This window comes from Lissotriton vulgaris, chromosome 5 (genome assembly GCF_964263255.1).
Source record: "Lissotriton vulgaris chromosome 5, aLisVul1.2, whole genome shotgun sequence".
Classification (NCBI taxonomy): Eukaryota; Metazoa; Chordata; class Amphibia; order Caudata; family Salamandridae; genus Lissotriton; species Lissotriton vulgaris.
Window position 1 is genome coordinate 1,655,802,343 of NC_141693.1, and position 72,089 is coordinate 1,655,874,431.

Here is a 72,089-nt window from a genome sequence, read left to right on the forward strand (position 1 = left end):
GAGCCCTCTTAGGCCAGCACCTTCTGCCTTGATCTACTATTATTTTTGTTTTACTTCATTTCACAGGCTAAGAACAACGGTAACATTTTTCAAAGAGTTGAATCTGATCCTTGTACCCAAACACTTGCTCCATTAACTTTTGATTTTGTCCTGTTTAATTGTAATCCGAAGACGGCGGTTGTAGCTTAGTGCTTTTGGTGCTATTTAGACTTTATAAATTCATACTTTCAGGTCTCCCAGTTAGAGTTTTGCCATTCTGGTGTCATTTTTATTGGTGGCATTTTCTATAGCGCAAACTAGTCCTAAAGTTATCCGAGCACCCTACATGAGCACCAGTTAAGTTACAGATGGACACATTAATTTATGTTAGGCACAGGGAGATTAAGCAACTTGCCCAGAATCACAGAATGTTGAGCGTCCCTGCCGAGATTTAAAACCGGTTCCTCAGGATGTGAGGTTGACCACCTAGCTGTTAGGCCACATTTTCTCATTCATTTAATGAAATGCACTCCATTCTTCTAAATCTGTTTGCCATTTTTCTTGTGTTGTATTCTCACTTATTTACTTTTTGAGTACTGCAAACACACTTTACACATTGCCTCTACGTAAATACTGACAGCTTTGTTTTAAGCTTTGTGCCTGCCTAATCGGGGCAACCCGCAAATATTCTGGGAGTCCGGTTTGAGGGAATTTTTTCCTTTTCTACCCAGATTAGGAAGTTGGTGGGGACCAGCTTTGGGCTACTCAAAAGTCTTAGGAAATTTGTCCTGCTTCTCCCCAGATCAGCTAAGGAAACAGTGATTCGGGCCCTGATATTTTCTCGGCTCGCCTGGGCTACCTTCTTTGGAAACTGCAGAATGTTCAGAATGCTGCGGCATGACTGGTGTTTAACAGACCAATGAGAAGCAGTGTTCAGCAGCAACTGCGTCTTCTCCACTGGCTGCCAGTGGCCAATCGAGTCAAATTTAAAGCATTGACTCTGGTCCATCATGCTCCGCTTGCCCTTGGCCCATCCTCCCTCCACAAGAGGTATTTGTTTTACACCCCCGCCAGACACCTTCGATCTTCTTCTCAGTTCTTGGCCCATATCCCTCGCATCTGGCTTTCAAGAGTGGGAGGCAGCTCACTTGCCGTCAGAGTGGCAATGGCCTGGAACTCACTTCTACTGGGTCCCCGCAGTATTCAGGACTTCTGCCTATTCAAGAAAAAACTGAAGACTCACCTTTTTGACTAACTCACCCCCACTCCCCTGTATTTACTCTTTCTCTCTTTGGGCTCGAGCCGGGACACTCCGAGGAGTATCAGCACGTGGTATAAAATTAAATAACATAACATGACATAACAGCTACCAGAGGTTAAGCACCTTTTTATTTAATGACTTTGTGATTCACCCTGACAAGGACTGCAATAATTATTTGATGTGGGTTTTCACCCCTCTCCACAATTACCCAAATCGCTTACATTTACCAACTGAATACCTGTACCCTGGTTAGGACCCAGCAGTTTTCAGTGAAACTTTGCTCAACCCAGCCCTAGCAGTAGAACAAGCAGTAGGAAATTCTCCAGAGAAATGTGCACCACATTTGAGTAATACCAACATTTTAAAGCCAAAAATTAACACAATAAATTCACAAACAGTGCCGCGAAAGTATCAGTTTGTGATGTCTACGGTCTTAAGCACCATATCAGGCTGACTGTGATGCACCCCAAGTGGGTCACACCTATCCAACTTTGAACATTGGATTTAGCCTAATGTTTTAGTGCTCAATGTCTTCAATTGTGGTAAGGTTCAAACCTTAAGCCAGCAATGGTCCTCTGAAGTCAGATATGTTGTCATTGATTTCCCTTTTAACCTGGTTTAACTTGCAAAAGCTAATAGTGGGACAAGGCTTTACTTCATAGCAGCTGAGGATGTTTTTGACACTGCCATGGGGGATCCCTGCACTTCAGGGACTAAAGGGGTCATTATGATGGCGGAAGGAGCGCCAGCGCTGGGCCGGCGGTGGCGGTACTTCCACCATCACTGAGAATTTTACCCACCGCCATATTAGGATGACAGTGGGCATCGCGGCGGATGCCAACTATGTGTGCCGCTAATCGATTGCCTGATGGACGAAAAAGGGCCACTATTATGGTAGCGGTGCCTAGCAGGCACCGTCTGCCATAATAGGATGTGTCCTGGAAGAGGCCTTTCCATGGCGGCAATGCCATGGAATGGAGCAGGGTGATCCTGAAAATCCCATAACCGGGCCCTAGAACACTGAAATTCCCCCTCAGAAGCAAGCCAGCTGACTAAAATTTATTAGGGAGGTATCAGAATCGTTTGTGAATAATCTCTATGTTGACAGCGGCCAAGATATTAGTGCATGTTTAGATGATGCCTCCTGGGACGAAGAGGGTTTTATGCTTTTAACACGCTAAATGGGCAGATTGATGAGAAACTTAGGAACTTACTGAGGGGAAACGATTTGGGCGGGGAAAAATAGTTTGATGAAAAATGCTCAAAAGCCCATACACATTTGCTAATAGCTCTAAAACAAAATCCTAAGCATTGGATTGAATTCAACAGGTGAGGAAAGCATACAAACTTGCTGTGGCAGTTCGTAAACAAGCATACAAAGGTCAGACCAGAAATTATCTTTTACAGACAAGGGTGCTAAATAAAAGTGTCGAATTTTGAGGAATAGTGAACTGGCCAATATTTGCGGGGTTGGGGAATAGCGTGATTGATTTCACTATCGCACCAGAAACATGGGTCATGCATTTCCAGAGCTTCTATGGGAGTGTATCTGTAATTGGACAAAATCTTGACTCTGCACGTGATAGAGATCGTATTATGACATTCATGTAAAAGGAGGTTGCAGATGCTATTGCAATGAAGTCTAGAAACAAAGCACCGGGCCTGGATAGGGTTCCTGCAGACTTATATAAAGAGGACCCTTCAACTGGGGCAAATATACTCACACAGGTGTTTAATGCTGCTTGTAAAAAAGGTCTCCTTCCCTCTTAGTCTAGATCTATCATTATTCCAGTCTTCAAGAAGGGGTCATGAGCAGAACCCAAACGTTATCGACCCATTTCGCTCATAGATTCAGTGGTGAAAATTTTGGGTAGGGTGGTCCTCTCAAAACTTAAAGACTTGTTGGAGCAGAATTTTTTTATTTCAAATCTACAATATGGTTTCAGGCCAAGGGAAGGGACCCTTGATAAATTCTTTAATTTACAGATGATCATTGGCAAATATACAGTAGCTAAGAGGGACAGATTATATATGGCCTCCATGGATCTTATGTCAGCATTTGACCGAGTGAATAGATCTAAACTTTGGGCTCTGCTTATCAAGATGTGATTTGATAAAAATTTAGTTGATTTAAATGAGCTTTATTTGGACTTCTCTGCGTCAGTGAGGTGTAACTTAGGTGGCAGCTTGTCTGCAGCAGTAAAATTACAAAGAGGGGGGAGACAATAATGTATTTTAGCTCTTCTTTTAATCACTTTTACTAACTGTTTTGGTCAAATTCTATATGCTGTTTGCAAGGATATTCCCAGAGGAGGCTCACAACTAATTCCCAGACTTTTATATGTAGATGACCTGGTCTACAACACTTGCTTTACTCTTTTATTGTTTTTATGGAGGTGTTAGACTTGAGTACGAATCTTACTAAATCACATACTATGGTGGTGGGGTCAAAGAAGTCGTGGGCACCCCAAAAGAGGGTCAAAAAGAATACATTAGCAAGAGTCCCTGCAGTGATATTTGATTTTGTGAAGAGGCTGGGGGCCAATCCGGTGCAAGCGCTGATCAAGGTATACCAAGTAAAATGTATCCCCATGGCAAAGTATGGGTGTGACGTGTATAGTTGTAGGGGCAACACCGCCTTGCAAATAGAATACATTTCTGAGAAGAATTGTAGCCGTTCCCCAGGCAGTCCCCTCATATATAGTCCATGAAGAACTTGGAATGGTTTACATCTCTGACCGTCGAGCTCTAGCACCCTTGATAAGATGGGGTTGGATATTGTCCAACACTGATCTAGAGCTTAATCAGGCAATGATTAATGAGTGTCTGTCCTTGGAGGGTGCACTCCAAATCCAAGGACTCAGTTATGTAAAAAATGAAATCAGAAAACTGTGATGCCCTGAGTTATCTGAGAACCCCAAAAGTATTGTTAAGAAAGATCTGATAGGGGTTAAAAGGCTGTTTCTCACATATATGGCAGCAGAAAGAGAGACAAGAGATTTTATTAAGATTTCAGTAAGGCATACCTTTTTTTAAGAACCTGTTCAACGGTGGAGCCCTACCTACTCATGTTTACAATTCCCCATCATCGTTTTTTATTGACAATGTTTAGGTGAAAACTTTTACATTGTTTGCTGGCCGTACCGCAAGACCACTATAAAGTGGAGGAGTTGGACCCTTTTTCTTGTGATACCTCCTCCTTGCAAAACACAATGCACTGTTTAATGTGTTGCAATCATTATCATGCATTACGGCATTGTTTTATTGTCCCTTAGTCAAAAGAGAAACAATTTCAGCAAGTCTGACCAGCACTAGTATATGTTCAAATGCTTCCGACCTGGTGGGTCGGTTTTAATGTGGCAATGTTTAGTCGGTGCTTTTAGAAATAGGAAAAAGCTATTTGGTTTAAAATGGTAGAACTAATTAAAGCTGATTATGAGGAGCATTAAAGACGAATGTATTTTAGATTTTAATAACATTTATTCTTTTTACAGGAAGTTTTTATGCTCTGCTTTCTGAAATTTTTGAAAGAATTCTCACTGCATTTACTGTAAAACATTTGTACTCGTTTTGTGTGTGCTTTCATGGTTTTAAGTAACTGAATAAAGTTTTCTTGACTTGACACTGCCTTTTTGTTAGACCTCTCAGCCTTAAGGTGGTCTTCCCGCAAACTTTTTGCCATCCTCCTCCATTTTATCTGACCTCATTTTCACTGACCTTAGAACTCCACACACTTTTCCACTGCTAGTCAGTGCTAAAGAGCATGCACAAACTCCTTAAAACATGGTAACATTTACTGTTCGCCAACTGCCAAATTTAATTTACTTGTAAGACTCTAGTAAAGTGGAACTGCATGTGCACCGGGCCTACAAATGAAATGCTACTACTAGGCCTGCAGTACGGGCTGGACTGTTCCCATGAGCCACACGGTCAAGATTGATTTGCATATGGCCATGTCTGAACAGGGGTGGAGTGGTGAGCAAAGTAACGATGGATTAAACCCAGATCTGTGACTGGGGGTGAATGTTTTACCACTGTGCAACATTTCGTCCATCACCTTGTGTGTTTTGCTGTTCGCCATATGTGGGAAGGGTATGCCCATACGGGGTCCCATGCTCACTACGCCTCCAGAGTCAATCTATCCTGGCTGATATTCAGAAACCGGTACTAGGATGCTTGATTCTGGTCCAGGGAAGATAAGGTTTGGCAGTTCAGGCTGGACTGTTCCCTTGAGGCACAGGGTCAAGACTGATTTGCATATGGCCATGTCCGAACAGGTGTGGCGTGGTGAGCAAAATAACGATGGATTAAACCCATATCTGTGACTGGGGGTGAATGTTTTGCCAATGTGTAACATTACGTCCACAACCTTGTGTGTTTTGCTGTTCACCCTATGTAGGAAGGGTATGCCCAGACGTGGGTCCCGTGCTTACTATGCCACTGGAGTCAAGCTATCCTGGCTGATGATGGCTGATAGCCAGAAACCGGTCCTAGGATGCTTGCTTCTTGTCCAGGGAAGACATGGCTTGGCAGTTCGGGCTGGACTGTTCCCACGAGACGCAGGGTCATGACTGTTTTGCTTATGGCCATGTCTGAACTGGGGTGGTGTGGTGAGCAAAATAACAATGGATGAAACCCAGATCTGTGACTGGGGGGTGAATGTTTTACCAATGTGCAACATTCCGTCCATCACCTTGTGTGTTTTGGTGTTAACTATGATCGCCTGTTCCCCTGGAATAAAACCTGACACCCTTAGCCAGGCTAAGGTAGTTCCACCAGCTTTTCCTCATTGGCTGTGGATGATATTACCTTGGTCGATTGTCTTGTCCTTAAACTTGAATCTCCAGCTGTATCACTCATTTGTGTTCTGGACTACTGGCCCCCTCAGCATATGCCCAATTTTCCTTCTAGGTTTGGTGACATGCTCTCCCAATTGGTTATCAACAACTCCAAAGTTCTAATTCTGGGAGATTTTAACTATTGGCCCTCCGATGATAAAGAGAGTGCGTGTTCACTGGCCTTTTCTGATCGTTTGACTGTTCCCAACATATCAAATCGGCTACCCAATGTAAAAGGCCATACACTGTACCAGATATGGACTGTTAACCTAGACATCTCCATTCCCTGTATTCTCCCCTGTCTTTGGTTGGAACATTTTATCATTACTTTTTCTTTCACCATTGGGTCAAACTTCACTCAGACACTTGAGGGCAACCTCTCAGCCAGGAATTGGAATAAAGCTGATCTTAGTGAATTTGTATCCTTGCTCAAAGCCTCTCCCCCCCCTGACGGTGACTCTCTAGACGCCTAGGCCTTTGGCCTAAATCGCTGGCTTGATTCAGCATGTGACATTGTAGCCCCTCTCAAACAGATTAGACTCAAACGTCCTCACAACGCACAAAGATGGTTCTCTGAAAAACTTAAAGACAAGAAGCTCAGACTTGAACAGGCTGAGCGGTGTTGGCGTCGTGACTATGCCGCTGACAAAAAGTCAGCATTCACGTCCCAGCTCAAAGAGTACAAATCAGCCAACCTGCAAGCAAAAACTGTCTATTTCTCAAAGAAGATTGTTGATTCAGCCTCTAAAGCCAAATACATCTTCTCTATTGTTGAGGAGTTATCACATCCAGACAGGGTAACCATTAAACCCCTCCCTTCCTAGGAGCTCTGCGACTCCCTAAATCAGTTTTTTATGGATAAAATAACAAAAATTAAACATAGCATCTGCCTCCCTGACACTCATGACCCCCCCTCTCCTGCTGTAACCCTATGCTACCCCCAACCCACAAGTGATGACCCAGATTCCCCCGATCACAGAGGATGAGTTTTTGACTCATTTAAATGAAGTGGCTTCTGGTTCCCCCACCGATTGCTGTCCCCCTCATGTTCTGCGCGAGGCCTTCTCCACCTGCCCTTCTCCCCCTTTGACACTCTTGAATAATTCCCTTAAACTGGGCTTGGTTCCCAGCTCTTTTAAAATCGCAGAGGTGGTACCTATCCTCAAAAAACCTAATGCAGACCCCTCAGTTATGAGTAACTTTCACCCTATCTCTTTACTCCCCTATCTTAGTAAAATCATTGAGTCCCATGTCACCAACTCCCTGAGCCTCTTTATTGAACGCTCATAGTTCCTCGATTCCCAACAGGCGGGCTTTAGACCCGCCCACTCCACTGAATCGGTCAGTCTCTCAGTGATGGAGGAGCTGCGGAGGGGAGTCGACTCCAACATCAGTCAGGCCTTGGTACTCCTGGATTTGTTGGCCGCCTTTGACACGGTCGACCATAAGATTCTGATCAACCGTGTCAGGGAGGCCTGCATCCAGGGATCGGCCCTTAATTGGGTTCGCTCCTTTTTGAGCAACCGTTACCAGGCCGTTCGTCTCTCCCAGTTCTCCGCGGAGAAAGTTGGGATGACATGTCGTGTCCCACAGGGCTCTTCTCTCTCCCCCCTCCTTTTTAATTTATACCTGACCCCTCTTATTCAGTTTCTTCGAAACAGCAAGGTCACCGCATTCAATTATGCGGACGACATTCAGCTGATTTTTGATATTAACCCCTCTGAACAATCTGCTTATAAATTTCAGTCTACTTTATGTCACATCAGTGACTGGATGGGGGCAAATTTCCTCAAACTTAACCCCGATAAGACCAAACTGGTTCTTATCGGGGGTGCCTCTAACCCCTGGAGGCCTAATTTTTGGCCAACAAGTTTGGGCCTTCCCCCCCTCCCTACAAACTCTGCAAAAAGTCTTGGGGTGATCATCAGTAACGATCTCTCGATGAAGCCCCAGATCAATGCAGTAGTCTCTTCTAGTTTTTTTCATTTACGCAAACTTAGAAAAATTGCGTGCTTCCTTACCACCTGTGCCCTCACCTTGACCCTTTTGGCGTTGGTCATCTCTAGAATTGATTACGCCAATTCTCTTTACGCCGGCATTCCCTCTTACCAATTATACCGCCTTCAGCTGGTTCAAAATCAAGATGCACGGCTAATTTTTCATCAGCCCAGACACCAACATGTGCGCCCCCTACTGAAGACCCTTCACTGGCTTCCGGTAGCAGAACGCTATTTTAAATTAGGTTGTATCATTTTCAAAGCCCTAGCTGGCCTTGGTCCTCTTTTCATTTCTTCTCTTCTTCATCATTATGCTCCCTCCTGCAATCTTCGTTCTTCTCATCTTGCCCCACTCAATACCCCTGTTTTCAAGCACAAGAAACATGGTGGGCTCAGATTTTCCTTCCTGGCCCCTTCCTTCTGGAATGCACTCCCTTTAGAATTTAGGCTTACTGTCTCTTACCCCCACTTCAGGTCCCTTCTCAAAACTCATCTGTTCCGTAAAGCATACAACTAAGTCCCCCTCCGATCTGTCTTTACACGTTCACAGCGCCAAGAAACCGTCAGGTGGTAATCGCGCTTTACAAATACTTTTACATAACATAACACCATTATCTGCCAACTTGCTGAGTCTGCCGCATCTAGCTCAGATTTTAAGCAGGTTTTGGCTATGTTTTCCCCCTCTTCTTCTAGGGATGCTATCCTTTTGCGATATTGTTTGGGTGGATGCTTCATCAGCGCAGCCATTTCATCCCATTGCTGTTACGCAGATCTATTGAGCAAGGCATTTGAATTGGCTATTCACCATTGAGTTGCTGCTCTCCTTTTAAATGTTCTCCCCACCATTTTCATGTTTTTACTTTCTTTGTTCAGGGGTGGTCCTGATGCTCGTGGTACTCTAACCCTCTTTCTGGCTGGTGCAGCAATAATGGAGTCTGCTGGTATGATACCCTGTATATATATAGAGGGTCTTTTGATTAGTGCTTGTACTTTAGCCCTTGTTGTTACTGCCCTGCTAGCTGCAGGTTTGTTAAAAGCCTCTTTTCCCTGATTCAGAATGCATGGTAGCATTAGTAGGTACTGGCTCCTACTCTGGGAAGGTAATGTTGTGTTAATAAACTTGTTAAGCGCACAAATACCTAGAGGTGTCAAGGCTCTAGCTCTGAGAGTATAAGCATGGATCAGCATAAAGATTAGACACGCAGCCATTTTTTCAGTGCCTTTCTAAAAGCCCTCCACCTAGGCCCGCTCTCTCCCCGCAGCATCGATGTGCCGTCTCTTGCCTCCAGACCCGACCTCATCCTTGGGAGGTTTAAGGTTGATGCCCGCTCCTGCGCCTGCTGCCTGCTCTAACTGGGAGGAGACTGCCTACAACCACCGTAATCTTTCTCAGACTTTTTTCCCCCGTTGTGCCACTGTTATTGTGCCCATCTGTGTCTTGCACTAATTCCACCACTGTTTTTATTTTCTCAGGCCTGCCTGTTCCTTTCACCTTTTGCCACTGCAGCCCCTCGCCCCTGAATTCCCACCCGGAATTCCCCCGTTTCGAGTCTCTCCTCACTCCCACCTCCCCTACTTAATGGCGGCCACTGCTCGGTCGAGCACAGCGGGCGCACCACTGGCGCGCCAAAGGCAAACCTGTCTGCGCCCGTCCGTGACCCAAACACGGCCAGCACCAGGAACCCTGGAACTAGCACTACCCATCGCTACGACACCACCACCCTCCTCTGACTCCACCCTAGAAGACTTTGAGAATGCCAACAGGCCTCACCGAACACAATCCACGGCCAGTTCTCCAGCTCCACTGCCGCCAGACCCCCACCGCCACCCCGGCCTCCAACACTACTGACGCCAGTACCGGCGACACACTAAAATGCACCCTCCTCAATGTACGCTCCATGCACAAACACGCGATGAAAATCTGGAACCAACTCGACTCTCTCTCCTCCCAGACATCGCCTTCTTCACAGCGACCTAGACCAATGCATCCTCCGCCCCCTAAATCAGCAACGCAATCCTAGACGGATAAAAGAGCCAGAGGAAAGACCACGCCAACCACCCAGGAGGGGGCCTCGCCATCGCCCAAAAGAGCACCCTCCTCTTCACCAGCTCCAGTGAAACCTTCCCTTCCGCCAAACACCTGCACTTCCATATCCAGACCACACCCAAAGCCACACTCCAAGGAACCCTGTCTACAGACCCCCCGGCCACCGAACACCCTTCGCCACCACCATCCATGACTTCATCGCACCCCACGCCATCACCTAAACAAACTACATACTCATTGGAGACCTAAACTTCCACCTCAACAACCTCAGCGATCCCACATCCACTATCCTTCGTGACAACCTTGCCAGTATCGGACTTAGACAACTCGTCAACACACCAACCCACAGAGCCGGACACACTCTCTACCCCATCTTCGCAGCAGGAAACAGTGTCCAATTCAGCCACGCAAAGCAGCCGCCATGAACCGACCACCACTGCGTACACTTCGCCATCAACAAACCCAAGGCACCCAAACCAGCTCCACGCCCACCACGAAGGAACTGGAGCAAGGTTACTGACGAGCAACTTAACTCCACCCTCACCCAAGACAACCACACCTGGGCACCCGACGCTAATGACACAATTGTTATATGTTTATGTAATTGTTCAAAGTTGCGTTTGTAGCTCATTCAAGAAAAGAGGAGCTAAGTGGGAAAATGATCTGCCACCATTTCTGGTGATATGGACCCTGAAAGGGTTAAAGTTTTTGCTCCTGTTCTGTGATTCCTTTTTGGTACATTCCAGTTAAGTTTCTTGGCCAGATACTTCGGCCCATTTCCATACATAGCCTTATGTGTCAGGCAGATGATCTTAAAAAAAACACGTTTTCTGATAGGGAGCCAATGTAGGGCTTTAAAATGGGAGCACATGAGGGCCGAGATAAAAGATTCTACACCAGTCTGGAAGCGGTGTTCTACAGCACCTAGAGTCTGGTATGTGGTTCCTCATTGATAGTCTCAATCAATGTGTTTCCATTGTCTAGACAACTGATTATTAAACCCTGAATTAGTGATTTACTTGGTTCCAAGGGAAGACATTGGAAGACTTTACGTAGGTTTTGCATAGTGCCATAGCAGGTGCACAGACCATGATTTACCTGGTCCTTCATGGACAGTTTGTCATCTATTTTTACACCAAAGTTTCGTACCATGGGCTTTGGGAATGGACAGAGGACCAGGCCCATGGGCCACCAGTAATTTGACCAGAGTTCATGTGCCTTTCCAAATAATATTACCCCAGTTTTACTTGCATTGAGCTGATTATGGTTAGTTGGCATCCAGGTGTTTATATGAATCAAGCAGCTTTTGAGTCTGGTTCTGTTGTTTGTTGGATTAGGCCCAAGGGTGATTAACAACGGTGTATTATCTGCATACGAAACTACGTCAAACCCATACGATCTGATTACCCCTGCCAAAGGCGCAAAATAAATGTAAAAAAGCATGGGTCTGAGTACCGAGGGGACTCCCTTATCTACCATCAAACTGCGGGAGACAAGTGTGCCTAGTTGAACAGTTGTAGTTCGAACTTTTAAGTAGTTTTTCAGCCAGGTTAAGGGCTTTGTCTCCGACTCCCATCCCCTGCAACCTTTGTTCTGGAGTCACATGGGATTTAGTTTCAAATGCATCTGATAGATCTAATAAGACAAGCATTGCTTACTGCCTGTGGTCCTGGGCAAGTCTTATGTCATCGACTACCTCAACCAGGGATGTTTTGGTGCTGTAACCAGCCCAAAAACCTGACTGAGAAGGGTCTAGCAGTTGATGGCTTTCTAGGTGGGTTGTTAGTTGTTTATTACCAAGGGACTCAAGCACTTCTCCAAAATAAGGACATTGGTCAATAGTTACTAGGCTCTTTAGGCTCTGCAGATTGTTTTTTTAAGGATTGGTTTGACCCTAGCGGATTTCCATTTAATTGGAAATGTCTCTTGGTTGAAGGACATGTTAAAAATGTCAGTGAGACCTTTGAGAAGAACAGGAGAGAAAGTTGACAAAATATTGGGAGGAACAGGGTCAACTGGAGAGCCTGATTTGGTCCTGAGAAGGGCAGCTCTAACTTCCTCATGAGTAAATTCAGTGAACTCATCCAGAAGTACTGTACTGGAAGTCTGTATGCAGTCAATCTCAATGTTTTGTTCTTCAGTCCTATATTTGGGAAAAGTATTGTAAATATTGTCAATGTTTTCCTCAAAGAATGTAGACACTGTGTCCACCCAATCTTTCGAGGATGGGCTGTTTATCTGGTTGGATGAGGTATTGGTAAATTCTTTTAGGATTCTGTATAGTTTCTTGTGAGAATTTGCCACCTTGTCGATTCTATTAATGATGTAGGTTTTTTGGCTTCCTTGATATTGTTTCAATAATGTCTGTAGATATGTTCGTAGGTTAGTCTGTCATTGATGCTTTTTGTAGTTCCCCATTTATGTTCTGCTTTCCTACAAGCCAGTTTGTCGATTTTCAAAGAGTCTGTGAACCAAGGTGAAGCTTTAGACTTGCATTTGACTTTTGACAGTGATACAATTATGTCAAGGGCCTGTGAGATTGCTTTCTGAAAGACGTCTAAAACAAGGTCTATATTTTTTAGGCCTGTCAATGGGGGAGGGCTGAAATTGGTAGAAAAGGAGGCAAGTCTGATTTTTCTCCAGGGCCTGGACAATTTCTATTCAGAGCTTAGATTTTCATGGGTGATTGCTACTTTTATATGGAATATTAGTAAACTATGGTCAGACCGCATCAAGGGGATAGGAAGCTTCACCCTGGTATTGGCTTCATTTGTAAACAGGAGATCAAGGGTGTGACCAGCTGAGTGTGGATCCAATCACTTTCTGTACTAGTCCTAGCATGTTTATGTTTATATTGGTGATCCATTGACTGGTGCCTGTGTCAGTAGAGAGTGCTGCATGAAAATGTAAGTCTCCTATATAAAGTAATTTGTCTGCTGCTAATACCTGAGGGGCAATAATCTCAATCAAACGGTTACTAAAATGTGGTTGGGGACAGGGGGTTCAATATACAAGGGCACCTCTCCAGGTACCCTTTTTCTTTTGTTTAATTCTGAAGATACAGTGTTCAATCCAATCATAGGTGAAGGAGTCCAAAATACTAGTTGTTCATCTTGCCCCAAAGGCTGTTGCTAGGCCACACCCTCTTTAGGGCCTGAGTCTTTGAAGTTTGTGTTGTCCTTCTGAAGTGCCCTCTCCTCTGCCCTTCCCTTGCCTCCAAAAAAAAGCAGTCTGTCACAAAAGGAGTGACTCCAAATATGATAGCCCCACAACACATGCCATGGCATTGACTAGAGGTTCCCACCTGGTTGTTAGCCACAGTGGTATTCATATCAACAGATGATCTCAAGGCCCTAGCCCTACTATTTATGCTTCACTTATGAACCGCATCTCCTTCCTGGGATATATCTAGGCCCCTTCCCATCTTCCCAGTGACCTCCCTCTGAATCAAAGAGCAATCTTTGAAGTGCACTTGAGAGCCTGGCTCTCCTTCATCCAGTGTTTGTCCCAACCTGCTCTGAGGAATACAGCAATCCAAATATCTGTCTGAGGGTGGGGGGTTCCTCTACCTCCTTATGCTCCTCAAGTCAATCATTGTTCTCCCAAGAGAACCCAGAATCATTCATGTATTGTATCATTCGCAATCACATACACCCAGCAGATGCATGCAACACTCACACACTGCACAGCACTACATGCTAACATGATGTAGGTAAAGGGTGAGGTAAGCACACAGCTGTGGAACTTTACATGAGTGAGCCTGTAGGCCTCACTAGAGTGACAAATGTAAAAATGCCTGTTCATTTCGATTGATCACTACACAGTATGCTGCTACCACTGCCCTAATGATGCTTAACTGCTGGCCAAGGCAGTCCCCTTTCACCACTAGGAGGGTAGCAACTTGGGTGCCCCTTTAGGTCCAAAGAGATCACAATCCATGATAGAGGCCTATCATGTTACAGACAAGTGATCTGTTTTCACCCATGACAACAAAAATCAGCACCAGGGATCCAGATATCATTGCAGTTGGAGGCACTCGGGGCAGAGGTACAAATCCATGACCATGCAAGGGACTGTGACTTCCCAACAACGGGGAAGAAGTAACACCGCACCTGTATTAAACATGGGCTTGGAGCGGCCAAAAATGAAGTAGAAATATTTTGCTCAAATAAGGCATCATTGAAAGCCTATACACCAAGGGGTAAATACCCTGCAACCTATGTCTGCTACCGGTAGTCTGCCCTTACAACTATATATGGATTCATACCTTTCAACAGTATAAAAAGCGCTAACTAGCATTTCAAATGATGAAACTACCATCAGAAGTAATGTTTCCGACAGCTTACAGCCCACTACTAGAGGCGTGAAGCACTTTGCGACAGAACCTTTCGTGTCCTTTTGGGTTTTGTGATGATTGTTAAGGCTGCTGCGTAATTTGTTTTTCTGCGACGGACCCATTTATGCCCAGCCGCCTCATTCGGATTCTTTTAAAGCATCATTTAACACAGTGTGGCTTCTGCTAACACGTCCCACTGCAGCTTTCATCTAGCGTTGTGTGGCCGTTTCCTTGCCGTCTTTCATACCAGCAGAAAACTGTACCTGGCAACATCCCGTGGAAATGGTTCAGCTCTGCCGGTGTCTGCTTAAAGCAGCATCACCATCGATGGTAACTCTCTTCATTCGTGTTTATCGTAGCAGAGGAACCACTGGTTGAAATTGCTGCGCCCTCTCTCCCTGCCTGCCACATGAAGTGATGAGATAAGAGTCCTGCTCCTCTGTCACTGGCACAATACCTGAAGTGGCCACAGGAAACTGCTGTAGAAAATTATTATTCTTTTGTGTAAAACAGAAAAGGAACGTATTATATACTCCCCGCCATGTTTTGCTCTGTGAGTTGTATGCTCCGATGTATGCCAAGGGCTTGGGACTGTTTCATAGAATCTGGCAATTTAATTTGCTAATATCAAGACAGCATTTTTCATCCTACTTCATTTCTGTATTCCACATCTTTTCATTTTTCCATACCACACCTTCCAAATAGGCATATATCTAAATTGACAATAGGGCGAGAAGAAAAATGAAAAGCTATGCTAAATCAGTAGACTGCAGGGGTATCCCATGGTTAAAGAGCTTTCACAGCTTCCTTGGATCCACAACTTATGGCAGAGAGAGATAACATCTTCAGACAGCTGACAAATCTTTGAGGTTACACTAATCTTGCAGGTTGTGACCTCGCACGCCAGTGCTAATAACATTACATAAAAAAATGTATCTGTATTAAGCGCCTCCACGTGAATCCTGAAATAAGAGCCCCAGCAACAAGTTCCCTCTGGCGTGGCATTAGCTATACATTTACCACAAAGCTGTATAGATGTAACTCCTCAATATATATATTTTTTTATTTCAGAGTACTTTATTAAAAGTTTCTTTTATATATACAGTACAGTAGTTAACAACATGATGTGAATGTAAGAATTGTGACCCAAAAATTGCTTTGGCATTTTCTAAAATAAAAACCATTTTCTTGCATTCGCTTGAACTAAATACATTATATTTCCCTAAGGAAACATTACAAGTCCTTAAAATGTCCATTTATTTTTAAAAACGGTTGTCATCTAAACATCAGATAGTCATCAAATGTTAATCTAGTATGCACATGATCTACCAAAAAGGGCAGATTCTGCTCACATGTTCATGAGTGGCATTCACATGCCACTGATGCCAAATCGTAGTCTAGTGATGGATGCTAAATATCAATGAAACCGCCCTTTTGCCAGAATGATGAATAGATGTCATGGGCTTTCAAATTGATAAAGGTGTCCGTCATTGTACCTAGGATGCTCACAATAATGTCAAAGATGCCTGAGCCATTATTATACCAGTGTTCACCAGCACTCATATAAAGTCAATGGGAGTCATGATATTCCATGGCCACAATAGGTCAATCAATCAATCAATCAATCAATCAATCAATCAATCAATCAATTAACATTTGTAAAGCTTTGCACTGTCTCTCCTTGGGGTATTTGAGCGCTGAGGATGCCATGTCTCCATCGAAAAGAGAACTCTGAAGTCTGCCTGGGAGGGTGCTGTTAAGAGGTGGAGGGGCTGGTCCTTCCAGGTCTTGGAAGTGATGCAGGAGAAGGAGCAGCTTCAGGTGCAGCTGTGACGGATGCGGGCCGAGGTTGCGATGAGGGGGAGCGCAGGTATCTAAAGTGTTGATGGAATTTCAGTTGATGGTTGATGTAGGGTGGTCCTTGATTGTAGAGGGCTTTGTAGGTGTGTGTGAAGATCTTGAACTGGCATCTCTTTTGGATGGGGAGCTCGTGGAGGTCTCCAAGGTGTATGATGGTGTGGTCAGTTCAGGTGAAGTCTGTGGTGTAATTGAATTTGATTCTATTGTTGAAGGTGAAAATGGGATTGAGTGTGTGTCTGGCCATGTGTGTGGGTTCAGGGACCAGTTGGATGAGGCCTATGTTGTTCAGGTTATTCCAGGAGGGCAATGGAGTTGGTGTTTTTGGGGTAGTCGATGTGGAAGTTGAGGTCACAGAGTAGGACATAGTGGTGGGAGTCGATGGCCAGGGGGGCGTTGAGGTTGGAGATGGAATTGCTGAAAGATGGTCAGGGTCCCGGGGGTCTGTAAGTGAGGGGGCCACTTATTGTGTTCTGCACGTCTACCTGTAGTTGGAAGTTGATGTGCACCATGAGAGGCATGGGGTCATTGTTATTGATGGTACATCTTGTGGTTTCCTTGAAAATTATGGAGATGCCTCCCCTTGTTTATTGGTGAGGCTCAGTCTATCATCTTGCAGCCGTCTGGAGAGCGATGGTGATGTTGGGGTTTTAGGAGGGGTTTGGCAAGTTTCGGTGATGAAGGCAACGTCAGTGGAGAGGGTGATGATGGTGTCCTAGATTTCCGTGGTTTGCTTGCAGAGGGAGCAGATGTTGAGCAGGATACATTGGAGCGGTCCCGGTTGTTCGTGGTTTTATGGGCTGGAGTGGCGCTAGATCCTTCATAGGTTGTTTTGCAGGAGAAGTAGCAGTGTGGACAGGTCAAGGGTCCTTTGGTTGATCATGGTGAGGAAGTGAAGCAGATGTTGTTACAATGTCCGGGGTCCGGGTCCAGGTTCAGGAGTTCCTTGGCATTGTATCGGCTGGAGACAGGAGGGCCAGAGGGCCATGTGCTGGGCATGGTCCAGGCGCAGACGGGCTTGCCTTTGGCATGCCTCTGGCATGCTGGTGACAGGGCCATGCATGAGCCTCCATTGTAGTCCTGAGAGGTGAGAAGGGCTAGCAGGGAGGCGGGAAGGAGGGGATCGGGAACCACAGGAGAAACGGGTGGCAAAGCCCAAGTGCTTTGCACATAGAGAATTAAATAACTCAGAGTAGAATAAAAATGAACCCAACCCAATTAGGTAAAATCTTTCCCAAAGTGCGATGCAGTAATTCAAAGACTCCAATACAGGGCTAACAATAGGGGGAGAGGACAGAGGACGTTAGCAGGCAATGTTCTCCTGGGACCATACCAATGTCCTCAAAACTGGGGGTGAGGTGCCAATTCCACGAGGGTGGATGGCAGGAGAGCGGAGCACAGGACCAGGAGGTCTGAGGTTGCCACTGGTGCTGTGCAGCAGCCTCCATTTGTGGTCCTGGAATGTGGGTGGGTTGTCAGAGAGGCGGGAGGGTGGAGATCAGGAACCACAAGGCTAGTTGGAATAAGTGGGAGGAGAGTAGTTTACAGGGGCCAGAGGGCTGAGGCTGCCCAGAATTGGATGTGTTATGCTCATGAAAGCATACACCCTAAATGGCTGCAGCATTCCAGGAATATTCTAAGAATGGCATATCTTCTTCTGGAGTCTCCATATTGACTATAATGATCACAATCCACCAAGGAGGGCCACTTTGTGCCAAGGAAACTATTATGCCTAAAATGTCTACAGAATGCCAAAATAGTTGCAGCATAAACCCTGGAGGTGGACTTCTGTCTCTCCATGTATCCATGTCATCACTTTTTATCTTTTTTGAACACCCCCAGTACTCGGTTTTGCTCACCACTGTTTTTCTCTTATCCATAATTCTATCACAGTCTTTTTCCTCTATTTCTCACTACGAGAGAGTGTCAAATCAAATCAAATCAAAGAAAGCTTTATTTGATTTCTATTTGAGAAAATCATGAAAACACATAAAACACACAATACACATTCAATAATCATCATTTCATTACATCACAGAATATATTAAAATATGAGGTCACTTTTTTACATTCCTTTTTCATGATTACTTTGTTACACAAATTAGCCATCATATTACAATTGATGTCCTACATTTTACTGTACTTTTTAGGAACATTGATAAAATCCATGTTACAAAATCATTTCCTAAGATCTGTAGTGCTAAAAAAGGCAGGACAACATTGTTTAAAACCAAGCTTCTTTAAGAGTGGTAATATCCATTTGTTTCTTTGTGCATTATAAAATGTACAAAAAAGGACTACATGGAGTGTTGTTTGCTCCGATCAATCATCCCAATCTACTCATTGTGCTCGACTTGTTATAAAACTCTGAGAGACCTAAATCATACATAAAGTCCCGTACATACTTTAGCCATGTATTTTTTAAAGCACCTTCCATGTTACAAACATCTTTGAAACTGTTTCAGCAGATAACCATATCCTGTGCCATAACAGGATTGGTTCCAATTGGATAAGGTCTCTTGATATATGGGACCCCAAATTTGGAATGAAAAACCTATGAAGTGCTACACAGGACGGCCAAAATATATCTTAAAAACCTATTTTCAATTACTTGTAAAAATTAAACGTCGCAATATCCCCAAACCCCCACACCGTACACGGCAGTCGAAACACACTTGGCCCTGTAAATCTGCAATAGTTCTTGTGGGGGCCTCCTGCCCAGTTTTTTTGAAAAATTGATTAAGGCAGAAGTAGCATTCATAAAAACAAGTTTTCTAGCATGTACCACATTAATCCATGTAGCTTTATCATCAAACAAAATGCCCAAATAACTAAATATATTTATAAAATCTATTTTTTGAGCATCAATGTACATATCTCTGCATTTGTGGTTGACCAAGCCACATCTCATGACCTAGGTTTTTGTTGTATTCAACCTCAAGCCTAGGTCGTGCATAAAAGCAGCAAAACAATTTAGTAATCTTTGTAGACCCAATTGGATGCGAGACATCAGGACGGCGTCATCGGCATAAAATAATGCGGGTATGGGCCGTCCTTCTATTTTGGGGAGATCTTGACAAGTATTCAAAAGTGCTTAGCCTAACCCATTTATATAGATTAAAAAGGAAGGGAGGCAGCACCCACCCTTGCCTTACCCCCTAGTTAATTTGAAACAGAGCTGTACATTCTCTGTTTGGGCAATATCGAACCCTAACCTTAGCGTTCTTGTACAGTTGTCTTAAAAAGAGGATGATAGTGGACTCTACTCCTAATTCCTGAAGGACTCTCAAAAAGCTTGTCATGCCTCACGCAGTCAAAAGCTGCAGTGAGGTCAACAAAGGCTAGGAACAACCTGCCTTTTTTTGCAAGGGTGTACATACCTATGATAACGTTAAACTTTGTTCAACGGTTCCTAGCCCCTTACAAAAGCCGAACTGTAAGTCTGAGATGATCTTATTCTCCTTGGCCCAGTCCTGTAGTCTTTCAAGAACAATGTGCCACAACTACTTTTTCCAAGGAGACTAGCAAAGATATCGGCCGATAACAGACAGGATCTTGGCAATTGCCTTTTTTATGAATAGGAACTAAAATGGATTCCGACCATGTCTCTATAAGCTGGTAAGAACAACTAGCTGTAATAACCTGTGTTAGCAGTGTGACCATAGCACTATATTATTTTTAAATAGGTCTATGGGGATCCCGTCTGGCCCAGGAGCCTTCTCACCCTGGCTTGCCATAACTGCCCGGTTTACTTCATCTAGGTTTACCTAGAGGTCAATTGGGATTGTTAGCGGTACCATATCTTCGTTACCTTCTGTCAGTGTTACTAAAATATTAGCAAACTCAATACTATTAAATGTGTTCGAAAAGTGCTAGACCGATTGCTCTTCTGTTATTGCAGTTTGAATGAAAGGAGCATCACTTGACTCCAAGAAAGAGGTCTTCACTGTCCTCCAAAAAGCCACACCATCTTTAGACTCTGAGGCCTCGTGCAGTGCTTGCCAAAGCTCATCTCTCAACTCCACCTTGCATAATTTAAGCACATTTTATAGGCCCTCCTTGCCTGTCTTATGTCAAGCAAAGTTCTAGGGATTTTATGGCTCACAAATTTTAGATTAGCGTAAGCCCGCGTACAGTTTATATCAAACCACCCTTTTGTATTCCGGTTTGATTTTCTCTTTCGTACTGATATAGCCTCTTTTATGTATCCTGTGATATGCTGGAAAGATGTCACAACTACTTCATGTGTTGCATTTTCATTAAACTGGCCACAATGGCGGATATACTCTTAGTCACAACTTTCTTTGGAATTTCTAGATGATCCACCATCGACCAATGCAGAGAATAACCGTTCACTCTATTTATTTCTAAGTTCTGAGGAGCTTGCGTGAGTTTAGCCCCAGAGTGTGCCTGTCATCTTAAATGTAAAAGGGAAATACTCTGTGTAAAATGATCACTCAAAGTGATATTGTGAGAATCAAAAGACTTCACTCTATTTGAGTATCTATTTGATAACAGAATGCAATCTATTATTGTGAAGCATCCTCTGCTATTAAAAGTACTTTTAAAGGGAGCAGAGGTAACACATAGCTCCTTCGCAAATCTAAGGTCGTGGCCAAACATTACTTCATTAAGGGCTTCCCCATAATGTGAATATGGGAAGTGGGTATCACTATTCTCCTCTTCATTCATAATACCACAAACTTCCCTTCCATTGTTTGGGCACAATACTGTGTTAAAGTACCCCCCACTCCCCAAATAATAAGCACATCCCCTTCACCTTTCACTTTGAACTGACTTCAGATTGTTATCTAGTTTTTCCAGAATCCTCCCGATCTGATCCGGTAGCACATTATTATAAAAATTAACCAATGCATCAGTATGCTTATTGTCAATATACAATATCGAAACTTGGTAATATAATTCCACATATTTCAGTTCTATGTTTCTTACATTTACCATGTTAGATACATTAATAGATAAACCCACCTGTGCACTCCCATGGTTTCCTGCCACAGCCGCCGTATGATAAGTTCTGTAACCATTAACCCCTTCACTGCGGCGGCTATTCCGCCACAGTGCTAAGGGGGCGGGGCGGCCGCGCGGCGGCCGCATGTTGGTGAGGGAACCGCTCCGTCACCAACGTCGGTTGACCTGTGCTTGTGACGGAGCGGTTCCGTCATGGCCCGCCCCTCTCAATAGAACGTCAGCGCAGGCGCGAAATTCACGCCGCGCAGGTGCGCCAAGCGGGCCATGACGGAACCACTCCGTCATCAGCACAGGTCACCCGTAGCTGATGACGGAGCGGTTCCGTCATCAGCACTCAACGGGTTAATATGGACAGCCTCCTTTACCCAAGTTTCTTGGAAACACATAATGGGGAACTTTAATATTAACTCATACCACAATGGAGTTATCATCTTTGATCGAATCCCAGATACATTTCAGTAAAACAGGTTTGTTACCTCATTATAATTTCTACTTGTTTGATTTATTGGGTTCACATCTACAGTAGTTGGAAAAAGAACTATAGGTGATGTCTGAAACTGGCTTTTCCCTATAATAGGTACAGAATCGTCTGCCAATTAACCGGTTGTTGACATCACATCAACCAACTGGAGTAGTATTGAGGTTTGGGCCTCTATCAGTGGTGTCTGCTGTATGATATTAGGAGCAATGGCATTTTTTAAGTTCCTATAGCAGCTTAATTTTTCAAGCATATTTTTATTTACATCCTTTTTATTTTCAGAATGTTGTGATACCCCCTTATTCAGTCAATCTCTTCTAAGTTGATGAGACTATCAAATCGGTTCGTTACGGGAACGTTATACCTGGGATCGATTTCATCTGGGTAATTCCTGATCACATTTCTGGTTCTCAATATGTTTGGTGGTTGGTAGAAGTGACCTAATGGGACAATGTTTACTTGCTGAGGACCAATAATATCACTCCCTACTCTCTTGAAGATGGTTCTCACCAAGTGTGGGGATCTAAATATTAAAACCACACAGCCGCCCCGTAAGGGCTTTGCGTGTTTTTCCTATTCAAGCTATACTTCTAACCATTTTAAATTCAGAAAAAGAAACCCTGTTTAATCCTGTCCTGTTGCCCAGGATTTATTTCTCAGGGCAATCTAGGATTCATTTTCATGGTCAGGGAGCTGCTGGAAATTTGCCAGAATTACTATGTAGGGAGTAGCTTCCGGCGGAAGATCTAGAGATTGTAAGATAGTTTTGGGATGGACCTTTGGGGTACATGTGGGATTGAGGTTCAATTGACTGTGGTGGAATGTTGTTTAAGTCCCTCTCCTTAACATTTCTATATATATATCTCTTTGTCCACTATTATTCTGATGCAACCTTTCTAGTGCGGAGAGGGATTTAGCTCGCCAGCATTTTATTTCTGGTTCCCCAGGTGCACCAGGTTTGCCAGGTTCAGCTCTCTTTGTTCCACCTCACATATAATTCTGATGATATTACATTGGATACTGTAGTGGTACTAGATCTTGTGCAATCCACACATTCTCTAATATCTTTATTTCTGCTAAGGGTGTTTTTTCCAAGATGTTTTTCCAATGATTCCTCTATCGATTTTAACCTTTCCGCCCATTTTGCCAAGGATTCTTTAAGGATACTCTCTAGCCCGTCTATTAGTCCAGATGGTTTTTTTAAGTCGTCCTTTGAGCAATGAGGCTCATTGGTGGTTTGTAGTTTCATATTCTGGCCTGCTTGTGATGATAAAAATACTTTTTTCCGTTTTGATACCCTTTTCTGCTGCTTTTTACCCTGTGTTTTTTGACCTACATGATCTTCTTGTAATATCCTATTTTCTACCCCCGGGTTCCTAGGGTGCTTTAGTGGGGGTTGAGTATCACAGTCTTGATCAGTAACCCACACATGATCTGATACATTTTGCACACATTCATTTTTATGCAATTCGCTCTTAGTTCCTTTAGAAGTTAGAGGTCTTTCTTTAAAAATTGTCTCTGTGTTCAAACTTTCTCCCCTAGTTTCTGCTTTTAAAATCTCAGTGGTGGATATCTGCTTTTCAATTGCCCCCATCGCCCTGGTGAGCTAATTCAATAGAGATGAATGTGAACGTGTAACCATCTTAGGCACACCCTTCTTAAAATGTCCCTTGTTACCTTACACCTTCATTTTCCCAATTTTTTCATTTTTAGATAGGAAAGACCAGCAATCCGCAAAGATGTTTGATATGCTGTTTGTTAGTTAATGGGCCATAAGTGAGCTGGGAGATTATAATTGATGGAGCAGGCCTCTCTGTCACTGATAAAGTTGTGATCAACAGTTTTTCTTTGGATGTCCAGGTAAGTATAAGGGTTACTAGGTACTCACCAACAGCAAAACGTTGACAGTGAGAGACCAAGAGAGGTGGCCCAGCCTGGCCTCCTCCGGTTTTTGACGGGCTAAGACAGGCCCATCGTAGCCCGGGCATGGTCCGTGTGTATCCAGCATTGCGGGACCGCCGTCAGGTTTTTGTGGTGTCCTCCCCCCTTTACTGGTCCAAGCAGGGGACATGGTAAAAGTGATATGTGCAAGGAAGCAAGGATCCGCTTACAAAGTGCTGAGTGCTCTCCTTTTTGTGTTGCGGAACCTCTGTCCGGCTTTTGTGGTGGCCTTGCCCCTCCTCTGGTACAGGCAGGGTGGAGTTCTGGACTTTTTGGTTCCGTCCAGAGGTGTCAGGGTACAACACCCAAAGACCCCGGAGTTCCACCTGCCTTGGTGCACAAATGAACAGAAACACGGGCTTCTCGATGGTGGCGTCAAAGACCAAAGGTTTATTACTGCAGGGACACAGAAGTCACAGAATCTACACACGGGCAGAGACTAGGAGCCTGTTCGATTTGTACAAAGTGGGTTGCTCCTTATATACGAAATTTTAAGCTGGGGGCGAATTCTTTACATGTAATACATTCCCAAAACCTTTGTGTCTAAAACAATAAATATTTGGTGTTACACAGGAACCGTCGATAATATCTGAGGCCAAACATTGCAAAAAGAGGGGTTCCCACTAGTTTGTCACAATTCCCTGTCAATATTGCATTCAGGACCCGGACCGCCTCATCGTAAAGTTCGTTACCTCCCCCTAATAAAGATTCAGAAAGAAAGAAACAGAGCCAGGTGTGGAAGATAGGAAAGCGGGATAAGGGATGTTTGTGGGTTGTAAATGGGCAAGGCTACCGGCTTCGGCCGCCTAATCATGATCAGGTACAATGGACACGAAGACCAGTTTGGCAGGACTGGCCTCGGGCAGAGGAGGCAGCCTTTGTCGAGTCATGCAGCTACAGCGTGATCTGGTTTAAGGTGCACGTGTCATGTAAGAGGTGAATCTCCGGCTAAGGCTACGTGTCCTTAATCAAAGTGAAGTGATCAGAGGCTATTGCATATGTGAGGGCAAGAAAACACAAAATGGCGGCCATGATCTAAGATGGATGCCGTGGGTATATCAGAAATATGTCAATGGAAGGAGTGCTCTTGCTCGTAGCGTAGCGAAAACACTAGGATATACTAAATGGATCATTTGCGGTTCACAGATACCAATATTATGTATTTCCGACAAACTTGAAAACACGGGTTCAAGTCGTCACGGAACCGTCACGGAACCTCAGACCCTCCTTTTGCCCTTACATAGGCAATTACTCAGTCTATGTCAGAATGTAGTTCTATGCTCATCAGGTCAGTGACATGTTGTTGTATCATCATCCTTTCTCGTGTCTTTTCTCCAAACGCAGGTGGTTTTCTGAGACAAGTCGCAGCACAAAGACTACACAGAGTAGGACCACACTGGATAATCAGACAACATGAGAATAGGAATACTAGGATGACACCAATGACCATTAGAACCTTCCATCCCCACGCTGATATCAGAGTCCAAAACCACTCCATGAAGGACCAGTTTCCTTTGTCTACATGTATGGAGTCTGAAATCTTGTGCAACTTAGAGATCGCCTCATAGACTGTTGGAGCATTATTAGGAATAAAAACACAGCAGCTCGATTGGATCATTCTGCATACCCCACCTCGATCTGCAAGTATAACGTCTAGAACCATACGGTTCTGCAACGTCATGAGCCTATCCGCCTGAAGCTCAGCTGTCAGATTGCTAAGGGCACCAGCAGTTTCAGTAATAGTAGATTCAACTACCCGTGTTAGCTGACGTATGTTTCTACTATTGGCCATAGGTCCCCAGAACGGAAGGAAGCCTTTGAAGAAGTCTCCAGCTTCCTGACCAGCGGTATCTTCCTTGCTGAAGACACCTCTTGCTACTCTGGTTCGGTGGTAATCTGGTGAAGCAGTGTATGTCGGAGGCAATAATCGAGCAATATAACATGATCCTGAGAAGTCGGCAGGCAACCATGTATAAGCTCTGTCTCGACAAATGAAATAAGTACCCCTAGCAGTGAGAAAGGCAGGGGAAGAGTTAGCCGGAAACACATAAGTCTCTACGCACTCACTCCTCCCTAGCTGAGCTCTCGGATTTCTCCCATTACCTTGCAAACAGACCTGACCTCGGTGAGGTACGACCCAGATTGGAGTTGAGCTTTTACGCTTGCTTTCTCCTAAACTAAGGCGATACTCAGAAGTATTCCAACTTAAATATACTCGCAATTCGTCTCTAGGGTAAGATGGAGTATTATTGACGTCCTTGACCATATCAATAATTCCCTGGACTAAAGCTTTGTTAGCAGAGTTATATTTAGTGGAACGCGGTGGACGTGGAGGATAGGTTTCAAGGGCATAAGCAAAGATGGTTTGGAAGGCCTGAAATGATCCATTATAGCTGTAAGGCAAAACCAGATAGGGAATACCTTTATCCATAGTGTGAGGTATCAAACCACACACCCAGCAGTCTGTAGTGTTAACTACCAGTTGGTGTTGGTGTAAGAGCTGTACAAAAGTGTTGTTGGTGAATTCTGAGCGTCGGGCTTGCTCATGTTCTGGAAACGAGTGAAAGGAGTGTATAGAAGAAACAGTAGAAAAAGCAGGATCAAGGGGAGGTACTGTAGTAACTGGCACAAAAATCAAATTTATGCTAAAGACGATTCCACCCACCAATGTTGCTAAAACAATCAAAAATGTAATGGCACATTGCATCAGAAAACATTTGCTGTGAAGAATTCTATTAAGTCTGTTTCTGCGAACGTAAATCACATTTTCTCGTTGCAGCGCAGGAAGCTCCATCTTCTACAATCCGCTCGCGACCACTGATGATGTGTACGTAGATGAAAATGCCTCTATTAGTCCTGGGAGTTCCCAAGACTAACAGAAAGATCGACCTTGTGTCAGACCCCTGCAAATTCAAACTAGGCACACAGCCACGACCCTACGGCTACCCAGACGGCAAGGCAATTTTAAAAACAATAAACAATAGCAAACTTCCTGGCTGAAGGCAAAAGTTCAATATATCAAAAAAATCACAATATGCAGTTGCCTGCTTTATTTGTCCTTTTTATGGCTTCTAAGGTTGTATCTCTTCTTCGCTGGTACTGTTTGATCAGAAAATAGTGTTTCACTAGCAGCTGTTGCAGAGTTTAAGTTCGCAGATAACAAAGTTTCTTCTGATGCTGGAGACAAATGTTCAGTGTTCAAAGGAGTCTTTTCAGGAGGAGAGTCAAGTTTCAAAGTGTCAGTAATCAAATCGGCATCGCTGAAAGGGATAAATTTCGGAGTGATTTCAGATTCGGAGGCACCAATTCCCTTCTTCACCCAGTCGTCGTAAGGCAGCGGCAACGGAACACGCTTTACGTGAGAAGCGTGGATCCAGTGTTTACGGCCAGCAACACGTACGGCTGTCCTCGTTGCCAGCAGGACCTGGAAGGGGCCGATGTAGCGAGGCTGAAGATTCTTTGTCCTCGCGAAGTTTCTGACCACCACGTGGTCGCCGGGTTTCAGCTGATGCCCTGGACTCTCCGGAGGTTTTGGCAAAGCATCGAAGACCTGTTGATGAATAAGACTCAATTTAGCAGTCAAGTCGTAAAGGTAGTCTATCAACATAGGATATTCAATGGAGCAAAATTGTTTAGGCCTCGGCACACCCCAGATATTTGCCGGGCGGCCAAACACAATCTCGTATGGAGAAAGCCCTATTCTAGAATGCACTGTTGCTCTCGTTGATAACAAGGCCAAAGGAAGTGCGTCTGGCCAAGCTAAACCTGTGGATGCTTGTATTTTGGCTATCTTAAGCTTGAGAGTGCCGTTGTAACCCTCGACTAAACCAGCAGACTGGGGATGGTTTGCACTATGAAATTTCTGTTTCAATCCTAGGCCGGCACACACACTCTGCATAACTTTCCCTATAAACTCACTTCCGTTATCTGACCATACAATCCGTGGCATTCCATACCTAGGGAAATATTCCTTTAGAAGAATTTTGGCAGTAGATAGAGCAGTGTTGTCCTTTAGTGGGTATGCTTCTATCCACCTGGAAAAAGCACACACTACCACCAGGACGTATTTTAAATTGTTGCAGCGTTCCATGTGAATGAAGTCTAACTGAATCACTTCAAAGGGGCAGGAAGGAGGAGCGAAATGACCAGCTGGGGTTGGAGTTCCCTTGCCAGGATTATGCATCAAGCACACCATACAATTTTTCACCACTCTCTCTGCACACTTACTGATTCCCTCATTCTTCCAGACCGGAGCCAACATCTTACATATCCCTTTAGAACTTATATGCGCCACTCCATGCGCCATTGTCACTACTGCAAGCACATACGCATCAGGCAACATCCAACGCTGCTGTTCGGTCAAATCAATCCAACATCCATTCGAGTCCAACTTGCCCGTACTTTCTCTCCATACACGTTTCTCTTCCTCAGTCGCTTCTTTCTGAATCTCTTTCACACTTTCCATAGTGTCCTCACACATTCCAGACTCAGCAATCCATCTTGCAGACGTAGCAACATACATTCTACTCATCGTGTCTCTAGCTGTCTGTTTAGCAATTTCATCAGCAAAGGCATTCCCACGACCAACATCATCCGTGATTGCTTTATGAGCACTGCACTTCACAATCGCAACTTCAGTCGGTAAGGTTAGAGATTCCAACAAGTCGTTAACTAGCTGACCATGTTGGATCTTAGTCCCATGGGACGTAATGAAACCCCTTTCTCTCCACAACCGGCCAAAACTATGGGCCACGCCAAATGCGTACTGACTATCTGTAAACACATTCACTCTCTTTCCCTCAGCTAAAACACACGCTCTCGTTAGAGCTATTAATTCTGCAGCTTGGGCAGAATTCTGACTTACTCTTGCAGTCTCCACAATCGTCTTCAAAGTCGTTACCGCGTAGGCAGCAGTCACATCACCATTCTCCAATTTAAAACATGACCCATCCACATACAGCGTACCATCTGGGTCGGATAGGGGAGTATCCTTCAAGTCGATGCGACCTTTTGTCTCTTCCTCCGTTTTGAAATAGCAGTCATGTGGCTCGGAATCACTCGACTCTTGATCAGTCGGCAACAGCGTTGCTGGATTCAATACATTACATCTTTTGATCTGAATATGACTCGCTAGTAATGTCAGCTCATAACCAGATAATCTCGCACTAGTAAGGTGTTGTGTCTTCGTTCGGTTCATGAGTGTATCCACTGCATGAGGAACCATGACCACTAGCATATTGTTCATCACCAAACCAGCAGATTGTCGAATGGAAGCTGCAGCTGCCGCTGTAGCCCTCAAACAACTAGGCAACGCTCTGGCTACCAGATCTAATGTTGATGAAAAATACGCACAAGGGCGTTGTTTATCACCAAACTTCTGTGTCAGAACACTCAACGCACAACCTTCTCTTTCGTGAACGTAGAGCGTGAATGGCTTGCTGTAATCAGGTGTACCCAATACAGGAGCTGAACACACTGCTTTTCGTAATTCAGTAAAACTCTCTTGACATTCATCAGACCATGGCACCGGACTCGGAACATTTTTCCCAGTCAAAGCTACCAATGGTTTCGCTAAAAGAGAAAAATTTGGAATCCATTGCCTACAATAAGAGGTAATACCTAGGAAGGCACGTACTTCTCTCTGTGTGCGTGGAACACTCATCTGCGTAATGGCTTTTATTCTTTCTGGGGTCAACTTCCTTCCCTCCTTTGATAAGAGGTGACCTAGGTAGGTCACTTCTTGGCAGCAGTATTGCATTTTGGAAGGAGACACCTTATGATTCAAATTAGACAAATGATGCAATAGGGAAATTGTAGCTGCTTTGCAAGTTTCCTTGTCATCGGCAGCCACTAAAAGATCGTCTACGTACTGTACTAGGGCAGAACCTGGAGGAAGGACAAAAGAATCTAGCTGACTTTTTAATGCTTGACTGTAAATGGATGGACTTTCACAATAGCCTTGTGGAGCGCGTTTAAATCTGAAACTGCGACCTCCTAAACAGAAGCCGAAAATATCCCTACTTTCTTCGGCTATCGGAATGCTGAAAAAGGCATTCTTTAGGTCAATAACTGAGAACCACGTAGCTGTGGCAGGAATCAATGTTAACAAGGCAGTAATGTCTGGCACTACAGGAAACTGCGGGATTACAATCTTATTAACTTCTCTAAGGTCTATGACAAACCTATAAACTGGAGGCTTTGTAGGATCAGTTCATTTCAGAATCGGTAATACAGGACTGTTACAGACATTTCCTCTAGTTTCCTCAAGCACACCCTTCTTAATCAAGTCTTGCACAATCAATAAAAGTGCACGCTCACCTTCACTCGAGATTTTATATTGAGGAATTCTTGGAAATTTCACATTTGCTTTCAAAGTTACTACATACGGTGGAATTTCTAGGAGACCTACATCGTTGGGACCAGTCGCCCAAAGAGAATCAGGGAGTGAACGTAGCTCCGGCGGGAGTGCGTCCATTGACAAATACATCGGAGAGGTGATATTTTTTCCCAGTGTAAGCTGTACTCCTTCCGGAGAACAGTACAATGTCGCATATAGTCTTTTTAACAAATCTAAACCAAGCAGATTTTCATTACAACCTGTCGTCAAAATCAGGGGTGCTTTCAATTGGCACGGTCCAACAGAAATAGACAAAGGACCAGATATCGGGTTGTACACAGGGGCGCCTGAAAAACCTACGGAAACATTTGTTGAGCCAGACAAAGGTGCGCCAGGGAGTTTCGCATGAATGATAGAACTTTTTGCGGCACCAGTATCCAACAGAAACGGTTCGACTACACCTGATGTTGCTACTGCGACATAAGGCCCACTCTGATCCACTGGAACTGATACTACTCCCTCTCTCTGTCCATGGCCGTCCTAGTACCCATTTTGCTGAAAACCCTCATCTACTTCACAATAATCTTCAACAAGATATTGTTGAGATCTATTTTGCTGAGCAGATTGTCCATTTCGCTGATCAAAGTGATTGGAGGGACGATCATTCGTTTGTGGAGGCATAGCACCTCGTCCTCGTCCTCTAGAATTCTGCACAAAACCACCACGACCTCTCTGAGCTGCTGCTGCATTATTTTGCGCTAAGATCGGACATTCATTTTTATAGTGACCCTCTTTCTTGCAGTACGCACACTGATTCCACTGATATTGAGGCCTTGATGTACTATAATCTGTCCTTTGGTATGAGTTTTGCTGCGTATTAGTCTGATTCGCGCGAGGCGGATACGCCTGCTGCAAAAGAACTTTAGTTTTTAAATCTTTCGTTTTCTTTTCTGATTTCTCCTTTTCCTCTTTATCCCTATTTTCGTAGTACTGTGCAGTCGCAAGTATTTGCGCTGTCGTAGATACAGCCCACGCACTTTCTGAGTCTTTTAATTTATTGCATAATTCAGGTAACAAATTATGCACAAATTTATCTACAAACAGTCTTTGTCCTCCTTCTGTACTCATATCCTGACCACTATGATCCACAAAAGTCTCTTCGAACCTCGTGAAGAAGTCCGAGACACTTTCGTCTTTCTTCTGCCTACATGCTGACAACTTGTCCCAATTAACACGCAATGCGGGCATCAGAGTCTTCATTAGATCAATTATTCTACCTGGCAGATTAGCAATCAAAGGTTCGGGTTTTGCACCACCTATTGGTTGACCATCTGCTGCAGTGATAGCTGCCCAATCACCACCTAAAGCAGCCTGATGATCCTCTCTACGAATTTTAGCCCACACTGGTTGCGGAACTACATTACCAAACAACATATCAATGTCAGCTAAGTTCATTATACAAGCCTCAACTGTCTGTGTTAATTCCTTGTAATATCCGGCTGGATTCTTACGTGGATCTGGCAAGGCCTGTTTCACCGCTAACACTTCTGCTCGCTTCCATGGAATGTGTATCCACACTCGTTGGAACTGTGCCGGAGCAGCTGCAATACCTCGGACCGCATCAGCTTGTACAGCTTCACGCCAAATTGGAGGAACCTCCCTCATAGGATATTGGCGATTTAGCTTCTTTTTACCTTTTTCTAAATCTCTCGGTGAACGAAGAGATGGATCATTCCTGAAACTTAAAATGAGTTCCATCGCTTCCTTTATATTCTCACCCACTATCATTCCAGCAGCAAACTCCTTTTGAACCCTAATTAAATCTTCCAAATCTGATTCGACATCTTCTTCTTCTATCTCTTCACGTAACAACGAGCACATCTCATCAAAGACGTATCGTTGTGTTGGCTCCCCCCACTGCATAAATGTGTCTAGCACATCTCTCGTACTATATCTTCTACCCTTCGAAATCCATCTGAGAGCCGTGGAATCTAAAACTCCCCGTTCCTCAGTACTTGGAAGCTGACTCCGTCTCTGTACAGAGTCAGTAGTAGGAGTCTTAATCAAAGTTTTATATAAAGGAGACAGCATATTAGTAACAGAATCAGTGATTCTTCGACGAACAGAAAGTGGAGTTAGTACACTCGCAGACATAGAGAATGCAGTGGAGGTAGGAATAGATAACGGAACAGTAGGAGTATTGAGAAAAATAGTTTCTGGAGCAGTAGGTACGGATGTAGGTATAGGGGCTGGCAGTGTAGGAAGAGGAGGAGCTGTAGGAACATTCACATTCACCACAGGAAGTACCGGAACTTGATTCTGAGGGATAAGAGCAGGAGCACCAGGTTGTCCAGCAACCGGTAACTGAACATTCGGGACAGGCAGGGCCGTAGCACCTTGTGCATACGGTGGAGGTGACCGTAACAGATAAGATAGCAGAGGATCGTTTTCGGAGTCCTCCAGTATCTTAGCCATTTTCGATGGCAAGGCAGGATAGCACTTGTCAATCGCTAACTTATGCTCTCTAATGGCTACATCTATGGCCTTCTCACACTCGTTAGCCTGCAACTGTTTAGTCGCTTGCTCTAGAGTTAACTCTTCTTGTTCTTTCTGTTCTTTCTTCAACCTTTTCATTTCTCTCTGTTTGGATTCTTTCCGCCAATAACGGAAAGAATCAAACATTGCCGGCCGGGCTTTCTTCTTGAACAATTTCGCTTCTAAGTTGTCGAGAATCTCTTGTTCAAAACTACCATGCAGTGGCCAACTAAGGACACCATCCTTCTTACAATAGCGGACCCATATCTCATTATAAGATATAGGACCCACACCATACTTGCAATATAAATCATATAGGGGAGTCCCAATCGGAGGAACCAGACAAGAGTCCTCCAATCGTGAGTCACTGTTGCAACTAAAACAAGACAACATTTTCCGACTTACCATTTTCAGTCCGGAACACAAAACAAACAAACACGAAACAAATATGTGCACTTGAACCAAGAACTTAGGCCTACCAAAACGAACTGATGTATCGATACCCAAAACTAAACCAAATAGATTATCGTATCTAGAACAACCAATGATAATCTGACAAAACCAAACCAAACCAAGAACCGATCAAGGATTTTTAACAATCCTCACAAAGTAACCAGCTACCTATCACTAAATACTTAACTGAGTCACTGAAGACGTCACCAAGGAGAAACCCGTCACGTTTCGCCGTACTAAGGACTGCACCACTTCGGGTCCAAGACAGGGCGACGGTCAAGGCAACGGCCCACTGCAGCCGTCCTGAATGGGAAACCCTCGTGGAAGAGAACTTCGGGCCACTTTTGCGATATGCCGGGATCGATGAAGTGGGGCGCCTCCCTCAGGAATCTTCACACGAAGCTTCTCGAACTCTTCAGGCTTTTGGACCGGTACCGAATGACGTCGCTCCACGTTGGGCGCCAATTGGAGTTCTGGACTTTTTGGTTCCGTCCAGAGGTGTCAGGGTACAACACCCAAAGACCCCGGAGTTCCACCTGCCTTGGTGCACAAATGAACAGAAACACGGGCTTCTCGATGGTGGCGTCAAAGACCAAAGGTTTATTACTGCAGGGACACAGAAGTCACAGAATCTACACACGGGCAGAGACTAGGAGCCTGTTCGATTTGTACAAAGTGGGTTGCTCCTTATATACGAAATTTTAAGCTGGGGGCGAATTCTTTACATGTAATACATTCCCAAAACCTTTGTGTCTAAAACAATAAATATTTGGTGTTACACAGGAACCGTCGATAATATCTGAGGCCAAACATTGCAAAAAGAGGGGTTCCCACTAGTTTGTCACAATTCCCTGTCAATATTGCATTCAGGACCCGGACCGCCTCATCGTAAAGTTCGTTACCTCCCCCTAATAAAGATTCAGAAAGAAAGAAACAGAGCCAGGTGTGGAAGATAGGAAAGCGGGATAAGGGATGTTTGTGGGTTGTAAATGGGCAAGGCTACCGGCTTCGGCCGCCTAATCATGATCAGGTACAATGGACACGAAGACCAGTTTGGCAGGACTGGCCTCGGGCAGAGGAGGCAGCCTTTGTCGAGTCATGCAGCTACAGCGTGATCTGGTTTAAGGTGCACGTGTCATGTAAGAGGTGAATCTCCGGCTAAGGCTACGTGTCCTTAATCAAAGTGAAGTGATCAGAGGCTATTGCATATGTGAGGGCAAGAAAACACAAAATGGCGGCCATGATCTAAGATGGATGCCGTGGGTATATCAGAAATATGTCAATGGAAGGAGTGCTCTTGCTCGTAGCGTAGCGAAAACACTAGGATATACTAAATGGATCATTTGCGGTTCACAGATACCAATATTATGTATTTCCGACAAACTTGAAAACACGGGTTCAAGTCGTCACGGAACCGTCACGGAACCTCAAGGGAACAGGGTAAAAGTCGTGTGTGCAAGGAAGCAAGTGTCTGCTTCCAAAGTTCTGAGTGTTCTCTTTCCCGCACTGCAGGACCTCCATAAGGCTTTTGTGGAGTTTTCGCCCCTCTTTTGGTATGGCTATCCATATTTTATGACCGATGCTGCCTGCTTTTATAACTCTGCACCTTGTCCCATTGATTTCCAAAATATTTGCTCTGACCCCAAGCATATGACAGAATGGGCTAGACATGTTTACATTTCTGGCAAGGCCTTGGCGTGCGGTGCCAAAAATACACTAAAAACAGGAAAATGAAATGTCACCTGTGGATTATAGCATATGTTTTGACACCCTTGAGTTTATCACTAAAACATGGATTCAGGCCCTTTTGTCAAAATAAATGTCACCTCTATGTAGGCTCACTGGCGGTTGCTAGCAAATCACATTGGAGGGGCACCAAATACATAAGAAATACACATAATAATATATACAATAATATAAATCTACACATAAAAAATTACTTAGGTTACACAACTGCTTGATGTTCTGCAGCACCTCCTTGCTGTTCTGCTGCACGTCCTCGGAGTGCAAAGCCCACAGCCAACGCTCTCATCCAATCTAGACACTGTTCTCATGCTGTTAAGCAGCATGAGTGAAGCTTCTTGATTGAATGGAGCAGGCATGCTCTACTCTCCTAAAGGCACTGTTGGTCTGTGCCTGCTCTCCAACCCAGCTGTCCAAGACAGTAGGGTTGGAGAGTTTTAAATTGCGCATGTCGGTTTAGCCATAGCTAGGTAGCTAGCCAAACCAACGTGTGCAATAAAAACTTAGGTGGCCACTCCTCAATGCTGCCCAGCCCTCTCATTCTGTTTGCTGACAAACAGGAGAACATGAAATGGTAATAAAATAATTTTATTATCATTTTATTTGTAACACTTTCTATGAAGCAGTGTGGGGCTGGGCAACGCTCCTACGGAGGAACCACCACTAAGTAGGCCATGGAGCCCACGTGGAAATGTGTCTAGTATTTAAAAGTGAAACATTCAGAATTCGAAGGTTTGCACAATTATTGAGTCACTTGGCTACAAATGCAATTTTCACTGTGCTGTGGCTTTGTCTATGAGAAAAGCTGCAGGTACAATTACAATGCTATTCTGTTAACTCATAGGCTTAGAAAAGGGTACCTTCAGTTCATTCAGCCATTGTTTCGATATTTATTCAAAATTCAATTGAAGAGTGAAGTTGCATATTTGATAAATGTACAAATACATTGAGGTTTATAAAGATATACCTTTGCCGCTTGATACTCCTGAATGCTAAGTCTAATTAGCCTGCCCACATTGCCATTCCCGTCAGTGATCTATCACCTAAATATGTTTGACACTGCTCCCAGAGCAAGAACAATGCCTTAGGCCTTTTGACACAATGGTATTCTGATCAGCACTTTGGGAGGGTCCAGGAACTTCATTAGCTTGAAAGAGAACAAGGTAAAGCCGCCTGCTCATTCATAGTTTAGTGAAAAGTGAGACTTGAGATCTTTTGATTCCAGGCTAAACTTTACCCATCCTTACTTCCCTCACAAGCAGAGGGCAGTCCAGTATGGATAGGTATGAGGGGATTGTTCATAACCAGAGACAAACCCCTGGGTGGATTAAACGCTACTGCTAAAGGGCATGAGGTTGCAGCATATTGATTTTCCATGAAAATATTGTGTTGTGGGATATTTTACAGTAAGGATGTGCTTTGAAGGGGGAAGGTTTACTATTGGGAATACTTTGGCCACTGGTCAGTGAGTCATCGCCACCAACCCCAGCTGCTGAGAACACATCTTGCTCCCACCTGTACCTAGGATTGGAAAGTGGGCTCCAATGGTGTGTTGGCAGACTCCTGTGTGGCTACAGGCACCCACTAAGTGTAAAGAGGCCTTTTATGAAAGTATCCAGTGTACTTTTGGCAAGAAGACTGTTAGATATTGGGTATTTGATTGAGGGGGTGAAAATCCCACTCAGGTAGTAACCACAATCCACAAACCAAGAAAGTCACTATATTAACCTGTGTTTAACCTTCTGTAACTTGCAACAAAGCAGTCTGGTTTAACTTAGAACGAAAATCTCTCATCCACAACTCACAAGCGAGTCATTGAGAGACTAGATGGCATCTTTGCGACATGAGAGGCTCCAGAAATTTTGAAGTCTGATAAGAGCCTGCCTTTTAACAGTCGAGAATTCAACAATTCCTGGAACATCTGAACATAAAGCATCAGAACAGTACACCATTATGGCCGCAGGTCAATGGACCTGTTGAGCATTTATTGAGTAAATTAAAGTAAGCAATACAGTGTGCAACTCTTGAGGGGCTTAGTTTAAAAGCTGTGCTGAATTCTATCCTACGAGCCTCATCATTCAATACCTCACTCAACCCCAGGCAAAAGTCCAGCGACTTTCATTTTCGGGAGACCAATGACAACTAGTTACCTCAGTGGACCAACAAAAGAGAAGGAAGTGAGAACACAACTCATAGAAAGGACAAGGTTAACAAGCACAAAAGTAAAGCCTGCGCAGTCAACATGCGACATGCAGAGAACATCAAGTTTAAGAGAGGAGATCTAGTGATCACCTGACAAATTCAAAGGAGGAAATCAGATGCTCCATATGATGCTGAACTTTTCCGCATAGCGTCCACCAAGGGATACATGGTGATTGCCCAAGGTCCTCGAAGTCTGTTACTAGACACTGTTCTTACTTTCGGCACATGATTCATCGGTCTTCTGATCAAGATGGTGAAGGAAAGACTAAACCTGAGATGACAGCTCCTAGCTTCCAGTAACCTGATCAGGTTGAATAATTAAGGCACCAAGAAGGTTAATTGAAGAGATGTAATTATATATATTTATGGCGGAGTTGCAGGGTCGACAATAAACTTGAATGCACTTTAAACAGGGTCTGCTTTTGTCTTTTACAAGTTCACAGCATTGGGAACGACGAGTCTGTTGCAGCCATATATATATATCTATATCTATACTTACTATAATAAAGTAAGAACTTTTAGGCTTTGAGGCGGGTAAACTCGGGAACCACTGCACCAATCTACACACCCGATACACCGTTGAAATCGTCAGGGTGTGTAGATGGTTATAGGCTATATAAATGTCAAAATAAAACGCTATTTACAATATTTATATTTTTTTAAAAAGTAGTCCCCCCCAAAGTAGCACCGGCCGCGACGTGCGTGCTCACGTCACCACGGGGAGGAGAGGCGTCCGAGGAGTGGCGGACATGGCGCGGGGGAGGAGCGGTGACGTGAGGCCAGCGGCAGTGGGAGCAGTGGAGAGGCGGACATGGAGCGGGGGAGGAGCGGCGGTGGACAGGCAGTGAGGAGCAGAGAGGCGAGGAGCGGTGAACTTAGAAGCAGCGGATCAGGTAAGCCTTCGGGGACAATGTCGGGGCAGGCGGGTGTCGGGCCGCGGTGAGGAGCAGAGAGGCGAGGAGCGGGGTCGGGGCAGGCGGGTGATGGGGCGGGCGGGGGCACGGGCTGCTGCGGGGTTGGGGCAGGCGGGGGACGGGGCGGGCGGGGTCACGGGCTGCTGGGCAATGTCGGGGCAGGCGGGGGTAGGGGAAGCCTGAATGCTCCCGGACAAGGTCGGGACGGGCTGCTAGTTAATATAATAAAGAGAGAGCCCAAACCTTTGAGGCGGGTAATCTCAGGAACCACAGCACCAATCACAACACCCAATACAGCGTTGGAAAGGGCAGTTGCTGCAGAAGGACATAGACTATGCAGACGCCCACCATATACATTTAAAAGGTAAAAGAACCGTGCCAGCAAAGTAGTCCCTTGTGGGCGTGTCTGCGTTGTGCTGTGGGCGTGTGCTGGGTACTGGGTGCGTGACAAACGCTGGGGGCGTGTGGTAGGTTTTGCCCTTCATGCCATGTCTTATATCGTGTGCTGTGGGCGTGTGCTGGGGGCCTGTGTGAGGCGTGGGATTACGGGAAAAAAAGCGAGCGTTGTGCCCAATATTTCATTGTTTTTTTTTTCCAGGTTCTGTACTTTCCAGTTCCAGGTGTCCACCCTGCTCCCTTTAAATACCCCTGCACCCCATAATCATAACCCACCCTTATTCCTTAAAATACCCCAACACCCTTAAACACTAACCCATCTTAACCCTATAAATATACCCTGTACCCCAACACCCAAACCTATCCCTAAACCCTAAAAATACCCCTGTACCCCAAAACCCAAACCGAGCCCTGAACCCCAAAAATACCCCTGTACCCCAAAACCCAAACCTAGCCCTGAACCCTAAAAATACCACTGTACCCCAAAACCCAAACCTACCCCTGAACCCTAAAATAACCCTGAACCCCAAAACCCAAACCTACCCCTGAACCCTAAAAATACCCCTGTTCCCCAAAACCCAAACCTAGCCCTGAACCATAAAAATAACCATGTACCCCAAAACCCAAACCTACCCCTGAATCCTAAAATACCCCTGTACCCCAAAACCCAAACCTAGCCCTGAACCCTAAAAATACCCCTGTACCCCAAAACCCAAACCTAGCCCTGAACCCTTAAAATACCCCTGTATCCCAAAATCCAAACCTACCCCTGAACCCTAAAAATACCCCTATACCCCAAAACCAAAACCTACCCCTGAACCCTAAAAATACCCCGTACCCCAAAACCCATACCTATCCCTAAACCCTAAAACTACCCCTGTACCCCATAACCCAAAACTATATCTGAACCCTTAAAATACCCAAACACCCCTAAACATATACCTCAGTACCCCAAAACATATACCCCTATGCCCATACTTATCTTATCCAAACATTTAAAAAAAACATGCCTTTACCATTCCTGCATTTACAACAAATTTCGTTGTAAATGTATGCGTGGTAAAAGCATATAAAATGTAATGCCATGTGTTATAAAGGCATTGCGGTGTCATGGTACTTTTGTAATGAAAGTATGCGACGTGATGGTATGTGGAAAGAAAGTTGTGGAATAATGGGTGTTTACCCTCCCCCGGTAAGTACATTGGTGGCACGGCGGCCCACATCTCCAGAAACATACTCATATTTTTTCACCACCGATTTGAAACATGCACAGGTCTCTCTCATTGATGGCCAGCACCGACATACACTTTTAGACACACCTCCAGCCACAAGTTCTAGAATTGCGAACTTTAGAGTTGGGGAGCTATGTTTGAGTCTCGGCATCAGCTCAACATCCTGTGATTCCAGGCAAATCTCTTTGTCTCCCCGTGCCTACCACAAATGAATGTGTTCTACTCTAATGTAAATTGTGCTCATGCCATGTTGTCAAGTTCGCGCTATATAATATTGCAAGGAAAAATAAAGTAGGGAAACTCGAGTTCACACACTACTGAACGTGCACTCATAAGTGCATCAGCAGTGCACTGTGAATCGGAGCATTTCACAGGCCTGTCACAGATAAGAAATGCTATCAAAACGAAATCCTACAAAACAATATACTGCTGGCCGGCAGCAATTCATACCCGGACAACGTCGGGACGGGCTGCTAGTATATATATATATATATATATATATATATATATACGCAGCAAATGAGCCATTAAATATCGTTTGGATTATGATTCACGGAGTCAGCGCCTTATTTTGATGAGAAGTTTGGTTTGGTGATAATATATATACATATATATATGCTGATTTGCTCTATGTGTGGCATAGTTATTGACCAGTACCCGGGCTGCGGAGGATGCTACGAAGTGTATGTGAGGGATGAGAAAAGCCCCTCCCATGCATCTTGCAAGGATGCACCATCCTGTCCACATTTAAGCCATCTTTGTGTTACCGTCTGGAAGCAATACACAAACCCCAAGAGCAGAGCCAGTCACATTCATGTGAACCAGAGCAGGCTGTGATTGAGGAGTAGCTAAAGAGTGCTATGTGTTGTTATATAAAGTTAATTATTGTGGGTCCCTACAGAGTGCATGGTGAGAACAATATCTGAATGACCATGAGTACAAATCAATGTATAATTTCAAATACTACTTATGTTAATGTTAATGGCTCCAAAAGCAGGCCCCAAACTGTAAATGTCGGGCTGGACCAGAATATAGTCCTGGGCACCAAAATAAAAGTAGCTCCAATTAGTGAATTAGATAGCTAAAAAAGTGTCTCACATTTGCAAATAGGGTAATTTTGAACATGTAAACTGACATTGCTCTTCATGTATTTGTGTTTGACACAGGCAATAATGGTGGTAATATCAGGTAAATCAACTGGAAAAATGGGCCCACAAACCTCCAAGAAAATTGCCCACACATTGACCCATTGGACCAGCACTTTAGGCAGTGCCTAATTTCCCCATGGGCCAGTCCAGCCCTGGTGACTGTTCTTAGAAAATGGGTTATTAGTTGGGAAGGATGTGAGTCCTTCCGAAGTCATACGCCTAACATATTTTTAAATTTTCTAGAACACTTCCTCTTGATAATTTCTAAGGCTCCTGGGACCTCAGGGACAGTAAGTAAGGTCAAGGCACACTCCAGCATAGGTCACATGCAGGGTTCATTCCATGTACAATCTGTACTGTTCAACTTGGTACTCCAGGAAAAATGTATTTTGCAACTTTCTGTACCCCTGTAGCCACACAGAAGGTCAGTCATCTGGCCTAGGAGTTCACGTCTCAGTTCTATGTATAAGATGGTGCAGATTTAGCCTTCAGGTCTCTCTACTGGTCACTAACAGCAGGACATAGTCATGTTCTGTGCATCCACAGGTCCAGGTGTGTTTTGCTGAGCTGGAGGTGAGGTGTCGCTTTATTAGGACTCACTAGCCAGTGGGTTACTCCCTAACCAATGAAAAAAATTACAAGTGAACCCTTCCCACATTTGCCACCCATTATTTTTGCCTTTCTCAGTGCACTATTCTGGGGGTAAATTGGGGTAAATTCAACATAGCATAACCATTCTTGCTTTGGAAATGACTGGTGTCCTGGGGAAATGAGCAGTTCACTCCTCCTCAACTACACCAAATTGGTTCTGGGACGAGCTTCCCCTCTCCTTACGCTGTTGCCAAGCTGACTACACTGTCTCCAAGGATCAAAGGGTTTATTTTCTACATGTCTCACTTTACACTAAAGGATCACTGACATAATATCGAGGGACAGAATATTGAATAGCAAAAATATCGATGACAAAATATCGACTGACAGAATATTGAGTGTGTATCTACAATCAGGTAAGTACAAAAATATTGAGTACAAAATATCGTTTACAAAAATATAGTTTATAAAAATATCGACTTTATAAAAAACAGTGTTAAATTAAATTAATATTAAAAATGTATTACTAAAATATACTTAAAAATACTTAAATTAACTTATAATAATTAAACAATTAATGAAAGTTATTAAAAAAAAAATTACAATCATATTTGTTAAAACATATATATATAGTAACATAATATAATTAAATAATATCCAATATTATTACCGTACGATAGCAGAAGTGTAAAAAATACTATTCCCACTCCAGAGAGTGCAACGGTAGGGAAAGCGTTGGATAGCGTAGGGGTTAAAATTACTATTCCCAGTCCAGTGGGTGCAACAGTAGGGAAAGCATTGGATAGCGTAGGGGTAAAAATTACTATTCCCACTCCAGTGAGTGCAACAGTAGGGAAAGCGTTGGATAGCGTAGGGGTAAAAATTACTATCCCCACTCCAGTGGGTGCAACAGTAGGGAAAGCGTTGGATAGCATAGGGGTAAAAATTACTATTCCAACTCCAAAGAGTGCAACAGTAGGGAAAGCGTGGGATAGCGTAGGGGTAAAATTTACTATTCCCACTCCAAATAGTGCAACAGTAGGGAAAGCGTTGGATAGCGTAGGGGTTAAAATTACTATTCCCACTCCAGTGAGTGCAACAGTAGGGAAAGCGTTGGATAGCGTAGGGGTAAAAATTACTATTCCCACTCCAAATAGTGCAACAGTAGGGAAAGCGTTGGATAGCGTAGGGATTAAAATTACTATTCCCACTCCAATGAGTGCAACAGTAGGGAAAGCGTTGGATAGCATAGTGGTAAAAATTACTATTCCCACTCCAGAGAGTGCAATAGTCGGGAAATTAAATACTTCATATATTATTTCAATAAATATAAATTAATATCTATAAAAAATAATTAAAAGTAATTACCAATTTAATATAATATAATAATTATTCAATTAAAATTACAAATTAAAATTAATTATTACAATTATTTACCTATTAATACAAATTAATTACAAATTAACAATTAATATTTTAACATTTAAAAATTAATTAACATTTAATTCAAATTAAATACAATTAAATATTGATCTTGATCTGTGTAAAACCGTAATTACTTTTAAAATCGGCGTATTTTAACTCTGAATTGCAACTGTCCTTAAAATTGCTTGATTAATAAGCTTTTCCATTGCCAAATCCTTCCGCCCTCCTCCCCGCAGCCCTGGGCCACTCCCAGCCGAGTATCGAGTTGGTCCCGGACACAGAATTGCGGCGGCCATATTGGGTGTAGCTGGGACTCCCCGCGCTCTAGTTGAGCATAAAAGGGGCCCCTCATGCTTCCGCTAAGCAGCGGACGCGGTCAGCGGATGCGCCGGATCTGTGCCGGAGTCGTGCCAGAGTCCTGCCCGTCTGCGCCCTTCCGCGAGCATCTTGCGGCCTCGACGGCCAACTACCCTCCTGACTCCACCTGTAATTCCATCTCCTACAGTAGGGAACAATTACTAGATCTTAATTCTACTTGCTGTAACTTTTCCCACGTAATCTCCCCCGACGACAACCCCCACGCCCACCCTTTCACCCATTGTAGTGATGAAAAGAGAGCTTGCAAGCTTTTGACACAATCCCCCTTCCTTCAGACACCTCACCAACACCCTTCCACTAGTAAAACCATTAACATTAAAGCGGGCTTACATCAAAATAGACAACAGCACACCCTGCCAGAAACTATACCAATGGTCCCACTAGGGATCCGCAAAGTTATATATGGGGTGACATTAACACAACATCTGAGCCATAGACTTTACTGGTATTTTAGAATTATAGTTTTTTTATTAACATATTTTATATAAGTTTTTTTGACCAAATTAATGGTTTTTATAAAAGACATTTCATTGATATACATTTTTCAATCAGTGATAGAGCAAAATAGCACACGTTGGATGTATAAACAGTTTAGATAAAATACAATCATGAGTTTCACACATTCCCATACACACAGAAGCAACTCACACACTACCCAGGGTTAACTGATTCATTCGTATCCTCATTCATTCATATGGTAACATACAGGGGGGGGGGAGGAAGGGGCACCCGCGGCTGCAATAGCGTGGAATGATGATTATTTGAGCAGGGGTGCGAATTATGGACGCAGAACAGATGAAGGAATATAGTCCACAGGGACTATGCTGCTGCAGTCCATAGAGTTCACGCCAACGCGCGTTTCGGTGTTAGGTGCCAGAGTGGGCCACACCTTCTTCAGGGCGGGTGCCCCCCCCCCTGTATGTTACCATATGAATGAATGAGGAAACAAATGAATCAGTTAACCCTGGGAAGTGTGTGAGTTGCTTCTGTGTGTATGGGAGTGTGTGAAACTCATGATTGTATTTTATCTAAATTGTTTATACATACAACGTGTGCTATTTTGCTCTATCACTGATTGAAAAATGTATATCAATGAAATGTCTTTTATAAAAACCATTAATTTGGTCAAAACAAACTTATATAAAATATGTTAATAAAAAAACTATGTTTCTAAAATACCAGTAAAGTCTATGGCTCAGATGTTGTGTTAATGTCACCCCATATATAACTTTGTGGATCCCTAGTGGGACCATTGGTATCGTTTCTGGCAGGGTGTGCTGTTGTCTATTTTGTTGTAAACTTTCCCCATTTTTCCTGCCAATAACCAAAAATCCCTTTGGGGAACCCCCTTCTATTACATATTAAAGCGGGCTTAATCAACTGCCGTTCTCTAGTCAAACACTCCTTAGACATCGCGCAAACCCTGGAAGACGATAAATGGGATCTCCTTTTCTTAACGGAGACTTGGTTGGGGGATGAATCCAATCCTGCCCTGCACCTAGCTGTCCCCTCAGATTACAGCATACTCTGTGCTAACAGACAGAGCTCTTATCCAGGTGGAGGGGTTGCAATAATCTATCGGTCACACTAGACCATTTCATCATTCCCTTTTGCCCAAGTCGGTTCTATTGAGGCATTACCATTCTGTATCCAATTCGCCGCTAACATCACCTTTTCAGGCTTTCTGGTCTAGCGTCCTCCCAAATGTAAACTTATGCATCTCCCATCACTGTTGGATTATGCCCTCCAAGCTTGTTCCCACTATTCGAATTTCACCCTGCTTGGTGATTTTAATCTTCATGTAGATAATGTCCATGATCAAACTAATATAAACTTTCTGTCCACCCTCTCTGATGGCGGCTTGAATCAACTGGTCTCCAACCCTACCCACAAAGCTGGACACACCCTTGACCTGATTTGCACAAATCTGACAGATATCTCTATCAATGAACCCTACCCGGTGATCTGGTCAGACCATTTCTTTGTCCCTTTTTCTTTCTGCCTACAACACCAGGACAGACCTAGACTCCCGGCCAAAACAGAAGGACGTAATTGGAGCAAGATCACCCTTGAGAGCGTAACGGCTCATCTCCCCCCGACTGTCTCAACAGAATCCTTAGACCTTGACTCTAGGTTAACTGATCTCAACAACAGAATTTCTTCTGCAATAAACATTATTGCTCCTATCAAACCTATTAAAACTTTTCGAGCTGTTCCTTCTGCACCCTGGTACTCTGATGATCTGCGCAAATGCAAATCAGCTTGTAAAATCTTGGAGAGATGCTGGAGACAAACATATTCCTTGGACAGTAAACAACTACATAAATCAGCTCTCAAAGATTATAGAAAAAAGATAATTGAGCATAAGAGAGTATATCTGGAGGAGAAAATCAACCGAGCCCAGGGCTCATCTCGAGAAATTTTTAACACTGTTAGAGCTTTTACCGATCCTATGGCCCTTAAATGTCAATCCCCAACGTCCCAATCTCTCTGTGACCGCCTTTCGGACTATTTTGAGGACAAGATTGCTACTATATATGCCTCCTTCCCAGATAAAAAACTCCTACTGCCTACTGATAACAATCCAGTTATTGTAGTTGCCACCCCTGATATCTCTCTAGACAAAAAAACCCCAAAGCCCACTGATAACAGCCCAATCATCTCAGTTTCCTTCCCTGTTTTCACCAATTTCGCTGAAATCTCCCTTGAACGTTCCCTGACAGAACTATCAAAATGTAAGTCAGGGTCACCCACAGACCCTTGCCGGCCAAACATTACAAATCCTTGGCCCCGCTTCTTAATCCATTTGTTTATGAGATCTGGAATGATTCATTCCGAACAGGTATCTTCCCTGATTCCTGGAAACATGCCCCTCTGGTTCCCTTTCTTAAAAAACCAAATGCCGATCCCAACGAACCATCTAACTATTGGCCAATCTCGCTGCTACCTGCACCTGCAAAGGTACTTGAAAAACTAGCCCATCAACAACTCGCGGATTTCCTTGAATCCAACGGCTCCTTTCATAACTCCCAACATGGGTTCAGAACCGGTCATAGTACCGAGTCGGCATTAATAGAAATGGCTGATTCTGTAAGATGGAGACTGGACGAAGGATCTAGAGCGGTGTTGGTGCTGCTCGACTTGTCAGCAGCATTCGACACCGTCTCCCACCCAGTTCTCCTTGACCGACTTCAATCTAAGGGCATTCAAGGAAAGGCACTGGAATGGCTTTCCTCCTTTTTAAAAAACCGAACTCAAGCGGTTTTCACCCCCCCCCTACACCTCGGCTAAACGTCATTTGAAGTGGGGAGTCCCACAGGGCTCCTCAATAAGCCCCCTCCTATTTAATGTTTACTTCTCCCCACTAGCTGAGATTATTGCCCAATCAGGTATAAAATCCACCTCTTATGCTGATGATATTCAGCTACTGTTTGCTTACAATAACCCTAATCAGTCTACCTTTGACCCATTAAAGAACTGCCTCAACAACATAGCCAGCTGGATGGGCGACAATTTCCTTCGGCTTAATGACGGAAAAACTGAGGTCCTCTTCTTTCACCAATCCTCCCCCCTTGAATCCAATCTCTGGTGGCCCCACGAATTAAACACACACACCCTACCCAAAGAATCTGTGAAGAACCTTGGAGTCAGATGGGATACTAGTCTCTCATTGATAAACAAATCCAAACGGTATCGGCTGCTTGCTTTTCGAAAATCAGAATGATCAAAAAATGTATTAACTTTTTACCCAACAATACCAGAAGAACTATCATTCAGGCATTGATGACGTCCCATTTGGATTATGCCAATAGCCTCTATATCGGACTCTCCTCTGGCCTATGCCATTGTCTTCAGATGGTCCAAAATGCTGCAGTCCGCCTGGTCTGTGGCATTTCCTTGCGTGACCACATCTCTCCTCACAGACGTCGCCTCCACTGGCTTCCGATTAAACAAAGAGCAGAATTTAAGGCCTTGACTTTGACCCACCGAGCTGTAAGGGACAAGGGCTCTGCATATCTCTCCTCTTCCCATCGCCCCTACAGGAACACCAGACTCCTCCGCTCCAGTTCAAAAAATGTTCTTGTCATCCCTAAATTTAAAAAGGTACGTTCAGGTGGAAGAACCTTTCAAGTAGGTGCCACCACTCTCTGGAATAACCTTCCCCTATCCATTCGACTCATTCAAGAAGAACTACCATTCCGAAAAGCTGTAAAATCATTCCTATTCTGTTAAACCCCGTCAAGAGCTAGTAACACTATACTCACACACAACGAGCGCCGGGACACCCCGTTGGGGTAGCCGTGCGCTATACAAGATACACTAAATAAAATAAATTAAATAAATAAATAAATAAATTGAATTATTTAATTAATTATAAATAAATTACTTCCCACCCTATTCCCCTATAAACCCACAACCCACTACAGACATACATTAGTAAAATTAACATAATTAGCAATTAATCAATTAAATAAAATTAATTGGCAATTCAAATTTAATTAATTACCCATAAAAAATGAATACCAATACATATTTTCACATATTTAATTAATTATAAATAAATTACTTCCCACCCAATTCCCCTATAAACCCACAACCTGCTACAGAAAATCAATTATTAAAATTAACATAATGAGCACTTAATCAATTAATTAAAATTAATTGCCAAATAAAATGTAAATAATTACCAAATATAAATTAATTAACAATTAATTAAAAATGAATACCAATAAATAAATTTACATATTTAATTAATTATAATTAAATTACTTCCCACCCTATTCCCCCATACACCCACAACCCGCTACAGAAAATAAATTAGTAAAATTAACATAATTAACAATTAATCAATTAATTGAAATTAATTGCCAAATAAAATTTAATTAATTACCAAATATAAATTAATTAACAATTAATTAAAAATGAATACCAATAAATAAATTTACATATTTAATTACTTATAATTAAATTACTTCCCACCCTATTCCCCTATAAACCCACAAGTTTCATTAATTAAAATAAATTATAACATAAATACACACTTTTCGTACATATAATAACAAAAAAACACTATAAAATATTCAATATTATTAAAAATTTGATAATTTTAATAACCTATATTATATACTTCAATATTTTAACTGTCTATATTTTTAACATTCAATATTACATTACTTACCTTAAAAACGATATTTTTGATGTCTATATTCTGTCCAGTCGATATTTTGTCGATTCTATATTTAAAACTCGATATTATGTCCATTCGATATTTTGTAGTCGATATTTTGACTGTTTAACTACACTAAACTGTGAATGAACAGGCCTCACTCAGATCCCTTTCAAGTTAATAAAGTTCCTGAATCTAGCCCAACTGCTGTTCCCGTGCTGAGGCAAGTGATACATTTTACATCCAAGTCTTCCTCCCCATGCCAATGTTTTTTCTTTGGGAGCAGTTGCACACCACATTAAGAGGAAGAACTGACAGGGGGCAATTGCGGGCAGTATAATACTAATTGGTGAACTGAAGCTTTAGGCAGGCAAAGTCTAAATTTGTTTTAAAGTTACTCTTCCTGTATATTTAGGCTATGCTGTTTTAGGGTTTAACCAATAATAACTAATAAACCCCCACTGAAAGAGAAACAGCCCTCAGCAGTGTAAACATAGAAACTCTGATAAAAAACTGCACAACCACAAACTAAAATACCCTTCAACGGAAGGCAGGTGAGAGAGAAGAAGTTATTTTGATATCTTCCTGAAGGGGCCAACACAATGTATCTTCAATATACAAGGTAGCAGCATGAAAGCCAGGTCAAATATGATTTCACTCAAGTTTTGTGGAATAGGGATGTCACAAGAGCATTATTTCTTCTTCCTTATGTTTCCTCCAGTTTTGGGTCTTTGGATTATAGGTGCAGTGTTCACTAACATATTTTAGGTCTGATCTAACTATTTTATATATTACAGAAACTGGGAATATTAAAATCATATTTGATCTTTTGTCAGCGTTTCATTCTTTCACTGATTGGTGAAAAGGCTGACTCATAAGAATCTCCTTCATCAATATGTACTATCACATTTACCTGCAGATATACAATGGGTAAAACTCTTTGATACATCACCCCCCTTTTCTAACAAGTCAGCATTGGTAGCAGCCCAACTGCTAACGACCACCATCCTCATTCAAACTGTGCTCAGGAATGTGTTAATTAAAACGTTTGAGTACATCACTGTTACTGTTTTAATTCATTAATAGTCCTGTAAACCAGACAGAGTCCTGACAGAGTGATTGAAAGAGGTAATGAGATGTGAAAGGGCCTAATGAGATGTGATTGTTATGCTTAAAACAATCTAAAATAAGATTACTGGACACACTGCTATAAGACCCTACATACCCAGCATTACTTCCCCTTTAAATTAAATATCTGCTATATAACAGTCACTGCAAAAAACAGCATGTTTTGTAAACTCTAGAAAAACACAATTATGGTCTATTTGGAGCTATGCAGCTAAATAAACATGGATTTGAAAAACTTTGGAAAACATTAAGAAAATATTACTGAAATCAACAAAAAATAAACACTAAAAACAGAACAAACTTAAGCTTAGTTATCCAACATTTAACTGAATGGGATTTTTGATAAAAAATAAAAAGGATTAGAAAACATAGTATTTCAATTGCACTTTAGTTTTCCTCATAGGATCAGCTACAGCCCTTAAAGTGACAATACCATGCCAACATACCATTCTTACATGTTCCACTTTTAAATACTAGGTACCCAAACTTGTAGGCTACAAGGCCTAGTTAGGTGTGAATTATTTATTATTTAAATGTAGGGTTCCCCGCTGTCAAACACTGTTATTTTAACAGGTTTATATGCAGGTTCAAATCTGCAGCAGTCAGGCTATAGATTTATGCCTGAAACCACGTTTTTCCCTCTCAACCTACTGGATGGCACAATAAGTACTGCACTGTAAAGATTACACTTAACTTATCCATGTCAGTGTGTTTTTTCCTGCACCACATACTGTGGCCTTACAGAATGTTAAATATTCCAATTGAGTGTTAGACAATTTTACTATGTTTTAGGGCATCAGACATACATACATCAGGAACTCAAGAGCAGCGCTTCAGTGCGCTAAGTTGAAAGACCAGTAGTGTCAGTCCACATAAAAGGGGTGTGTATTCACGGATGAGATAGTCAAATGTACAGTCAGGGCACAGATGAATGGAAAGCTTTATGAAAATAATTTTTGAGCTTTTCAAAACCCCTTTTAGAGGGCCACAGGCAAGCAGTTAGTTTCTGGGATTGACTGTGGAGGTCGTGACCCTTAACTCCTAATTTCACAGGGCCCGAATTACTATGCAGTCTGAGCAATTAGGTCAATTACTACCTCTTCATCACTTGTCTCTCAGTGGTAGCACAGGTCAAGCAGTTTACGGCTTCTCAGGGGGAGGTAGGTGCAAGGTGTACACAACAGACTCACAACTCAAAAATGCGAGCGGCAACCCTAGTAAATGAATGTCTCGCCAAATTCTTGCATTTATGAAAAAAGTAGTGTTTCTATATGCACATGAAGTAAAATACTCCACACAGCAAATAAAACACAGTCTTCTTAAGACCGATACTTTAGCATTGTCTCTGTGAGTACCTGTGTCCCACTTTCCTGCCTAACAATGGTAGTCATTCCCCATTCATGTGAGGCAATGTACAGGTTAGACCCCTCTAGTCCGTACAAGTCATAGAAGTTTCATGATGGCTTCATAAAAGACAAACTATTCCTGAGCCATAGGGATTTTAGTCAGAGCAAGTTTCCTCAGAGACTCTGAGGCCTAGCAATCAGTTTTACTTCTCTCTCTGGAACTGATTAGCACACCCAAGCGTGCGTCAGCAGCCAAGTAGTGAGTAGAAATCTAATGCTATAGGTGAGGCATCTATGATTCTCCTCTGTTCCTGTCGCAAATCTTTCTGAGTCCAGAGGTTGGATTTGGGAGCTTGAATTAATGCTCTGCTTGCAGGGATCGTAACCTGCTACTTTTCACACTCACACACTGCTCCATGACGAAGGCTCTCTGTTCACCATTGCCCCAAACTGGCATATGAGGGTTGCAAATATCGCACATCAGAGACGGCTCACTTCTTGTCACAGCAAAGCACCAGGGCGGTGACCCTTATTTTTATCATGACCTTCACCTGGGATATGAGGAACATGAACAGCGCACATAAGGTGATGTCCCCTTCAGGTTATAACACTACATAGTGCAACAGTCCTCTGCTTGCTACAGAGCTCCACTAGTGTGACGGCCCTTATCTTTACCGAAGACCTTACCTGGCTTGTGGGGGTCATGAACAGCAGCACTTGGGCAGACAGGCCGATGTGGGCTAAGGTCCTCAATGCTGGATGCAATCTCAGACTCTGCTTCAGGGATCCACTTGCTAGGATCCCCCTGGACCTCGCTCCCCCTAGGCATCCTTCTCCTCCTTACAGGGTCCTTAGCTCTCGGCACGCAGACAGATGCTGGTGCTTCAAGTTCTAGGGGGAATGACCTTGATTCTCCTAGGTGATGTCCCTTTATCCAGCAGGTAGACTAGCAGATCTCAGTACCCAGTCCTCCTCACAACAGGCCAAAGTCATGCTGAGATTCTATACAGTGATATATAGCTACTGTTTGACAATTGTGGGATCCTCAAGATCGACTTTTTATAATCCCTTTCCAGGTACATATGTGATATAGTATGTCAGTCTTTAAAGTTCATGTTGTAGGGATGCCCACATTCAAGTGCCCACTCTTCTGTCCTGTCCTTTATCCAGGGAGTAGTCTGTCACAGCAGGAATGACTCCATTCTACATAGACTCACAACACAGGCCATGGGAGTGGATAGAGGTTTACACTTGGATGTCAGTCTCCTTGATATATTCCCATCAAATTCTTCAAAAGGCCCCATTCCTTATGATTCCCTTATCGGCCCTATCTACTTCCTGAGATGTACCCAGGTCTTACTGACCCATGACCTTTTAAGCATTAAATACCTATTTTAAAGTGCACTAGAAAGCCTGGCTCGCAGTTCCCCCATAGTGTGTGTCCTACCGAGCTGTCTAGAATGCAGGCAATCCACAAATGAGAATGGGATTGCTCCTCCACAGGTCTTCCACAAAAGCTTGGGTGTCCAATATGGAACCCACAGGCCTCCATGCATTGTACCACAGACAAGGATATATCACAGTACGTACACACCCACATGTGCTGCACACCTCTACATGCTAACACCATGCAGGCCAAGGGTGAGTTAAGTACACCTCAGAAGTGCTTTACATGAGTGTGCTGGGTACGTCTCACTACGGTGTCACAGGTAAAAAGGCCTGTTCACTTTACTTATCAATATTACAATACAACATGGTAGTTTGCGATCATTGTGTATGTGCTTCTTAAATCTTTTGTATGGGTAGTAGCTCTTTACCACTTATGAGGGCATTGCTTTGGTGGCCCTTCCTGGTCCAACAATACCCCAGTCATTGAGAAAGGCCTAGGTCATGGTGCACACTCATGGTCCGTGTTCGTCCATGGCTAAAAATCAGAACGAGGGATCCAAATATTGTTGCTGCGGGGGGGGGGGCGGGGGTTCAGGGCAGGGGTGCATATCTTTCACTAATACGAGGGACCTTCCTATCTGTACAGACCTCTATGTTTATTCCAGTTTTACATAGATTTTGTGGGGCACCATCCTTGTGGAAAGAGAACATCTTTACTACTGATGACCTTCCTGAAATAGAGAATGTTCCAAATAGTTACTAATTGACAATGTGGATAATAAAAAGCAGTTGTGCACTTCGTATGTGGTATTGAATTATTCTTTTTAATCTGTAGACATGTTTGTATTACTTAACTTCAATGCACTGGAGCATTAGCATGTATATGTTAGTTGCTAATGGAAGCAAAAACACAGCTGAGAGAGTGCATGTGAAAAATGTTGAATTGATAGATTTATGATTTAGGAAGTGAGTTTCTCAATTTTGAACACATATCTGTGAGCCATCTGTGTTTGTTACAAGAGCGTTCACAGTAACTGAACTGACTTGAGCACATGAAATTCACCATATGATAACCAACATCTTATGGGTTGTAACATCTTATGTCAAATGTTTTCAAAAACAAATTAGTCCCCCAAGATTAACTTGCTTACAACAAGGGAGCTGATCTTTAAGTACATCATAACAATGGACAACTGCACTGATTTAACTGAGGTGCCCCCACACATTATTTCTTGATGTACGGGGTGTGAGCAGAGAGCAGTACTGGGTTGAGTTTGTGCTACCCTTTCTCCTCAAGGTCGGTTTGACTGAGCCCGAAGTGAGCTCATCGTGTTCCGTGGGTAAGTAAGTACATTTTTTTTGCTGGCCCTCCATCACAACTTCTGTTCAATGACTAGTTTGGCTGGAAGCGGTGTTTACAGCCAAATTGACAATTACAGGATATAAAGGAATATCGTAACCCCAATTCACACAGGAATATTTCACCAGCTAAATTCTGGTGAAATGTTATAGTGCAAAAATACTGAAAGTGGTAAATTATTGCTGGGTTTTAGTGTAGTGTCACCACATTGTACATTACCATATTTTGTGAGGTGTATCCCCAGAGTTTTTCCCTGACTGTTTTTGCTGGCTGTACATCGTTGTGCCCTTTACCCCCGCTAACGTGTCATTACGTCTCTTTATTCCCCCTTTCAAAATTATGAAACTGGCATACCCCTAATTGGCAAACGTAACTTTCCTACAAGACCATAGTATTACAGCAAAAAGTGCACCAATGGCTTGTAGGTTAAATGTCACAATTGGAGTGAGCAACCATTGTGCCATGCACTCCAGTGACAGTCTACACATGACTGCAGGCCTATGTTCTGTAGCCTTGCTGTGCAGTTTTAAACTGCAAAATATCCATTTTAGACAGACCTAAACCTTCCTTTTCAATATGAATAAATGACCCCAAAGTAGGCCTTCCTGCCCATAAAAGCAGAATCCATGGAATGTAAAAGTAGAACATGTAAATGTTTAATGTTAAACATGTATTAGGCCCCAAAAGCTATTTCACTGTTGCAAGATTGGCTCTTCCATGGGAAAGCATTGGAATCCAACATGACATTTAATATTGATATGCCCAGCTAGGAAACAACTCCAAATTACCTTCTTGTAATGTTTTAATATTTATTACAAGCCCAGGGAACTTAACCCTTATTGGTTATGGAGTGGGCAGGAGTTTCCCCCACACACAGACCTGGCCTGAAGTGGCATCCCCACTAATCACCTCAGAACCCTTTCTGGACCTGTTGAAGAACAGAAAAGGAGTGGACTTGCTGTCTGTGAGCTGAGAAGACCCTAGAATATTGGACCTGTGCTCCCTCTTGTACCCAGGACAAACAATTAGATTCCAAGGGTCATAAGGCATATCTTGTGTTCAAGGGGCTTAGACACAATAAGCTAAAAGAGGCCTTTTCTGTAACTGTCATGCTGATCATTTCCAATTGGACCTGGACTGAACCCTGCAGCGGACTTCTGCTGGAGTGAATCTTGACTCTTACATGCTGTACCCAGGTTCCTTGACCCTTCTCTGGTATCAACTTCCCAACTTTTCCTGAAACCTAGCACTTATTGGCTTCAAAGTTCTCTGGAGGGCAAGAACCAACATGCCAAGCATATCTGAGAAATATGTGCTGCTTCTGGGCCAAAGATTGAATTTGTGGAGCCCTCTTCACTTGCATCCTTGCTTCACCGGAAGAAATCAGAGTTCCAAAAATGTGGATAATTCCAAAGGTAGAAATATTCACAGGGTAAAAGCATCACAGTGTCCGTCTGACATCGCATCTTACAAAATACAATTTCTCCCCCTAAGCTTTCCCATGAAAAGTGGCTTCACTGAGACCTACCAGCGGCTAGTCAGCAATGTAAAGCCATCTTCGACCATAACTTGTTGTCTTGATTCACTGAGGATTTTTGATTTTCATTTCATAAGATAAAGCTTCCCTTTTTGTGTGCTATTTAAATATTCAAACTTTAAAAATCCATTACTTCAGTTTCCCTTATTGAATTTCTATAATTTTACTGACATTTTATTTATTAGCCTATTGTCTTTCTTCTAGGTTGGTATTTTCTTATGTTGTGTTTTGAATTTATAACTGCTTTGGTGCTGCATGCATTCATTACACATTGCAATTTAAACTTGTCTGCTCTGTGCCATAACTACCATAGGGATGTACATTTAGTGAATTTAGTGCTTCACCACGTCAAGGATTGTGGCTGTTGCTTGAGGTTGGCCCCTATCCCCGCAACAAATACTCCCAGTTGGTTATACACCAGTTATTGTGGCAAGTACCCATTTACAGATTAGAATACCACAATATTACTGCACCTTCCCTGTTATTTATGAAGGCCTTGCGCCACCGGTGCGTGTCTTTTTCCCATTTTAAAAGTCACGTAAAAGTCGCGCAAGACCTTCATAAATAAGGCCCCTTGAATTTACTGATACTGTTAGCATCATTAATGTTCGGGTTGGGAATCCTATATTGTTATTTCTGCAACTCTCTTTTTTAGGGCCTGAGAATTGAATCAAAGTTTAAGTTTCACACAAAACATTACAAACTTGGCTCTAAGCTATGTTCACTTACTTTGCAACAACACTAAAAGTTCAAGTTATTTGCAGCTCCTGTGATATGCAAATATCCTGTAACATAGGAGAACACACCCACACCCTGGTAAAAGCAATGTAGAGCCATTGCCGAACATTGCAAAATGTACAACTGCACATAATGAAACAATATCTGAATTAAAGTAAAATTGCTGATTCAAGCTTAACTTACTATGAATCTGCTATACTTTGAATGCGTAACTGGGAATCAGGATAGGACTGAATGACAAGGACTTGCAGGTGATCATATGAAGTGAACACACTGAATTGAAAAACTGAGTAACACACATATTTCACTAGCAGGACACAAAAGTCGGACCATAAATGGCTTTCTGGATGCGGTTCTTCAAAAGTCCCAAAAATTTGTAGTGATTCCTCCCAGGGAAAGAGCCAAAACAGAAACAATGCCCAGTGACATCACTGAACATTCTGTTCAGTGATGTCACTGACCATGTCATGAGTGATGTAATATGTGACGTCATCAGCAGTGCATTGCGGGGCGCGAGTTATAGTTAGCTGAACTAACTATAACGGGGGAATTTCTCAGGTTTTGTATGAGTGAAATGTCCAACTAACAATAACTTTCCCTAAAACCTATGGTTTTTTTTCAGTGAATTTCTAAGGTTTTTTAAATGATAATTTCTAACTATAACATGCCTGAAACCAATGTTTTTTTCAGTGAATTTCAAAGGTTTTTTAAATGGTAATTTCTAACTATAATGTGCCTGAAACCTATTGGTGTTTAAGTGAATTTCAAAGGTTTTTTAAATGCTGGTTTGTAACTATGCCTACAGAGGTAGGACACGTGAAGAAAGAAGACAAAACGCACAGAAAGAAGGAAAAGAAATATAGAAAGAAGCAACAGAAGTCCACAAAGACGCAGAAAATTGCAGGAAGAAGCAAGACATGTCTTGAAAGAACCAACAGAGGAGCAGAAAGAGGCCTTGTTGCAAAATCATCCTGTGCCCACAACTTTTTCAGACGGTACTGGTGGTAACTGACTCTGACTAACCAGGCCTAGAGGCAGTACTATACTGAAAACACTTAGAATACAGTGTAAACACCTACATACCCTAGGGAACACTATGTGTTGGGATACCCCTGTGTTTAGCATGATCTCCTCTGTAAGGCCCTAGTACATAATAGGTCAGGGGGATTAAAACTACCTCTAAGTCAGAGGTGCAGAAATATGCCATTATAACTAGTAGTTGCGTTTGCAGAGTGGTGGAGAAAGGATGCTGGGCATCCAACCAACGCTCAGGAATTCTGCTGCGTAGGAGGGATTCTTGGCCCCCAAACTCCATCAGAACTAAATTGGACTTCATCCCCCATCCCGTAGTCTGCCACGAGGCACGTTTGCAGAGTGGTAGAGAAAGGGGGCCACGGCCTCCGAAGACATCATAGCAATCCCATTGTGTGGGACTTACTGGAGGTAACAAGAGGGGTAGTTGGCCCCCAATGACATCCTTGGGGTCAACTTCACAAACTATTACCTTCAGTCAGTCTCACACAGCAGCACTGGTAAGTACTCATAACAGGCCACGCCCACTTTGCCAACCACTCTACAAATGCGCTCCCTGGCACGCTCTTGGATGGGGATTGCAGTCCCCTTCACTGCTGTGAGTCCTTTAGGGGTCAACTAGCCTACCTTTTACCTCCAGTAACCCCATGTAGTGGGATTGGTAGCCAAAAGCCATGCCCCCTTTCTGTACCACTCTGTAGGATGCTCTGTTCCTGCACTGCCGAGGCCGCCCTGTCAGGGTGAGTGGCCCTTAGTACGAAAAAAAATTGTGTGTGTTTAATTTGGGGGCATGACCCGCCCTCCCCAGCCAGAGATGGAGAAAAGGATTTACCTGAAACAATAAGGAGGCGAGCAAGGGATTCGAGAGGGGTATTCCACCACCTCTTGATGACATTGGGGGCCAGGGCTCTTTTGGACACTGAATTTCTGTGGCACCGCATAATCAATGGCACCTTGGGAGTGCGGATATTGCACAGAGTGCACAGTGCAGGTATTTAGCCAAAAAGTAATTTACATCCAAAAGTGCACTGCATTCTGAACTTACGTGATTTTCTCCCAATGGTGCATTTTGGGTACTGAAGGATCAAAGGACTACAATGCTCTGAGGTATTTTACCTTTCAATCAGGACCACCTTTAAATCAGGACCACTTGGCAACGTAACCCATTCCCCAAGGATTAAGGCTTACCAGCCGAAATGCGTCTGGAAGTGATTGAAAGTTGCCGCTCTTTGTTAAATAAAGAGCTCTGCTTTCCTCTATGTCGGGCCTTGGCATCTTTTGTGTGTACTGGTGTGTCAGAAGCAGGATGCTCTGTACCTGCACTGCAGAGGCCGCCCTGTCAGGGTCGGTGGCCCCTCAGCACGGAGAAAAACTTGTGCGTGTTTAATTCGGGGGCATGACCCGCCCGCCTCAGCCAGAGATGGAGAAAAGGATTTATCTGAAACAATAAGGAGGCGAGCAAGGGATTCGAGAGGGGTATTCCACCAACTCTTGATGACGTCGGGGGCCCGAGCTCTTTTAGACACTGAATTTCTGTGGCACCGCATAATCAATGGCACTTGGGAGTGCAGACATTGCACAGAGTGCACAGTGCAGGTATTCAGCCAAAAAGTAATTTACATCCAAAAGTGCACTGCATTCTGAACTTATGTGATTTTCTCCCAATGGTGCATTATGAAAAAAACATAGCTTTCAGGCCTTATATAGTTAGGAATTAGCATTTAAAAAACCATTGAATTTTCTCCTATATAGTTAGTTGTACTAACTATATTTCGTGCACCCGCAATCCACTGCTGATGATGTCACATATTACATCATTCATGACATGGTCAGTGACAACACTGACCACGTACGAGCACCGTACGTGTACCGTATGTGTACGTATGCGTACGGTGCACGTACGGTGCGCGTACGGTGCGCGTACCCCCGCGATTTTCCAGAAAAAAAAATTTGGGGGGGCCTGGGGCAGCCTTGTGGGACCCCCTGAGCAGGTCTAGGGTGTCAGGGTGCTTCTACGCTGCCCCCTTTGTGTGTTGTGCACCTTTGCTTCACTGCTTTCTTGTGCCTCAGTCTACCGAGGCACAAGATAGCTGCCAACAATTTCTGTTTTGGAGTGCTGACAGACAGTGGCAGCCAATCAGCATGCAGCTCATACTCGGGAAGGTACAGAGTACAGTAAGCTTATAATGCACTCACGGTGTCCCGCCCATAAATGTATAATTTGGGAAAATTCAATTTTCTCAACAACTACTGGAGCGATTTTCACCAAATATAAAAAAGGCACTACTGCATACCAGTCCCTAGCATTTTGCCAAGTTTGGTGTAATTCCATTCAGCCGTTCGGGCTGTAGCCATGTCTAAAGTTTCCTATGGAACTTAACATAGGAAAAACACGTGTTGGGACCCCCTTTTTTAAGGAAAATTACACACAGATTCCTTAATCGGCGCCAAAGTTATTCCCAATAGAATGTTGGGGATTTCCTATGGTAACTCCTAACTATCTAACTATATATACCTACTGGCTATCGCCAGTAGGTATTATATTTGTATATATATATATATATATATATATATATATATATATATATATATATATATATATATACATATACATATACATATACATATATATATATATATATATATATATATATATATATATATATATATATATATCCAACAGAACTCCAAATACCACTTCCTGGTCAAACAGACGTCGAACCGGCGAGGCAACAGAGGAGACGGACCACAGAATGCGCTGCTCAGGTTCTTTTATTTTGCAGAGAAGCCGGTAAGCCAGAGGGCACTTTTCGCTGCTCAGGTTCTTTTATTTTGCAGAGAAGCCGGTAAGCCAGAGGGCACTACGCGTTTCGGGCTGGAAAAGCCCTTGTTCACATGCAAATGAGCCAGTTTTTAGTTTCTAATTTTATACTGCTGTGCACACCCAATTGGCCCGCCCTGTCACATGGTATACAACTACATAGACATAAAAAACACATTTTACTTCCACATCATGAGGAAAAGGTACTGTCTAATGTATAGTATTCCCTTGTCTTTTAACAAACCATTTGTCAATATTATATATGTTATTTGCATACAATTTAATATAAAAACAATGGGATGTAAAATCAAGTCAGTAAACAATTTAGAAAAATATGGTATTCAAATTTCATAACAGGATAAATCCTTGTATAAATAACCATAAAAAATGTCTATATACAGTATTGTAGTGACTGGGGATTTGTGGGATTGCTGAAGGTGCCAATATTTACATTTTAGCCTGGTTCCAAGTCTGCGAGTAGTGGAAAGTGATAAGGTGCATAGGGAGGAGAGGTAGGTGAGAATAAAGTGCTGAATTCACAGGTTATTAAGTACATTTTGTTATCATTGCATAAATGCATAAAGTTAGAGATAGGAACATGGACCTATATAAATCTCATACAAAAATTAAAAACAATTCATACTTAATATAACCACCTTGTGTAGAATTCATAGTTGTTAAAAAATACTCAGTGTGAAATACAGTGATAAAAGGTGTACAAAAATATTTTTTCATTTTTTTGATAAAACCCGTGTATCAAAATATTTAAAAATAATATTTACAATTTTTAGAAGAAGGTAAGGAGTTACATTTGTCAATGGTAGGTTGACCAACAAGGAACTTGACTGGTCAACTGTACAGTTAGTGAGTACGACACCATAATGCATTGATAGGGCTCAGAAAATTTGGCCCACTAGATAACAGGGAACCTGACTATCTAGTGGAAAGGAAACCTAGGTACAGTAATGCCCAGAGCATCTCACAAAAAGTGACGAAGATCCTCAGTAATGTTAAGCCCGTTAGGCCATTTACTGTCAAATTCGAGGATCATTCGTGATTCCAATTGCCTTAGTTTAAGCTCACGGTTACCCCCCCGTCTCGGCTTGGGAATTGAGGCTATTACATAGTAAGATAAGCAGTTAATATCTTTACTGTGAGTGCTCAAGAAATGGCGTGCTACTGGGTATGCTGGGTCCGAGTGCAAAATTGCACGTATATGCTGTAAAATTCTGACATGTACAGGTTGAATGGTGCTGCCTACATAATTGAGGCCGCACGTACATGTCAGGACGTATACCGCATATTCCGTTTTGCAAGTATGCTGGCCTTTAATTGGGATCTCTGTATCACTGAAGGGAGTAGTGTAATGGGTCTTATTTATTCCGAATTTACATGCTCTACATGTAGAGCATTTTCGGAATCCCTCCTTGATTAGCCAGTTCTGTTTGCACTTGAGTTCAGGGCTGCTTTGGTCAAGCACAGCGCCCATACTGTGAGCACGTCGAAAAGTAACCATAGGTTTATTGGGAAGCATATTGCCTAGTACGTTGTCCGTTAGTACAATGGGCCAATTGTGGTTGATGATTTGTCTTATTTTATTTTGTTGGCTACTATAATTGGTGATGAACCTGGGACATTCCTGTTTGGTGGTGTCAATTGTCTCATCAGGTAAGTTAGTTGGTTCAGAAGATGTGCTTAAAAGACTTGCCCGGGTTCTATTTTTAGATTTAGCTAATGCTTGATTAAACATTTTTTCAGTATATCCTCGGGCTTGCATGCGAATGCGTAAGTCTTTGACACTACTCTCAAAATCACTTGTACTGCTGCAGATTCTTTTCAGCCTAAGTATTTCCCCATAGGGAATACTCTGGATCGTGTGCCTAGGGTGTAAACTGGAGGCATGAAGGGTAGTGTTACCTGCAGTAGCTTTGCGGTGGAGAGTAGTTTGCACTCTATCATGTACATCAATGTATACAGTCACATCCAAAAATTCTATTTGTTTGTTACTTATTTTGGAGGTAAACTTAAGGTTGTATGGATTATCATTGATGGCTGTTATAAACGCACATGCTTCTGTTTCATCACCTTGCCACACTAAAAAGATATCGTCAATATAGCGAAGGTAACGGACAATTTTCTCACGTACCCACACCTGATGCGTGACACTGAGGACCCGCTCCTCCCACCAGCCAACGTGCAAGCACGCATAGCTGGGGGAGAAGCAGGCCCCCATAGCCACGCCTCTCAGTTGCTTCCAAATCTCTTTGCCAAATAAAAAATAGTTATTATACAAACACCATTCTATTAAGCCGAGAATAACCTTATTATGCTCATAGAAATCAATTGGCCTTTGGCCCAAAAAATGAGAGACTGCATTTAAACCATCTGTATGTGCAATGCTGGTATACAGTTGTTCAACATCCAAAGTTATAAGGAGCATGTCATTTTGCCATTCAAGATCCTCTATTTTATCAAGAAAGTCTCCAGTGTCGCGTACAAAACTAGGCAGTCCGCTTACCCACTTTTGCAGAAAGAAGTCCACATATTGACCAACTCTTTCACCACAGCTGTTGATCGCCGAGATTATTGGCCTCCCGGGTATTGGTGATTGTCCTTTATGCACTTTTGGAATCAGGTACATAGTTGGTAGAGTTGGATGTTCATTGAGCATGAATAAATATTCTTCCTCTGAGATAAGGCCCTCTCTTCGATGTTTTTGTAACAATTTGTTCAAATTGTCATTAGCCTTAATATATTCTTTGTGTGTGGATTTCTTATAACAAGCTGGATCCGATAGCTGTCTTTGAGCCTCTTGAATATATGCTGCCTTTGGCCAAATGACAAGGTTGCCACCCTTATCTGCCGTTTTTACAACAATGTCCGGATTGTCTTTTAATTTCTTCATTAATGCAGAATATTGCGCTTGTTTGGCATCAAATTTCTTTCTTTTTTTGTGGATGTTGGTGGTTTTGTGCAGTTCCTTCATTTCAGTAATGACACAATCCTGGAAAACATCAACGGCATCGCGAGTCATAATGGGTACAAAATCCGATTTGCGCTTAAAAGGAGTAATGCCTGCTCCTGATTTAGCGATATTGATTCTTTCTAATTGGATTTGTGTACTCTCCATTTCATTTACTTCAGTTACTTCCACATTATCATCATTTATCAAACCATGTATTGCAAGGAGCGCCGGGGCATCCGACACTACAAAAGGTTGATTTGTGTCAGCAGTATTTGAGTTGGCAGAACTGTTGGTGCCAATCGGAGTTTTAAATCGTTGTAAGGCAAAAAATTTCTGCAGTTTTAATTTTCGGATATAACAATAAACATCCACCCTGGTGGAAGCATAGTTGAATTTTTGTTTAGGACAGTAGTTTAAACCCAACGCGAGAAGTTGTTGTTCCGCCTTGGTCAAAACTACATTGGACAGGTTGATAATTGATTTGTCCATTATTGTTTCTTTTTCTTCCATTGCTGGTTGATTTTCTGTGGTTTCTTGGGCCCTTTGTTTTCTTCTTCTTCGCCTTTCCCGGCGCTTTTTGTTGCGGCGGGTTTTGCCGTTGCTTTTTGGCGTGGCCTCAATGTGCGCAGTTTTTCTTCCACTAAAAAACCCAGCTCCTCATCAATTTCCAAAACAGGCAGAGGTTGGTTGTTGACACTTAGATCTGTACTAGATCCACTGGATCCACTATAGCTGGACAGCGAATCACTACTAGCGCCACCCGCAGCTTCCTCATGAGTATTAATTTCCGATGTTGTAGGTTGTACAATGGGTGTGGGGTTGGATGCACCTCTGAATTGTTGCCTTTTAGTAGCATTGTATTTTCTGGCAAAGGTGAATATTTGACCATTTGCGTAGTCAGAGGCATCTCGGGCAAATTTGCTGATTTTTCTCGTTTTAATTTTATCTGCATGCTTTTTTAAGCGGTCATTCATGGCTTCTTTCAACTGTTTTGCCCCTTCCACTTCTCCCAATGCATTTATTTGTTCTTCCAACTCAGTGATTGTTTTAATTATGGCTTCTCTGTCAATGGCGGCATATTTGATGAGAATGAGAACTAAATTCATTGAAGCCGCAAGATTGTTCTGACCCCATTCTTTCAACATCAATGGGTTGGGATTTTCGAAGCTAGGTGCTAGCATGATTCTCAGTCCTCGTGGCACCCTTTTTACTTCTGCATATTTTGAAAGGGAATAATGCTCCCACCATTTCGTTATTTCCAGCCTTTTTTGTTTTTCCAGTTCTTTGTATAATGACTTCAGATTAGGTTTATCCTGTGCTTGTGTGTTTGCAATCGGCGCACTGGTGTTGTTGCTTGGCGCCATTACTCCACTAAACAGTAACTCCGCCTCCTCCTCCCTTGCACGGAACTCTTCCGCAGACATCACCTCTGGTTGCCCGGCTTAATACAATATGCAAATTTACACCACCGGGATGTTTTTTGACGTTTCACGTGGTGTATATGATATGCGCTGTTTCCCTACAAGCGGGAAAAACCTTTCCACCTCCGCTTCTTTGACAACTTCCAAACTCACCGTGTTTTCCGCAGTTACTCGTCAAACGGAGCCTTCCGAATCCGCCGACGAGTGCTCGCGTTCCACAGCCGGTTCACAGTGTCTTCTTCCGGGTTGCGTGAGGGGGCTGCCACATTAATTTTCCTCCAGGAAACGTAGAAAACAGAATGGCTTGCAGTGGCGCCTCAACTTGGAAAGGGGGTCCGAAAACGAAAGCAAGCCGGCTTCCGTAATTGACATCCAACAGAACTCCAAATACCACTTCCTGGTCAAACAGACGTCGAACCGGCGAGGCAACAGAGGAGACGGACCACAGAATGCGCTGCTCAGGTTCTTTTATTTTGCAGAGAAGCCGGTAATTTGTTGTTCTTTATTCCAGATTTGGTCACTAATCACGTCAGAAACCTATGTTTGTGTCAGTCAATGCCGTAGACATCTGGCTTCTTCGCATTTTTAAAAACTTGTTTTTTACAACTTATTTTTTACTTAAAACTCCAGTGATAGGCTGTGTCTGTGCTCGTCCAAATGCCTCTGAAGAAGTGCGACCCTGCATGAAACGCATCAGGTGAAAATGGACTTTATTTGTGTGATACATGGCAAGATTCCCCGTTGTACCTTGCAATAAAATTGATGGCGAAGACCTTCCTGTCCTGTGGCTTTCTCTTGTGATATATATATATAATATATATATATTATATATACATATTACCTACTGGCGGTCGCCAGTAGGTAGTTATAGTTAGGATTTTTGTCAATGTTAAATCTCAAAATTCTATTTGGAATAACTTTGACGCCGTTTGACGAATCTGCCTGAAAACTTCCTCAAAATGGCCTCGCAGCGCCCTGGTCCTTCCCTGGGGGGGGGGGGGGATTTGTGAAGCGGGGGCTGAGATAAAAGGGGGGTCCCAAAACGTGTTTTCCCCATGTTAATTTCCATAGGGGGGTCGACCTCACTTTTATCCCGAATGGCTGAATGGATTTCCGCCAAACTTGACAAAATTGTAGGGACTGGTAGCCTGATGTGCCTTTGCTATGTCTCAAGATATGTGCTTCAGTGTATTTTGAGTAATTTCTCACTACATATGATGAGTGAGTATATGTATGACTAACTATATAGAACTGTTGGTGAATGAGTGCATGTGTATATAAATGGTGGAATTACTGAATTGGTTGTTGTAACTGGTATGGGTATCTCCACTTTTTTTAAAATGTTAGTTTCTATTTTTTAATATGTGTTTCAAGGGTTACTTTACAGTGAAAGGAGGTCAGTCTCTCTGTCACAAGGATGGTGTCATCAGTGATGTCATGAGTGATGTCACTGACCATGTCATGAGTGATGTAATATGTGATGTCATCAGCAGTGCATTACACGCGCAAGTTATAGTGAGTCTAACTAACTATAACGTGGGAATTTCAATGGTTTTATGTCAGTAAAATTTCCAGTTAACTATAAATGGTGAAGACCTATTTGTGGTTTGACAAAATGAGAGGATCTGCCTGATAAGGACGGCATAAATTAGCTTGGCTTATCAACTGAGTTGATAAAAAAATAACGAATCAAAAATCTCAGCATAAGGAAAGGGGGTGCCACTAACTAGCAATATAACTCTTAGTTGAAATAATACTTAATCAGTCCCTGCCTGCATATAAACATTTTTGTCCCTCAGAAAGGCAGACCAAGCTTCCTTAGCAAAAGGTACATACAAACAGCTTTCAGTTCGGGTTCCTTTTGACTGAGTTTAGAAATCTCTGCTCTCTTCAAATCAATTGTTTGGTAAGGGAAAGGGGACTCACACAAAAGCACATGGTCTGCACATCTTTTACAGTGGAATTTGAGCTAAATTGGATTAACAGAATGGGTGCATGATCACTCTGTAGTACAGACACATATCAACTTCATGCTTGTTAGGCTATCTTGAGATAATCTCCCAAGTACCATCTATCTCCTGGGAGAAAGACGTTGAAGACATCCTGTCAATCAGGTAAATGTCTCTCTTAGATCCTGTATGAAAGTTTTGAAGGACTCCGGAAGGAGTCAGAATTAGGAATAGTTCTTCCAAGTTTCCTCCAGTGGTTTAAACAAACATAAGTATTTCTTGTCAGCCCTGCTGAGCCCTGCTGAGAATCTTCGATAGATTTAGGCTTCTGCTGAGGATTTGGTGGGAAAAGAATAGATTGTTTAGAAGAATATTTAGGGGCACATTAGGATGACGGGCGGGCTTTGCCTGCCCGCCACCCTAGCGGAACTCGGGACCGCCCGCCTAAAGGACGGGTGTCCCGACATTGCCATTAGGATGCGCCCGCCACAGTGGCGGGCGCATTCCTCAATTTAACATTGTGGCGGGCGGTGCTCACTGCTCCGCCTGCCACAATGTTAAAAACAAAAGCACGCGCGGTACCTGCCTCTTCGATTATGCAAATGCAGGGGGGTACCCCCCGTGTGCCACCCCCCTTTGGCCTTCACTCTGGGGGCCCACAGGGGGCCCCCAGAGTGAACACCGCATGCCTTTCCGTGGCGGCATTGTAAAAAGCCCATTGTAATATTGCGGGCGGTGTCTGACAGACACCGCCTGCATGTTACTCGTTTTCCTCCCCGGCCGCAAGGCGACCGGGGCGGAAAACAGGCGGGCGGTATTTTGCACCGCCACCTTCCCCTCCGCCATTCTAATATGGTGGGGGGGATTTAGGCTTGCGATGTCGGGCGGTTTGCCTCCGCCAGGCCGGCGGAGGCAAACCGCCCGACATCGTAATGGACCACTTAGTTTGTAATTTGTATGTTTCTCTAGTTCAGTCACTAAAATCTTTCAACATTTTCCACTCCTAGTATTTACACAATGTAAATACTTCTTGCTTTAAAAGAGTGACATCTTATACTAAGCCCTTATAATGTAACATTCCAGGTGGCTTTGCTAGTAAAATTATTTCAGCATTGTAAACTCAAAGAGAGAAGGACAGAAGTATCAATTTGATGAAAAAAGAGATTCAGACTGTTTAGTGTATTTCCGTATACATGCAACACATATTGCCCTACAAAAATATTGCAGCTTCAACATCAACTACCACTATAAAATGGAGGTACGTTTATATAATACCAAAGTACATAGATTTGGAGAAAAGAATTGTTATTCAATATTTACTATATTTACTTTCCTTCACAATATTGTGTTAATGTTACAGATATGATATTTTAGCAGGGTAATATTTGATGTATGACATTGTAGTAGAATACTGCTGCACATACTTGCAAATTCAGTAATTAGAACTGGCTGAGGTGAATATGGGATCAAGAAATCTCAGTATATTTAATAATATGCTCAAAGATGTTCTCCTTCCAATAAAGGCCATTTTTGCTGACTCAAGATAAGCATGTTCCTCACAGCTGTCAAACAGAATGTTCAATGTAACATTTATTAGGAGCAGCCCCATGTTTATTCCTTGTGGATAAAATAGATTGTCAGATCAAGAGGGGATTTAAATATAGTTTTTGCCAATGGTGAATTACCTGATTCCCCAATCAACTGTAGGCTACTAAATAAGTAAAATGAGGAGTAGGGCGTATGTCTTGGAAATTGTGTCTGAAAAAATACTTTTTAAATATATTGAGGCTGTGTCTGATATCCCTAAAATGACTTATGCTGTTATACAATCTCTCATGTGGGCATTGCTTCTGTTTTGGCTCTTCCCCTGGGAGGAATCACTACACATTATTGGGACTTTTGAAGAACCACATCCAGAAAGCCATTTATGGTACGACTTTTGTAACCTTCTAGTGAATATATGTGTATTACTCTGCTTTTCCATTCAGTGCGTTCACTTCATATGATCACCTGCAAGTCCTTATCATTCAGTCCTATCCTGATTCCCAGGTACGCATTCAAAGTATAGCAGATTCATAGTAAGTTAAGCCTGAATCAGCAATTTTACTTTAATTCATATACTGTTTAATTTTGTGCAGTTGTTCATTTTGCAATGCCCAGCAATGGCTCTGGATTGCTTTAACCAGGGTGTGGGTGTGTTCTCCTATGTTACAGGATATTTGCATATCACAGGAGCTGCTAATTACTTGAACCTTTAGTGTTTTTGCAAAGTAAGTGAACATAGCTCAGAGCTATGCCTGTAATGTTTTATGTGTGAAACTTAAACTTTGATTAATTTCTCAGGCCCTAATAAAGAGAGTTGCATAAATTACAATATGGGATTCCCAACACCAACATTAATGATGCTAACAGTATCAGTAAATTTAAGGTGCAGTAATATTGTGGTATTCCAATCTGTAAATGGGGACTTGCCACAATAACTGGTGTATAAGCAACTGGCAGTATTTGTTGTGGGGTTAGGGGCCAACCTCAAGCAACAACCACAATCCTTGACATGGTGAATCACTAAATTCACTAAATGTACCTCAGCTCATCCCTATGGTAGTCATGGCACAGAGCAGACAAGTTTAACTTGCAATGTGTAATGAATGTATGCAGCACCAAAGCAGTTATAAATTCAAAACACAACATAAGAAAATACCAACCTAGAAAAAAAGACATTAGGTTAATAAATACAATGACAGTGAAATTAAAGAAATCCAATAAGGGAAACTGAAGTAATGGATTTTTAAAGTTTGAATATAAAAATAGCACCAAAAAGTCGGAAGCTTTACCTTCTGATATGAAAATCAAAAATCCTCAGTGACTCAAGACAGCAGGCTATTGTCAAAGATGGCTCTACATTGCTGACTACCTGCTGGTAGGTCTCAGTGAAGCCACTTTTCATGGGAAAGCTGAGAGTGGGAGAAATAGTCATTTGTAAGGTCCCAGGTCAGACGGCCACTGTGATGCTTTTGCCCTGTGAATATTTCTACCTTTGGAATTGGCTGCATTTTTGGAACTCTGATTTCCTCCAGTGAAGCAAAGATGCAGGTGAAGATGGCTCCACAAATTCGATCTTTGGCCCGGAAGCAGCACATTTTTCTCAGATAGGCTTGGCACCTTGGTTCTTGCCCTCCAGAGATCTTTGAAGGCAATAAGTTGGGAAGTTGATACCAGGGAAGGGTCAAGGAACCTGGGGACAGCATGTAAGAGTCAAGATTCACTCTAGCAGAAGTCAGCTGCAGGGTTCAGTCCAGGTCCAATTGGAAATGATCAGCATGGCAGTTACAGAAAAGGCCTCTTTTAGCTTATTGTGTCTAAGCAGCTTTAATACAAGATATACCTTATGACCCTTGGAATCTAATTGTTTGTCCTGGGTACACGAGGGTTTGAAGGTCCAATATTATAGGGTCTTCTCAGGTCACAGACAGCAAGTCCACTCTTTTTCTGTTCTTCAACAGGTCCAGAAAGTGTCCTGAGGTGATTAGTGGGGATGCCACTTCATGCCTGGTTCCAGTCTGTGAGTGGGAAAAACTCCTGCCCACTAACTAACCAATAGGTGTTAAGTTCCCTGGGCTTGTAATACATGTTTAAAAAGTTCCAAGAAGGTAATTTGGAGTTGTTTCCAAGCTGGGCATATCAATATTAAATGTCATGTTGGATTCCAATGCTTTCCCATGGAAGAGCCAATCCTGCAACAGTGAAGTAGCTTTTGGGTCCTAATACCAGTTTAACATTAAACAGTTACATGTTCTACTTTTACATTCCATGGATTCTGCTTTTATTGGCAGCAAGGGTAATTTATTCATATTGAAAAAGAAGTTTTAGGTCTGTCTAAAATAAATATTTTGCAGTTTAAAAATGCACAGTAAGGCTATAAAGCATAGGCCTGCAGTCATGTGTAGACTGTCACTGGAGTGCATGGCACAATGGTTGCTCACTGCATTTGTGACATTTAACCTACAAGCCATTGGTGCACTTTTTTCCCGTATACTATGGTCCTGTAGGAAAGTTACATTTGCCAATTAGGGGTATGCCAGTTTCATAATTTTGAAAGGGGGACTAAAGAGACGTTATGACGCGTTAGCGGGGGTAAAGGGCACATCAATATACAGCCAGCAAAAACAGTCAGGGAAAAACTCTGGGGATACACCTCACAAAATATGGTAATTTACAATGTGGTGACACTACACTAAATCCCAGCAATAGTAAATAACTACTTTCAGTATTTATGCACTATAACATTTCACCAGAATTTAGCTGGTGGAATATTCCTGTGTGAATCAAGGTTACCATATTCCTGTATATCCCGTAATTGTCAATTTGGCTGTAAACACCGCTTCCAGCCAAACTAGTCATGGCACAGAAGTTGTGATGGAGGGCTAGCAAAATAATTGACTTACTTACCCACGGAACACGAAGAGCTCACTTCGGGCTCCGTCAAACCGACCTTGCGGAGAAAGGGTAGCACAAACTCAACCCAGTACTGCTCCCTACTCACACCCCGTACGTCAAGAAATATTGTGTGAGCGCACCTCAGTTAAATCATTTCAGTTGTTCATTGTTATGATGTACTCAAAGATCAGTTCCCTTGTTGCAAGCAAGTAAATCTTGAGGGACTAATTTGTTTTGAAAACATTTGACATAAGATGTTACGGCCCATAAAATGCTGGTTATCATATGGTGAATTTAATGTGCTCAAGTCAGTTCAGTTACTGTGAACGCTCATGTAACAAACACAGATGGCGCACAGATATGTGTTCAAAATTGAGAAACTCACTGCCCAAATTATAAATCTATCAATGTTAAGCCAAAGTTTTTATCTATGTACATTGCGCTAGTAGATACGAGAACCCCTCTCGTTGAAAATCCGGGTGCGTGGAAGCTGTTTTTCCTGCTTTATCAGATATGGAGGAACGTGTGGATGTGACACAGCAGAAGCATGCTTAGCAGCGAGGTGCTAATGATGGTGCTAGAGATTCTGAGAAAGTGGATGAAATTCAACATTTTCCAATGCACTCTCTCAGCTGTGTTTTTGCTTCCATTAGCAACTAACAAATAAATGCTAATGCTCCAGTGCATTGAAGTTAAGTAATACAAACATGTCTACAGATTGAAAAGAATAATTCAATACCACATACGAAGTGCACAACTAATTTTGATTATCCACATTGTCAATTAGTAACTATTTGGAACATTCCCTATTTCAGGAGGGTCCTGAGTAGTAAAGATGTTCTCTTTCCACAAGGATGGTGCCCCACAGAATCTATGTAAAACTAGAATAACAGTAGGGCTCTGTAGGGATAGAAAGGCCCCTCGCATCAGTGAAAGATATGCACCCCTGCCCTGAAGACACCCGCAGCAATAATACTTGGATCCCTGGTGCTGACTTTTAGCCATGGACGAATAATGATAAGTAAAGTGAACAGGTCTTTTGGAAAGGGGCGACCACTCGGTCCCCCCGAACGTATGGCGGAGTACCCCGATCCCCCCGGGAAGCCATTTTGGGCGGGAGGCGAGTCTCGGCTGGTATGCCCGAAGCGGCGTAGCCGGGGCGCGCCTTTTCCCGCCCAAGAGGGGGTTGTCCTAGACACCAACACCGCTAGCCACGCCCTTGAGGCGGATTGGAGGTGGGTACACGCCCGCCCGAAGAAGGATAAAAGGAGCGACAAGCCAAGGAAGCATCCTCTTGTTCCTGTGCTCTGAAGCTGCACCTCTCCGTTGCACGTGAGCTCGAGACGGAACGAAGAGCCATTTTTGAGAATTAATCGTGTGTTTTCTTCTTTCAGTCCTTTGAGGAATATACGTGGACGATGCCTAGCAAGAAGGTCGGAAAGAGGATCGGGACCGATCAGATGCTCCGTATGCTGATGAAAGACATGGCGGATATGAAAAAGCAGATGGCGGTAATGAATGGTGTTGGGGGGCCTAAGAGAGTCATCGGGCCGACATTGCCGGGAGTAGTCCCTAGCGGGAGAGGCAGAAGGGCCAAGAAGGGAGCGTCGGGGGGGGGGGAAGCCCCGGTGCCCGAAGTACCCCCTGCGCACCCGGTCACCCCGATCGAGGCCCCGACTCCGGTCCCAGACGTGGGCCAACCCATCCCTGTGGTAGTCACTC